The sequence below is a fragment of the Mesoplodon mirus genome (genome assembly GCF_964341445.2).
Source record: "Mesoplodon mirus genome assembly, chromosome: 7".
NCBI lineage: Eukaryota > Metazoa > Chordata > Mammalia > Artiodactyla > Ziphiidae > Mesoplodon > Mesoplodon mirus.
This window is the reverse complement of record NC_138983.1, coordinates 131,257,060-131,319,564: the sequence shown is the minus strand read 5'-3', so window position 1 is coordinate 131,319,564 and position 62,505 is coordinate 131,257,060. Positions and strand designations below refer to the sequence as shown.

General features: G+C 44.5%; 1 pseudogene across 1 annotated transcript; it reads right to left on the bottom strand.

Moving 5' to 3' along the window:
- Positions 1 to 7,813: 7,813 nt before the first annotated feature.
- LOC309808341 (cdc42 effector protein 3-like) lies at positions 7,814 to 9,343 on the bottom strand (annotated as a pseudogene). The gene has a single exon. The product of its transcript is annotated as a cdc42 effector protein 3-like (transcript).
- Positions 9,344 to 62,505: the final 53,162 nt, after the last annotated feature.

Below are 62,505 nucleotides of genomic sequence, written 5' to 3'. Positions count from 1 at the left end.
TTGCTGCATTTCTCAAAGGTATAAGGGGTGATACCAAATAAAGAAGGAAGTGGAACTTTTCTCCATTGCTGGTTTGGAGGGCAGGAAACCACGTGTGTCCCACCTTCCAGTAAGGGTGAGAGTCCTTACCCTTAGGTGAACTCAGGGCAGACTGTGATATAATTGATGTTCTTTTGCAGGCAGGTAATACTCAAAATCAAGATGGATTCTGTCTACAAATAATACTTATAAGGTAAGGAAGAGAATGGATACAGGTCTTTGAGTTTCTTAGCTTAAAAAATTAAGTCAGACAAAGTTATGGGGAAAATAGTATACTTAGGGAGTGAGGCTTTATATAATAGCACCAAGCTTTTGGAAAGCAACGTGGAAAAATTTAGTTAGAGCCTAACACCTTTTGCCCTTACATTCCTGCACCTATGAGCTTTGTTATTTGGAGGAATAGGGTTTGGGAGTTAGGGAGACCTGAATATAAATCCTAGCTCTATATTCACTGCCTACGTGACTTAGCCAAGCTACTTACTTTTCTAGGTTTCACTTTCTTTTCTGTGCAAAAGGAGAAAAATAATACACACTTCCTGGGTTGTGAAATTAAGTGATACACTACAAGTAAAGTGCCTGGCACGTAATAGGCACTCAACAAATTGATTTAGGTTTTGTTTCTCTTTTTTCAACAGTAATAATAATTATTCCTTATGTAAGAGAGAATGTTTATTTAACATTGAAAAGTTGCCAGTAACCAAAATATTAAAAACAGAATGACTAAGGAAATCATGGTATTTTCACTCAAAGGAGAAATGCAACTATTTAAAAATATAAACATACATCTACTATATATTTAATCACTATGGTTATTTGTATAGATGTGTATAGATTTGCTGGAAGTGGAAATATATTGCACATACACTAAAATCACAACATCGTGTTTGTGTGTGTGATTTTCTATATTGTACTAAGTGGTGTCATTATAGATTTCACTTGCTCATAATAATTGATCATTTTTAAGGTAATAAAATATTTTTAATCTAAAAAATGTCAAAATTAAATTCATTCCTTAATTTAAAAAGAAGAAAATTAGGGATGTGCAGATGGTCCCTAGGTAGTTCTCAATCTCTGGCGAAATATAACGTAAGCCAGTAACACCAAGCCCACACCTGCCACATCAAGACTAAATAACAGCAGATCAGTTCCAGAGCTGACATGATTTCTAGAGATCTACCTGCTGGATTCCTAAAAGGAAACCATCAACTGCCTTGTTTATTTGATTATTAGATGCCTGTTGCAGATATTTGTTATGCCTGCTGTACTCTAGGTACCATGCTAGGCGATAAATCTGTAAGTATCCTGCCCTTGAGGAGCATATAACCTACTAAAGAAGGTAAACTATCCAAATATTTAAACAGAAGGCCCTGGGAAAGTGCCCTAAGAGGTAGGCAAGGCACTTTAGGGATAGCATCCATTGTCTTAATAAACCACAGGTAGGCATGAAGGTGGAGATGTGTTTCACAGGTTAAAAAAAAATAAAATAAACCTTGCCTGGAAGCCATTTAGCAACTAAGGGGCAGAGCAGGGGAACTTGAACTCTTGTCTTCCAGCGACACACTGTCTGCTCTCCTCACTTCTCACAGCCTCTCCCTACAGACAGTGATCTGGGAGTTCTCTTTGCCAGCATCTTCTCTCTAGGTCTTCCCTGTCCTCCTCAGACCCTGAGAAAGCATGTGATGTTCCAGCTCTCAAGAAGAGGCGATGGCTCTGCTGCCTTTTAGGGATGTGGGATGCAGCTGCCACTGCCTGTTAGATCAAGGACGAGCAGCAGGGTGTTCCTGGGTCGGTGGAGACCTGGGCACTCAAGAGGCTTGAATCCCTGACGGTCTTAGAAGCGCAGATGGGGCATCTCAGCAGGGGCATCTGGGCACAGCTGATTTAGCTCTAAAGTATTTGTTTCTGCTGTGTCTCAGTAGGAGGTTGGAGCAAAGAAGTCTCCTAGACCCTCATCTTCCTCCTTTTACTCCATCCTGATTCCCTCACTCCCCTTTTCCTCCATCATTCTTTCGTTTCTCCCTTTCTCAGGAAGATTTCTTCCCCTCTCTTTTTGCCCATTTCTTCTTCTGCTTCTATAAACTCCTTTTTTCCTTGTCCTCGAAGCTTCCGAAGGGTCTGGGAAATAAGGCCCATTTCTCACAAGTAGATGTTAACAGGAAGCCATGCTAGCTGCAGGCAAAGGTCCTTGAGTTTGGAGCCAGCAGGTAATTAGGCTGTGTTATGGTAACTCAGCACTGACAGCCTGGACAAAGGGCATATTCTAAAAACCAAAGACAAATAAACAATTGACGATCAAGTCTCCTTCTCAGAAACTCCAGTCTGGGTGTCAGGGCAAGAAAGGGCAGGCAAAACAGATACGACCAGACGAGACCCTGAGGGCCAGGTAACAAAATAAAAACCCACATCTGTATAGCCCTTTGTAATTGAAACACGTCCACACAAATGAGCAGTATGATTTTTACAACACCCCAAGAAAGGAAATAGAATAGGTATAATGTTACTTTATAGATGAGAGGGCAGGATCAGAGAAATTATAGGACTTGCATGAGTCCCACAGTAAGAGGCAAAGGCGGGATTTCCAGCCAGGTGCGCCCTTTCCAAATAACCGTAATTATGGAAAGTGCTTACCTGGTACTTAGGTGGTAAGACAATGACAGGTTGGGGCTTCTTAATTCCCCTTCAAAGGTCTTTTCACTACCTAAAAGTGCCTACGTCATCAAATTATGTAATCAAATTTCTTTTTCTCTGGCTTTTGGTAAAAATTATTCTAATCAGTGCTGCCTCCAGGCAAATAACAGATAAAATTAAAAAGAGGACAGGGCTTCCCTGGTGGCGCAGTGGTTGAGAGTCCGCCTGCCAATACAGGGGACACAGGTTCGTGCCCCGGTCCGGGAAGATCCCACATGCCACGGAGCGGCTGGGCCCGTGAGCCATGGCTGCTGCGCCTGCGCGTCCGGAGCCTCTGCTCTGCAACGGGAGAGGCCACAACAGTGAGAGGCCCGCGTACCGCAAAAAAAACCCGAAAAACAAAAACAATAAAAGAGGACAAAGACTATAGACCAGTTCAATCGTCTATTACTTCTAGTCTTCTGAAACAGTAACTACCACTTTAAGTGGAGGTTATAGAAGCAGCGTTCCACTTTCGCCTGCAGTGGGCTTTCAACTAAAGAGGACCTCTAGTCTTCAGAGGTCTGGCCTAGAAGAAGCCCAAGAATCTAAACTTGATCCGCTGGATCAGTGTTAGTATTAGGAGCCAGGGTTATCCCTGCATGAATTCATGCTCAGCCATTTAGAGACAGTCTAAATCAACCTAGGAGATTCCCTGTACATCCCAGTTATTGCACTTAATTATAAATGCTCATTACCCATCAGTGCCTTCATGCATTGGTAATCCTGCCAAACTTTTTCAACGTGACCTATGGGCAATACCCACCCAAAAAAGAGTCTGGGACAAGTGCGTCCCAGAATTCTTCCCTTGTTCCATTCTATTTTTAAGAAAGTAGTGAGCTATAACATGTCATCCATTTACACACTCAACTCATCCAAGTTATTGTGAAAAATAAAATAAAATCTGATCCCTTGGTCGGATAATTATTGACTTCTGGGTTCCAATACTATAGTTTTAACATAACCTAGACCCTGTGTCTACACCAAATAAGAGAGGTGGCAGGGAAGCAACTAACCACGCAAACCAACAACCAGCTGTAAACACAGAGCAAAGGGGCTAGCAAAATCCCCGTGGGGAGTCTAGACCGGTGTAATGCCTCACAATATCATTCTCTTCCATCTCACTTAGTTTTCTATTAGTGTCCTGGCCTTTTCTGAGAGCAGCTGGGAAAACTTGGGTCCAGAAAGATTGATCAGTCCTGCAAGTTTACAACAGCAAAACAGTGATTCCTGACTTAGGATTCACGATGAGCCTATACGGTCTGCTCCAACTGGTGTTTGAAAATTTAGCTATAATACCAAAGGCATTTCCTAAATCTCATTGACAGAGATCTATATTCTCTCATTTGAAAATGTCAAGATTATGATCTGCACGCCAAGAAACTTCACCTCACTATAAGAAAACAGCCTTATAACCTTGGATTCAGGACCATGTGAAACCACCTTGGGGCCAACAAGCTCTTTGTCTGTCATTTATGGAAAAACCTAGCCTGTGAGGTCCTGGAGAGCAGAGGCTTTGCCTTGATGAAGGTTGGATTCGCACAGTCTAGCTCAGTACTTGATACATAAAAGGATTCAATAGATACCTTTTGAATCAGTGAATGGACCTGCACGTTTAATTTTGGGAGATGAGAGAGAGGAGAATCAGCCAACTGACTGCTTATAGCCCTGGCGTTCAGGGGCTCTGAGGTGGCCGGGCATATTTTGAAAAGGTCATTTTACCAGCCTATAACTGCAGGCTAAAGTAGGCGGGAATGGCGATCATTGGTGGTGTGGAAAAACAAGTGCTTACTGCCCCCTGGTGGTCAGGATGATTTCAGATTCCGAAGTCCTCTAGCACTCCTCTAACACTGAATTTAAGCATCCTGGTAGCCAGGAGTCTGCAGGTTTCATTTACCCAACCCCTTCTGCAAACAGTAGAGTACTTGGCTTAAAGGCCAGAAAGATGCCACCCCAATCCCAAAGTCCTCGAAGGAGGCTTTTCGTCTCTATACTGAGAGAAGATGAATATGTCAAGGAGCTGAAATTGAACATTTTAAAGTGAATTGCCTTTCAGTGAATGGTCTGTGGTTTCAAGAGCTCCTAGAAAAAAAGGAAAATATTCAAGGAAAATAATAATTTCCTGTCTGGAACATTCCGATGTCTATCTATTTAAGATTATCAGGTCAGGTCACCCTTCTGAGCAAAAAAGACATTCTGGAACCCTTTCAGACTTCGAATTGTTAGCATTCCATGATTGCATTCCCACCTCATCGAAGGAGAAACTGAGGGTCCAAACCAATTTTTGGAAAAACGATAACTATCCTCTCAAACCTACAGAAGGTTTTCAGTTTTATTTTGTTTTATTTTAAATGTATGGTAAGTGAAAAAAACAAAAACAAAAAAACAAAAAAAACAAACTGCTACAGAGGTTTCTAAGGCAGCATCACATGTGCAGGGATTTCTGTGTTTTATCCCACTTGTTGCCTCTCCAGGACCTAGAGCAGTGTCTGACTCATCAATACATATTTGGTGAATGAATGAATGAATGAGGCCTAAAGAGAAAGAGCTGTTTTTTAATGGAAATTATTGCTTATTGGAGAGGATGTCATCTCCTTCCTTGAGAATCTTTAAAAATAGGTTGAATTCTCATTTACCTTAAAAAGGATAGAATCTGACGCTGGAAGGAACCTTAGAAATCATCAGTTTAATTTCCTCATTTGGTTTCATTCATTCACTTCACAGATGAGGAAAATGAAGGTCAGAGAGGTTAAACAACTCACCATAGGTCACACAGCAATTTCATGGCAGACCCTACAGTGACTCCAAGTCTTCATTCCTGACACTTTCTAAAAGAGCAATGATGTTCAAAGTTTTTGGCTGTGACTTACAGTAAGAAATACATTGTGACCCAGTACACACCCACACAATTACAGACACACAACACTAAAAAGAGTTTCCTGAAACAAGACTCACCTTCTCCATGTAATAACGTACCCTGGTCTACTGTCTACTCTATTTCATTTTTTAAATAATATTCTGATCACAACTCACTAAATTAATTTCACAACTTAAAATTTTAAAACATTATAACCTCTCAGGCTGAAGTCCTCCAGAATCTTCTTCCAAGGAGAAAAGAACTAGAGTGAGCAGCTTCTTGGGACTCCTTGGCCCAAAGATCCCCGTTTTATGACTCAGTAGAGTCAGCAGTATCTCCCACCGTCAAGTTTCATTTCACTTCCAAGAACGCAGTCCCAGCAACCCTGCTCTCCAGCCAGGGTGAGTAACCACACTACATGTTTCAGGACACAGACCAGGGCCATTGGTAGCAGCCTTGTCCTTGTCCTTGACGGGCCCTCTAACCCACACGTTAGCAGGGATTTGCGTCCTTACATAAAAGAGCACGTCCTCATCTCTGCTGCCGTCACTCTCCCCTAGCCTAGGAGGCTGGGGGGAGAGGCGGAGTGGGGAGCGGGAATAAGAGGAGCCCAGAAGGGGAAGCACAGGACAAGTAGGTGGGTCTGAGGTCATCAGCTACATAAGTAGGTGTGAACAGACGGAGTGCTGAAAGGTTGCCAGGAGCCAGGGAGCCTCCCTCCACCCCCGCACAGGGTTACACAGAGCCTCCTTCTCCTAAGTCCATTTGACCATTTCCCCCCATCTCTTCCCCTGGCGTCCTCTACCAAATATTCTCCCTCTCTCTCTCTCACACACACACTAAGATGCTAAGATCGTTCACATGGAGGGAGATGGCTTCTCAGCTATTTCCCTTCTAACTGACAGGTTGGAACTTTCTCCTCTGACTTCCCACTTTCCCGCTGAGAGTCAGCAAGACGGGATTTGGCAGGGGGCTGCTTTGCGGCAGCCAGGGCAGAAAGCCTCCCCATAGCAACCTGGGCACATTCCCATGACTCCCTGACACAGGTGGAATTTCCAGGGCTGGCAACTCACCCCCTCTCAGAAGCAGCGCACAAGCTGCAGGCTACCCCCCTCCCTTCCCAGTGAGTCTCAACCTGGCTGCGGGGCCTGCCCAGTAGTGAAGGCAATGAGCCAGGAAGGGAGCTGGACGATGCTTCAAATATTTATTGGCCCTTTCAGATATCCTCAGACAGCTTTGGAGTCTAGGGCTCCAGATCTTGGGTTCTGCTCGTGAAAGGGGAAGATTAGAATGAACTGGGAGGCAGGAGAGCACTACCCAGCTCTGCCATCAATGTGTTGTGTGATGTTAAGTCAGTTACTTAACCTCTCTGGCTCTCAGTTACCTCATTTTTAACATGAGAGAGTCAGTTTTTTAAAAAACGACTTCTCAACATTTCTTTATTATATTGCTATGCTTAAATAAAATTATATCATCACTCTCATAGTATACAAATCCCAGATTCACAATGAAGACATGCATCTTGACCAAAATAAGTACAACATAATTAAAAGTCTGTTTCTGGAATTGGGCATTTTCCCCCATAATGAGATTTTTTTAAATTTAACCATTTTTTAAAAAATTGAAGTCTAGTTAATTTACAATGTTGTTTAGTTTCAGGTTACAGAAAAGTGATTCAATTATATATATTTATATATACACACACACACATACACACACATATATATACGTATATTCTTTTTTTGTTGTTTTAACATTTACTCTTTATTGTGTTGTATGAAGTACCACGTAACGCAAGTATGTACTGTACTAAAATAGCCTTATTTCCAAATAACATTATGTGGTGTAGACCACAGTCTCTACAGAAGCATTGTGAGTAACCTGTGCCTTTATACTTTACAATCAATCCATTGTTGGCTGCTGTGAAAAGTATGACAATAGATGAGGAAAAAAAAATAAAGCTAAGTATGAATACATTTTTCCAAACATACACATACACAGCTTACAATGGAACCCCAATGGAAAGTCAAATGACCATATTTGATGTAGTACCTATAAAATGTAGACTGCAATAAAAAGCCAAAGGCACATAAAAATATATTTTAACTTTAAAAATAACTTAGTTACAGTAATACTTTGCTTGTGTCTTACCAACATGTAGCTGACAGTCAAAATTTTGCAATATAAAAAAAAGTTTTTTGCAATATAGGGATATCTAAGAGCTACAAGCAAATCCCCGAAACCCATAAAGTTGTTCAAATGTGAAAACAGAGAAAAGTTTTAACGCGGAAGAATTTGCTACGGTGAGCCCAAACAATATAATACAGAAAACAGTCTAGAAAAAAGGCGTGGGTGTTAAATAAATGTTGACTTCCTCGTGCTCAGAAACTGCCAGAGTACTGTAAAGGTCCTTAATGTGACTGGCACAGCCCTGCATAAGTAGTACCAGTCCTGGCCAAGCCAGATTTCTTACATGTCTGAAGGTCTGAAAACAAAAATGTGAGCTGTACATCAGCAATGCTCGCTGAAAATGGGTTCTGACTCACTCCCTCTCTTTGCCAGGATAGGTTTTTTGGTTTCTTTCACTGTTTTTGCAAACAGGGCATACCAGGTAAAAAAATATTCTGTAGGAACGTCATTTTAGAAAACCCATCACATGACAGCAAGTATAGCCAGCGAAGCTCTTCTCTTTGACTGTGGTTAGTTTTGTTTTGTTCTGTTTTTTGATACCTTTTATCCCAAAGGAAAAGAGCCGGCGGTGTCCTGTTACTTACTTTTATCCATGACATTCAGCACCTCATCCAGAAAAGAGGGCCCAAGATCAAGCTGCAGGAAGAGGAGGGAACCCGTGAGATCAGAGAGGGACTCCTCTGATTTAGTCTTTTCCTTGACGAGCTCGCACGGGGCGGAATGGTCAAACACGTCCTCCGCCACCCAGTCGGGTAGTGTTCGGAGAGGCTGCCCCTGCCCTGGCTGGACTGCGATGAGGACCCGCTGGACCCCCACGAGACGTCCCCCTGGTGGACCGTCCTGTTCTCCAACAGACTGCTTTTCTCCGGAGCCTTCTCCTCCATGACCGGCTCACAGCTAAGCCGGGGCAGCCTTCCCGGCCCTAAGGACTCCTGTTTGGAACTAAATGTCACCAGTGACAACAAGGGCAACATGAATGCTTGGGGCCCTCCGATGGTTGGGAGGGAGATGGCGTTTTTGAGCACCGGGGAGGGCATTTCTGTGAACATGGAGTCAGAGGTACTGTTGGCCCGGAAGAACACGTTATGCCCAGGAAACTGGCCCGTGCGTGCTTTCTCCTGGTTTCCAGGTAGAAGCTCATTTCCTTGAAGAAAGGAAATGTCTCCAGAGATGTCATGCTGGCCCTCTTTGCCGATGTGAATGGTGTGGCAGAGGTCTCCAAGGGGAGGGAGGGCTGATCATATCCGGAGACAAGATGTCCCTCAGTTTAAATTTCTTTCCTTTCTTGTTATTGGCAGCTTTCAGGTAAATTGGGGTCTTGGTTGGCATTTTGGAGTTTGAGGATGTCGATTTTGCAAAAGGGAAAAAGGGCCACTTTCTTCACAGATGTTATAGGTTTCCCAATATCCTTTTTGATAGGAGCGGTCACATCATTTTTCTCAAGTAGCTTCAGAAGTGGCTCTGAAACGAGATGGAGGTCTAAGAGGCTTTCCTGGACTTACAGCCAAGCAGGGGTTTCTGGAGAGCCGGTTACATCCGCCAGTCCCTTCCACAGCACGGAGAAACCAGCGGCGCCAAGGATCCGAGCCGCTGACCCCCGGTCCGGGCGCCCGGCACCGACAGTCCCCGAAGGCGCACGCAGTCCCTGCCCGCCACTCGCAGATCCAGCCAGGTCAGCCGGCGCGGCACCTACTCACAGCATTATGCGCTCCTTGACGGCGTGAAGGCGCCCAAGGCCGGGGTCTCCAGACTCCTATACGTATATTCTTTTTCAGATTTTTTTTCCATTATAGGTTGTTACAAGATATTGAGTATAGTTCCCTGTGCTATAGAGTAGGTCCTTGCTGTTTATCTATTTTATATATAATAGTGTGTATATATTAATCCCAAACTCCTAATTTGGAGAGATTCAATTTTTTTTTTTTTTTTTTTTTTTTTTTTTGCGGTATGCGGGCCTCTCACTGTCGTGGCCTCCCCCGTTGCAGAGCACAGGCTCCGGATGCGCAGGTCCAGCGGCCATGGCTCACGGGCCCAGCCGCTCCGCGGCATATGGGATCCTCCCAGACCGGGGCACGAACCCGTATCCCCTGCATCGGCAGGCGGACTCTCAACCACTGCGCCACCAGGGAGGCCCAAGACTTTTTTTTTTTTTTTTTTTTTTTTGCGGTATGCGGGCCTCTCACTGCCGTGGCCTCTCCCATTGCGGAGCACAGGCTCCGGACGCGCAGGCTCAGTGGCCATGGCTCACAGGCCCAGTCGCTCCACAGCACGTGGGATCTTCCCAGACCGGGACACGAACCCGCGTCCCCTGCATCGGCAGGCGGACTCCCAACCACTGCTCCCGCGTCCCCTGCATCGGCAGGCGGACTCCCAACCACTGCGCCACCAGGGAAGCCCTTCAATTTTTTTTTTGAATTTTATTTTATATATATTTTTATACAGCAGGTTCTTATTAGTTATCTATTTTATACATATTAGTGTATATATGTCAATCCCAATCTCCCAGTTCATCCCACCACCACCACCCCCCGCCGCTTTCCCCCCTTGGTGCCCATACATTTGTTCTCCACGTCTGTGTCTCTATTTCTGCCCTGCAAACCGGTTCATCTGTACCATTTTTCTAGATTCCACATATATGCGTTAATATACAGTATTTGTTTTTAGAGAGATTCAATTTTTAAAACCACAAAAATTAATTGGTCACCTTCAATGGTCCCTTCAGTAGTTCAGGGAATTAATTCATTATCTTGAAAACTAGCAAATAAATGAAACAGTCAACATTTGTTGGGGTTTTTTCCCCCTATATCAACTACAACACTAGATAATCAAATCGTTGCCAAGGGGAAGCACCTCCTTTTTAAAGTATTCCAACAAATACATAAAAAATAAATGATGGGACATTACCATTTTGCAACATCTGATGAACTGATGGATCTAGACAACAAGCATCAGTGATTACTAAGGTCAACAAAAGAGAGACAGATGTTATGTGCTTCCCACTCATGAACTTGCCGAAAAGATCTACTCAGATCAAACCTCATCAGGTCAAACTTCTGGGTCCAGCAAGAAATTTGTAGGCAAAAAAGTGGACAGAGAACTGTTGAATTGCATTGTGAGTGTTCAGGCAGCACAATCCAGACTGCGAGAAACTCCACAGGCCACGTGCCCCGAGTTCCTCTCAAAATAAAGTGTAAGGAAAAGAAACTGATGAAAAGTGAACCTGGCAAGGAACAGGGACTCAGAAGACATGTTGACTTTTTTAAATGGAAAAGACCACACTAGCATGTTGAGAGAGTTGTGGTCAAACGATAAAACTAAAAGGAAACACCAGAAAATTATGACAACAGGAGTCAGCAGGGCGATTACTTTCAGGGTGGGGAGAGTCTACGGTTGGATCAGGAGACAGAACTGAGGTGGCTGATGGAGTCCTATTGCTTGGCTGTCCTCCCCTGCATTTGTATTTTAATTCATAATAAGGCGATTTTTAAAAATGAGCGAGTAGAAAAATCACCTTTACTTCCTGCCAGAGCTAGAAGGCTGGGTTCTGGAATTCTAAATCTGGAAAGTGACAGGTGTCGCGATGACGAGGTTGGTTGTGGGACCGCTAAGCGGCAGGAGGTGGGGGGAAGGCCAAGGATGTTCTGGCTGCAGAGCTGCGGAGACTTGGCCTTGACTCCTGACTGCCACTTTCTGGCTGGGACACCAGAAAACTCAGCTAACCTCTCTCATCTCATTTTCCTCATCTACGAAGTAGAGATAATAGTTCTTGCCTTGTCATTGTGACCATCAAATGAGAGAACCCATCAGAGTTCATAGCGCAGAACCTGGCACACAGTGAGTACTCAGCACAACCACCCTATGATTATTATTATTACTAGGACGACTACTACTATCGTTATTATCTATCTGACGACTAGGATGCCCCTAATGTGGACAGAAGGAAACCAGAAGGTGGATTTCTCCTTCAAAAAGGGTATACGAGGACATGGCCCCTTTGGGACACTAGTGACCGGGGCGGTTGTAGAAGGTGCAGCTTCGCAAGCCTTCCGCTGGCTCTCCCGTGTGACGTGTCCCCAGTGGACACGCTCCCTACTTGATCCACTCATCCTCCTCCCCATTAAGCACTCAACCAGGCTTCCACTCGAAGCCACTCTCCTCAGAAGCCACTCCCATCAGAAGCCACGCTCATCAGTCTGATGGCTTCCTGTTCTTGGTTCTTCTGCTCTCCAGGGGATGCGGAAACCTCAGGGGACCACTCACCGCATCCATGAGTCACTGGAGCCACTTTGTGTGAGGAAGCCTCCGGGACAAGCAAACCCCGTGAGAGGCAGGAGAGCCTGGCAGCTAAGGGCATGAGCTCTGCACAGGGCTGATGACCCACACCCGCCCCCGGGTTACCTTAAGGATGAAGTTCTGAGTGGACACACACAGCCTTTGGAATCTGGGGAGCACCAGACCCTTGTCAGGAATTGCTGTGATGCCTCTGGCATCAGAACGGCCAGATGTCTTCTGCTCCCCTTACATTAACTTCTTGGGCAGGGAAAGTAATAGACTCCTGTGCCATTTGGGGCTAAGCTTAGTCAGTCTTCCTTCAAGTTATTAGTCAGACAATTTCCTCTTACCTGTGAGACCATGGGCAAGTTATTTAACCTCACTGTGCCCTCATTTCTTCAACTATAAAATCTACATAAGAGAATCTGCTTCATACGGTTGTCATGGAGATTAACTGAATTAAAAAAGACAAATTGCTTTAAACAATGCCTGGCACGTTGTCTTTTAAAAAAGGCTCCGTTTCAGTTTTCTGGATTCAAGTACTAGCTCTTTCCCTTATTCGTTCAATGACACTGGAGAGGTTGCCTCGCTTCTCTACACCTCTGCTTGTTCATCTATCAGATGGGGATACTAACAGTGCCATGCTTACTGGATCGGCGTGAATATGAAATAGATAATGCAAAAAAGATCCTGGCTTACACACAAAATATTTAATAAACATTAGATATTATTATCCCTATAATACCAGATAATAAGCAAAGTTTTGTTTTTTCCTCGCTATCCAAAGAGAGCAAAATGCGCAAAATACTCCAACAAGATACTGGGTAGAGATCCTCCAAAGCAAAGTCCTCATCTCCAGGCACCGAGATATTCTCGCAGACCACGAAGTGGTACCACTGGGACCAAGGATAGGCAGGTCTCTCAGGATCCATCCCATCTCGGGGGACAGCAGAGCAGTGAGACACATGGTGTGGCACCTCTAAGCCACAGGAAAAGGGGATGGATAAAGGGGAACCAGCAAGCAGATTTTTCCATGGAAGGATGGTGAGTAAAGGGAGGAGGAAGGCATGGCAAAGAGGAGAGAGGCTTCCTTTCCACCATATGAGGTGCATTCATCAACCCAGCCTCATTTTTCCAAAGAACGACTGAACCATTATTACTGAGAAACAGCAGCTAGAGCCTACTGGGGTAACAGGATTCTCAGAATCTTAATCTCTAGTTGCCTTTTCGTTCTGATACTTCATTTGATTCTCTCAACAGTTCAGCAGGACAGAAAAAAATGTGAACGGAAAACCCTATTTCACAGATGGACTGCAGACAGAAGAGAGAGAGAAACTTATCCAAGGTCATGAACAACTTGGGTCTCTTCACCCGTTACCCAGCGCTCTCTGGCTGAGCACAGGTGTTCTCATCCTGGGCTACTCGTTGGAACCACCTGAGAAGCTCTGAAAAGTACCGGTGCCTGGGTCTCCCTGACGGAGATTCTGATGAATTTGGTTTGATGTATTTGGTCTGGACACTGGGATGTCTAGACACTCCTCATTCAGTTCTAATGCACAGCCAAGGCTGAAAATTACTACTTGAACATATCTGATTTCGTGGATAATAAGTTAAATCCACACTTCACCCAGGGCAGCTCTGATATCTCCTTTGTCCTTTTGGGTAAGGCAGGCAGATAGGGAAAAGAAACAATGTAAAAATTAATTCCTTCCTTGAAAAATGAATCCAGGCATCTTTTGGTTATCTATCAAGAGGGGTGGTGTATCTGAAAACGTCAAAGGAGGGAAGGGTCCACTGTTTCCCTCTATACATTTCCAAAATTTTACTACTTCATTTCATTTGTGTTTCAGCTGAAAAAGAAAAACACTTTTAATAGAATAGCCCTTCCTTAGTATGAAAATCAAGATTATCTTTCCACAAACTTTCTTTTCCAGAACCTGTTTGATTTCAATAAACTAAAATTTATTAAGGATCTACAATGTTCAATGGCTCATGCAACATTTATTGAGATTTTGCTAAATGAGTGTGACATAGTTCTACACTCAAGGGATTATAAACTTGTAGGGAGGACAGGAAAGGTGCACAGATAACTACCAGCAGAAAGTTATGCCAAGTGCATGGAGGTAATTAGGACAGTGCTTATCACACATAAGGTGCTCAGTCTTCATATGGGAAAAGAAGAACAGGAGGGGTGGTGGGAGGAATTGGGAGATTGGGATTCAAATATATACAGAGATTGGGATTCACATATATACACTATTGATACTATGTATAAAATAGATAACTAATGAGAACCTACTGTACAGCACAGGGAACTCTACTCAATGCTCCGTGGTGACCTAAACGGGAAGGAAATCCAAAAGAGGGGATATTTGTATACGTATAGCTGATTCACTTTGCAGTACAGTAGAAACTAACATAATATTGTAAAGCAACTATACTCCAATAAAAATTAATTTAAAGAAAAGAAGACAAGGGGAAAAGAAGAGAGGTGGGAAGAAGGACTGGAAGGATGGGAGAAGTAAAAATTTACTACAGAGTTTTTGAGATGAAAGCCCATAATGTGTTGGGAGGGGGTTGCAATGGCAGCTTTGAGAAGAGGTTGGAGTCACAAGGTTTGGAAGTGGAGAGGCAATTCCGTTTGGAGCGAACAGTACACACAAAAGCAGGAATGTGCAAAGGCACGACTATGGTTTTGTTTTTGTTTTTGTTTTAATATTTATTTATTTATTTATTTGGCTGTGCTGGGTCTTAGTTGCAGCACACGGGATCCAGTTCCCTGACCAGTGATCGAACCCAGGCCCCCTGCACTGGGAGCGCAGAATCTTTAACCACTGGCCCACCAGGGCAGGAAGGCATGACTATGTTTGGGGAACACAAAATGGTATGACTGGAGAGAGCAGAGGGAATATCAACACTGAGAGTAAGAGAGAAAGTGATGAAAGAGAAAGCTGTTGCCAGTATGAAAGCAATGGACAGAATAAGGTTCTTATTCCTAACTGGGAGGCAACAGGATGACAGCAAGTCCTGGTTTTCTCAAGACAGTATTCATTTACATCTCTGGTTCATGCATAATTACTAAGAACACCTTGCTTCACTCTCAAAAGTGCTATGGTTTGGATAATAAATTATATGATCAGCTTAGCAACAAGAAACCTTTAAGCTCCTTTAAAAAACAGAGGGCAGAGAGATTGGTTCAAGATGGCAGAGTGGAGGGGCGTGTACTTGCTCCCTCTTGCGAGAGCACCGGAATCGCAACTGACTGCTGGACAGTCATGGATGGGAAGACACTGGAACTCACCAGAGAGGATACCTCGTGTCCAGGGACAAAGGAGAGGCCACGGTGGGATGGTAGGAGGGGCACAATCACAATAAAATCGAGTCCCACGACTGCTGGGTGGGTGGCTCACAAACTGGAGAACACTTATACCACAGAAGTCCACCCATTGGAGTGAAGATTCTGAGCCCCACGTCGGGCTGCCCAACCTGGGGGTCTGGCGACAGGAGGAGTTCCTAGAGAGCCAGACTTGGGGGCTGGTGGGATATGATTGCAGGACTTCGACAGGACTGCGGGAGGCAGAGACTCCACTCTTGGAGGGCACACACAGGGTAGTGTGAGCATCAGGACCCAAGGGAAGGAGCAGTGACCCCAGGGAAGACTGAGCCAGACCTGCCTGCTGGTGTTGGAGGGTCTCCTGCAGAGGCAGGGGTGGCTGTGGCTCACCGTGGGGACAGGGGCACTGGCAGCAGAGGTTCTGGGAGGTACTCCTAGGCGGGAGCCCTCCCAGAGTCCACTATTAGTCCCACCAAAGAGCTGGGTAGGTTCCAGTGCTGGATCGCCTCAGGCCAAGCAACCAATGGAGAGGGAGCCCAGCCCCACCTATCAGCACACATGCAGATTAAAGTTTTACTGAGCTCTGCCCACCAGAGCAAATCCCAGCTCTTCTTTCTCTAGAAGAAAAAGTGGGCATAGAGGGAACCTAACTCAACATAATTAAGACCATATACAACAAACCCACAGCATATATCATTCTCAATGGTGAAAAATTGAAAGCATTTCCTCTAAGATCAGGAACAAGACAAGGATGTCCACTCTCGCCACTATTATTCAACACAGTTTTGGAAGTCCTGGCCACAGCAATCAGAGAAGAAAAAGAAATAAAAGGAATACAAATTGGAAAAGAAGAAGTAAAATAGTCACTGTTTGCAGATGACATGATACTATACATAGAGAATCCTAAAGATGCCACCAGAAAACTACTTGAGCTAATTAATGAATTTGGTAAAGTTGCAGGATACAAAATTAATGCGCAGAAATCTCCTGCATTCCTATACACTAACAATGAAAGATCAGAAAGAGAAATTAAGGAAACAATCCCATTCACCAATGCAAGAAAAAGAATAAAATACCTAGGAATAAACCTACCTAAGGAGGTAAAAGACCTGTATTCAGAAAACTATAAGACACTGATGAAAGAAATAAAAGATGACACAAACAGATGGAGAGATATACCATGTTCTTGGATTGGAAGAATCAATATTGTGAAGATGACTATACTACCCAAAGCAATCTACAGATTCAGTGCAATCCCTATCAAATTACCTGTGGCAATTTTTACAGAACTAGAACAAAAAAAATCTTAAAATTTGTATGGAGACACAAAAGACCCTGAATAGCCAAAGCAGTCTTGAGGGAAAAAAACAGAGCTGGAGGAATGACTCCCTGACTTCAGACTATACTACAAAGCTACAGTAATCAAGACAGTATGGTACTGGCATAAAAACAGAAATATAGATCAATGGAAGAGGGTAGAAAGCCAGAGATAAACCCACGCACCTATGGTCAACTAATCTATGACAAAGGAGGCAAGGATATACAATGGAGAAAAGACAGTGTCTTCAATAGGTGGTGCTGGAAAAACTGGACAGCTACATGTAAAAGAATGAAATTAGAACCCTCCCTAACACCATACACAAAAATAAACTCAAAATGGATTAGAGACCTAAATATAAGACCGGACACTATAAAACTCAGAGGAAAACATAGGAAGAACACTCTATGACATAAATCACAGCAAGATCTTTTTTGATCCACCTCCTACAGTAATGGAAATAAAAACAAAAATAAACAAATGGGACCTAATGAAACTTAAAAGCTTTTGCAAAGCAAAGGAAACTACAAACAAGACGAAAAGACAGCCCTCAGAATGGGAGAAAATATTTGCAAATGAATCAACAGGCAAAGGATTAATCTCCAGAATATATAAACAGCTCATGCAGCTCAATATTAAAAAAACAAACAACCCAATCAAAAAATGAGCAGAAGACCTAAACAGACATTTCTCCAAAGAAGACATACAGATGGTCAAGAAGCACATGAAAAGCTGCTCAACATCATTAATTATTAGAGAAATGCAAATCCAAAATACAATGAGGTAACATCTCACACTAGTTAGAATGGGCATCATCAGAAAATCTACAAACAACAAATGCTGGAGAGGGTGTGGAGAAAAGGGAACCCCCTTGTACTGTTGGTGGGAATGTAAATTGATACAGCCACTATGGAGAAGAGTATGGAGGGTCCTTAAAAAACTAAAAATAGCATTACCATATGACCCAGCAATCCCACTCACTACTGGGCATATACCCAGAGAAAACCATAATTCAAAAAGACACATGCATCCCAATGTTCATTGCAGCACTATTTACAATAGCCAGGTCATGGAAGCAACCTAAATGCCCATCAACAGACAAGTGGATAAAGAAGATGTGGTACATATATACAATGGAATATTACTCAGCCATAAAAAGGAACGAAATTGGGTCATCTGTAGAAATGTGGATGGATCTAGAGACTGTCATACAGAGTGAAGTAAGTCAGAAAGAGAAAAACAAATATCGTATATTAACGCATATATGTGGAACCTGGAAAAATGGTACAGATGAACCAGTTTGCAGGGCAGAAATAGAGACACAGATGTAGGAAACAAACGTATGGACACCAAGGGGGGAAATGGTGGGGGGGGGGCGTGGTGGTGGGGGGATGAATTGGGAGATTGGGATTGACATATATACACTAATATGTATAAAATAGATAACTAATAAGAACCTGCTGTATAAAAAAATACAATAAAATAAAATTTAAAAAACCCACAAACAACAACAACAAAAAACAGAGGGCAAAGGAGTTGAATAGGGATGATATTATCAGAGTTGTATTTTACCAAGACTCATCAGGCACTTCTATGGGATTTATGCTCAGTAGGGAAAGAAATAAGATAGGGATGGGATGATCATTCAGAGGCAATAGCTTTATTCTACGCAAAAGTTAAAAGAGCCTCAACTGAGGTGGTAGCCAAATGTGGAAGGCAGCCTCTGAGCTAGCCCCAGTGAGCCCCATCCTTCTGCCTGAATAGGGCTGACCTGTGTAACTAACAGGGTATCACAGAAATGACGGAGTATGACTTCGGAGGCCAGCTCATAAAAGACACTATGGCTTCCTTCTTGTTCTCTCCTTCTTGGATCACTTGGTCTGGGAGAAGCCAGCTGCCATGTTGTAAAGACCCTCCAACAGCCCCATGAAAGGTTCATGTGATAAGGAACTGAGATCTGTCAACTCCAGCACAAATTCACAAATGTGACAGCCCTCTGTGTGAGCCAGCTTGGAACTGAACCCTCCAGCCCCAGCCAACACTTCAGATGACTACGGCCCCAGGTGCCATCTAAGTACAAACTCACGAGAACTCCTCAGCCAAACCACCCTGCCAAGCTTCTCCTGATTTCCCGACCCACAGAAACTGTGAGATAAAAAATGTTTATTACCATTCTAACCTGCTAGGTTTTGGGTAATTTGTTATGCAGCAACAAACACTAGATCGTAAAAATAAAAAGGAAAGGGTAAACTTGAATTGCATATGGAAACCTAGAGTAACTGGCATGTGAGTCCTCCTCCCGGTTCCTCCTTCAATTAACTGCGTGATGTTGGTGAAATTACTTAACATAGAAGAGTCTTGGTTTCCTCATCTGCAAAATAAGCAGGCCTGACTAATTACCTTCAGTGTCCCTTCCAGCATCCAAATTAAATGACCCCATTATTCTAAAAGCACACTTATTAGTCGTTGAGCAGGGATTAGAAATTATCCCATTATCTGGAGGGCTCTCCACGTCTCTGACTTCATCCTGTTCAACCATCTTATCAACGACTGAACTGAAAATACAAAAGGCATTCTTGTCAAAATCAAAGATGATGGGAAACTCCGAGGGAAAGCGATCACTCTGCTGAAGCAACATGCTTAAAAATCTTGAAATTCAGGAACAATGAACCAAGCATAACAAGATGAAAAAAATGTAACAGACTCACAGACAGCCTGTGAAGGTCTGAAAATTCATCCCTAGGAGCATAAGAGTGTGGTAAGAGTGACATTCACTCTCAGTCAATCATGTGAACTGGTTGTCAAGGAATGAATATGCCTTTCTTTTGCTGAATTTATTCAATAATCATCCAGGCACAGTACTAGGCATTAGGGCTACAGCAATGACGAAGACACAAATTTAGACTACATTTATAGAATTACAGAACCTAAAAATAAGGGAGAAGAGAACCCTATGCTCCTCCTTGCTTGGTCAGATCATATTTGATCTATAGAAAAATTAGAGTTTGGTCTGAGGAGAGTTCACCAGAATGGATATGGAACTCAAAGTAATCAGAATCAAACAACCTTTATTCAGTGGCTGCTCTGTGTGTCCTGTCCAGGGACAGTCTGTCCAGAGAGAAGAAAGGGTGGCTTAGGATAGAATCTTGCCGAACGCCAATATATAAAGGACACACAGAAGAGGAGGATCTGCAAGGGGCTGAGTAGGAGCAGCAAGAGAAGTAGGAGAAAAATCTGGAAGCTAAAACAAAAATGTGTTTCCAAGGTCAGAGGCATGTGATCTGGTGCTTGCCTCTTCATCCAGTCTCCTCTTCTACCTTTGTAACTCATTCATTCTAGCCCAACCACATGGGTCTCCCACGTGGTTCTCAAATACCTCACACTCTTTCCTAACTCTGGGTCACTCGCTGTCTTCGCCATTCCCACTGTTTGGCATGTTCTTCCCCCAGATCCAAGAATGGTCCAGTCTCTCACTTCATTCAGATCTCAGCTCAGATGCCACCTCCTCAGAGGGCTGACCCTGATTCTATCTTACCGTCTCACCCTGATTCATTTCTCTTCTCAGCATTTATCACTCACCTCCTAACATTTTATAAATTTGTTTGCTCCTTTATTTATTATCTCCTCATCTCCCCATCCCCATATATACACGTTGATTCCACCTGCCTCTTTCCCTGGTGGATCCACACTGCACAGTACATACAGTGTCTGGTACGCTGTAGGTGTTTCGTGAATATTTGATAAGAGAATTAAGTAAAATCAAGATGCCAAGGAGGACTCTGGTAATCTTGACAAGAACAATTTCAGTGCAGGAACAAAAGGGCAGATATATAAGGGACAATAGATTAAACAAGGCCTGAGAAAGCAGGAGGAGATGAGATATGAAATACCAATGGTGGAATTATCCTGAGATGGGAGATGGGAACCTTAAGAGGGAAGGAAAAAAAGGATGAGTACAGTTCCTTGGTATGGGGTTAAGAAGGTGAAGGATTCCTCATTTCGTGACTATTGTTTTGTTTTTAAAGTAGTATTAAGGATTCATCCACTGAGATAAAGTGGGGCAAGTGGTGGGACCATGGGTTTGAGGAAAGTGGAGTAAAGGAAATTTGAAATGTTCACTGTGAGAGAAGCCAGGTGGCAAGGTGGGTTCAATGAAAGGGCAATGAGCATGAGAAAACAGTGGCCGAGTAAAGGCTCATAGAATTAAGTGGGGAAGGAGGTGAAGCCAGGAGGGAGCTTATAGATGGGGGCATACAAAGTGGTCAAGAGACTGGCCTCTGTGGGGTCGAAGAACAATGGCCACCCTGTCACTAACAACCAGTTGAAGGGACAAGGAGTATCTATCCTGTCAAGAAATGAGTCATGGGGTGGGGGAGAGGAGAAAGCACTTGTCTTGAAAAAAGTGGAAAAATCACCATGGAAAAACTGTATTTGACATGAATTCTGCATGGGACTAAAGCCGACAGATAGAAATGATAAATAGATTTGACCCAATGTGAAAAAAAAAAATGCTGAGAATCAGAGCAGTCAGTAAAAAGTCATAAAAAGATAAAAGCTGTCTTTCGGGTGGGGGGATACTCATTTCTAGAGGTGTTCAAGGACAGATTAGGATGGTATGGGGAGGGAGGACCCAAGGAGAGCAGAAGATGCCATGGAGAGGCTGGCGATCCTCGGGGCTGCCTCAGAGGCAGGCAGGCAGGGAGGAAGCGGGCCCAGCAGGTACAAGCAGGTGCTCACCACTTCAGCCAGAGCAAATCAACTGTGCTCCACTTCAGCCAGAGCAAATCAACATTGACTTGTATATAATTGGACATCACCTAATATTTTGTTTAAATAAACTGTTTTGTGTAAATAAGTATTAAAAAGCATTGGACTAGAGGCCTCACTTAGTTTAATGAATTGATTTGAGCATAGCTATTATTTAAATAAACCTCTAAATTTTAGAATAGTTTTACATTTACAGAAAAATTGTGAAGATAATACAGAGAGTTCTTATAAACTCCATACCCACTTCCTCCCATTTTTTTTTTCTGGCCTCGCCACAAGGCTTGTGGGATCTTAGTTCCCCAACCAGGGATGGAACCCAGGCCCTCAGCAGTGAAAGTATCAAGTCCCAACCACTGGACCACCAGGGAATTCCCCCACTCCCCCCCCGCCCCCCCGTTATTAACCGCTTACATCCAGAGGGTATACTTGTCACAATTACCAATATCGATACATTATTATTAACTAAAACCCATATTTCATTCAGGTTTCCTTAGTTTTTATCTCATGTCCTTTTTCCATTCCAGGATTCCATCTAGGACACCACATTACATTTATTCATCATGTTTCCTTAGGATCCTCTTGACTGAGAGTTTCTCAGATGTTCCTTATTTTTGATGACCTTGACAGTTTTGAGGAGTTCTGGTCAGGTGCCTTGTAGCACGTCTCTCAATTGGGATCTTTCACTGATATTCTTCTCATGATTAGACTGGTGTTATGGGTTTCGGGGAGGAAGACCACAGAGGTAAAGCACCATTCTCCACACATCATATCAAGAAGACACACTATCAATGTGACTTTTTACTGTTGATATTGCCCTTGATCATCTGATTGAGGTACTGTTTGTCAGCGTTCTCCACTGTAAAGTTACTGCTTTTCCCCCTTTCCACGCAAACCATCGTTTTTTGTTGTTGTTGTTTTGTTTTGTTTTTATCATGTATAATCTGCATTTGTGAGTCTGGATATTTCAAAGAAAAAACGTTGTAGATTGTGATGGTTAATTTTTTTTTTTTTTTTTTTTTTTTGGCCATACCTCACAGCATGCAGGATCTTAGTTCCCTGACCAGGGATCGAAATCGTGCCCCCTGCAGTGGAAGCGTGGAGTCAACCACTGGACCGCCAGGGAAGTCCTGTGATAGTTAATTTTTATGTGTCAACTTGACTGGACTAACAGATGCCCAAATAGCTGGTTAAAACATTATTTCTGGGTGTGTCTGGGAGGGTGCTTCTGAAGGAGATCAGCATTTGAATGAGTACACTGATTAAATAAAGATCACCTTCTCCCATGCAAGTGTTCATCACCCAGTCAGTTGACTGGCTGAATAGAACAAAAAGCAGAAGAAGGGTGAATTTGCTCTCTCCCTGAGCTGGGACACCCACCTTTCACTGCCCTTGGACATTGGCGCTCCTGATTCTTAGGCCTGTTGACTTCAACCAGGAGTTACAGCATCGGCTCCCCTGGTTCTCATGCCTTCAGATGAGGACTGAATTACACGACCAGCTTTCCTGGTTCTCCAGCTTGTAGACGGAAGAACACCTGTAAACCAGGCCTGAGTCTTTTCTTCCTCTGTCAACTGATCATAGGTAACTCCTCACGAGGCCACAGGTGAAGGGTGGGGGAGAGAAGGCAGTCTAGCAGGAGTGGGGACCATGGCCCTTTGGGCCACTTCTTTGTGTAACTTACTTGCGCCTTAGGGCCCTGCTCTGGCCCAATCACTTCCACTTCCATTTGATGATGGAGAATGGCCACGCGTGCCCACCTTTACGGCTTGATGCGTCAGATAGTACGTGTTTTGTGAAGACCCGCCCGGGTCTCATGATAAGTTGGTGGCCCATGGTCAAGTATTCAGCCGCTGCTAAGGACCAGTAGAAAGTGAAGAACTGTTTCTTAAGAGGAGAGCGGTTATCGGTAGAGGATGGCAGGGTCTTGCTACAAAATCTCAAGGACGTGTTGCAATTCACCTATAGAAACCTGCCAAAGGCTCCCAACAGCACCCTTATCTGCCTCTGACACTTCAGGCACCACTGGATCTGCTGGATCATAAGGCCCAAGCGGCAGAGCAGCCTGCACAGCAGCCTGGACCTGTTGTAGAACCTTCTCTTGTTCTGGGCCCCACTCAAAACTAGCAGCTTTTCAGGTCACTCAGTCAATGGGCCAGAGCAATACACCCAGCTGAGGAATATGTTGCCTCTAAAATCCAAAGAGGCCACTAGGCCTTGTGCCTCTTTCTCGTTGGAGGAGGAACCTGATGCAGCAACTCATCCTTCATCTTAGAAGGGACAACTCAACATGCCCCATTCCTGCTGCCAATTCGTCTTAATCCATTCAGGCTGCTAAAACAAAAATACCATAGATGGGGTGGCTTATGAACAACAGAAATTTATTTCTCATGGTTCTGGGGGCTGGGAAGTCCAAGGTCAAGGTGCCTAAAGGTTCACTGTCTAGTGAGAGCGTCCTTCCTAGGTCATAGATGGCTGCCTTCTCCCAGTGTCCTCACAAGGTAGAAGGGACATGGGAGCTCTCTGGGGTCTTTTTTATAAGGACACTAATCCCATTCATGAGGGCTTTGCCTTCATGACCTAATCTCCTCCCAAAGGTCCCACCTCCAAACACCTTACACTGGGGATTAGGTTTCAGCATATGAATGGGGGTGAGGGGGAAATGCATGTATTCCATCTACAGCACGAGGCCACATAGGGTACTTTGGGGGTCTGAGCAGACTGATGCTTGTTTGTATGCATACTGAGAGCCAGAAAAAACTCTGAGACCTCTGGGGATTCTAAAGCCTGAATCTAAGAAGTCAAGGACTGTCATCCTGTGCTTTGTGGAACCCTAAGTGGAGAGCGGAAGCTGGCGTGGGCGCTCTGTCCTTCGAAGCCTTCAAAACCCACTCACCTTGGTACAAGACCTCACACCCCCCGAAATGACCATCTTTAATTTGCAAAGAACGCTAATTCAGTGTCTTCGGGGACTTTTTGGTTCCTCCTTTCCTTCCAAATCGTCTGTCTGTGATGATAAACAGTGGGTCTCATGTGCGTGTGCGTAGGCCTGTGTGTCAGCAAACATGCTGCCTTTCTGAAGGGCGGGGCAGGCCGCTGTGAGCCGTGACTCCACCCACCAGGGGACTGTGACAAATTAGTCCTTTTCTGAAAAATCTTCGCATCTAGCCATTACTCATGAAACCAGACGATGCCTCCTAAAATGCCAGCATCTTGGTACTCAGCAGATTCGCACACCCCAACTGGGGTGACCTGTAATTCTTCTGAGAGGCATAGAGACTGCCACTGGCAGCCTGGGACTCTCCCATCCCACCTGCCTCCTAAAAGGAACACAAACACAAACCACTGCCAAAAGGCCCTCTGAGCAAACAAATGCCTACAACCTTGGTCAGCAGGCACTCAGCAAATGCATGGTGCACTCATTCAATGCACGTAAAATGGACTAGGCATCCCTTTCTGCTCCCTTCCCACACATCTAAGACGGAGGCTGATGTTACCACCTCCACTTACAGATGAGCCAGAGGGCTTAAAAGATCTGCTAAACATCTTGCACCTGATGCAAGGGGTTCGTCTGGTGAACATTTTCTGGCTAGCTGCTGCTACTTCCCATCCATCCAGGCCAGGAGACACTGGGCAGTTTTCTGTGTTTTAAGACAGAAGTACATTGTGAGTCACATTCAAAGTGAAATTCTAAGAATCTGGGGTTGGAGGAAGTTGAGTGCCTTGAAAGCACAAAGAAAGGGATTCCCTTTGGGATAGAAGGCCCCTGGATTCCACTCAGGAGTCTCCTGTATAGAATGCTAGAAGTGACCCCTACAAACAAGTCTAAAACTCTTTAGAAATAAGAGAAAAAAATATGACAGAGGGAAGGCAGATAGGGATGGGGAAAATATGTATATAAAACCTAATTTCATCCTCATAGCAAGCCTATAAAGTTGGTATTAGGATCTCACTTAACAGATGGGAACACTTAGAAGCAGAGAGGTTTAATAACCTGTCCAAGGTGAACAGCTAGGTCAGAAACTAGAACTACAAAACTAGGTCAAAAACTAGAATTCCAACTCAGGTCTGTCAAACTTCAAAGCCTATATAATTTTCTGATATTTCAGGATGTTTTCCTGACAGAGGTGGACCAAGAAACCGAGACAGTATTTTCCCAGACCTATTTTGGCCCTGTTACAAAGCATAATGGTGAATCCCAGGAAGGAACAAAAAGAGGCAGATTCAGGAAGAAATGTAATTGCACAAGGACACAGACATACAGTGTGATACAGTGAAGGACCAAGGATCTCCAGCAACCAATGGGACTCATCCCACAACCCCAGTAAAGGGTCTTTTGGTTAAAGATGTATTCAATTCAACAAACAATACCTCCAGGTGCAAGGCCTAAAATTAAATGTGAATATATAAGGATGAATAGCCCTGCCCTCGAGAAGCTTGCCACACTAGGGAATATTGCCCAAAAAACTCCTGGGCAGGAATACTGAGATAGGCCACTAGAAAAGCAAGAAAGTACACTAGCCCAGAAACCAAAACTAAGGAGGGGAAGAGAGGTGTAAACAACCAACCAACCACACCACAAGGCAGAATGGGAGCAGCAAAACATGTGTTTCACTCAGGCTTGGGAGGCTGGGGAGGGCCTTCCAAGTAAGTAGGATTTGATCTGGGTCCTAAAGCACAAAGCTTTTCGTGGGCAGTGGAGACAGGAAGGGTATTCCAGAATGAAAGGAGAGAAAGAACAAAGGCATGAAGAAATAAATGGAAGCCAAGGAGAGGGTGAAGAGGTTGGAAACTCTGTTAAAGGATTTAAGCTGGGGACTTCCCTGGTGGCACAGTGGTTAAGACTCGGTGCTCCCAATGCAGGGGTCCTGGGTTTGATCACTGGTCAGGGAACTAGATCCCACATGCATGCCACAACTAAGAGTTTGCATGCCACAACTAGGGAGCCCACGAGCCACAACTAAGGAACCCACGTGTTGCATCTAAGGAGCCAGCAAGCTGCAACTAAGGAGCCTGCCTGCTGCAACTAAGACCTGGTGCAACCAAATCAAATCAATCAATCAATCAATATTTTTAAAAATTTATTTATTTTATTTTATTTTCAGCTGCATTGGGTCTTTGTTACTGTGCACGGGCTTTCTCTAGTTGTGGTGAGTGGGGGCTACTCTTTGTTGCAGTGTGCAGGCTTCTCATTGCAGTGGCTTTTCTTGTTGCAGAGCTTGGGCTCTAGGCATGCAGGCTTCAGTAGTTGTGGCACGTGGGCTCAGTAGTTGTGGCTCGCGGGTTCTAGAGCACAGGCTCAGTAGTTGTGGCGCGTGGGCTTAGTTGCTCCGTGGCATGTGGGATCTTCTAGGACCAGGGATCGAACCACTGTCTCCTGCATTGGTAGGCGGATTCTTAACCACTGCGCCACCAGGGAAGCCCAATAATTTTTTTTTTTTTTTTTGCGGTACGCGGGCCTCTCACTGTTGCGGCCCCTCCCGTTGCGGAGCACAGGCTCCGGACGCGCAGGCCTAGCGGCCATGGCTCATGGGTCTAGCCGCTCCACGGCATGTGGGATCTTCCCGGACTGGGGCACGAACCCGTGGTCCCCTGCATCGGCAGGCGAACTCTCAACCACTGCGCCACCAGGGAAGCCCCCAATAAATATTTTTAAAAATTAAAACTGACAAAAGCACAAGCAAACCTGATAAATTATTTTTTTTGAAAAGGAATTTAAATTGCAGTTGGCAGGTAACAGCAAACTGGGAAAGGTGTGAGAGGAGTGAGTCAAATGGCTCAGTCAGACCTGTTCAAGAACAATAGAGATCAGTGATTAGGAGGCAATCCAGTCATCAAGGCAGATGGCCTTGAGCAACAGCGGTGACTGAGTGAGAAACACTACAGAAATAAAAGGGTCAGAATTTAGTTGTTGATTGGCTTGGGGGAAAGAAAGGGTAAAGATGAAGCTAACTCGGGTTTCCATCCTGGACGACCAGAAAAGTAGAGATGATAGAAACTGAGAGGAAGTATCACAGCAAGTGGAGGGGCTTTTGGAGAATGAAGAAAGAGAGGGTAGTAATTTCAGGTCAGACAAATTGAATTTGAGGTGCCATTAAGTCAATCATGTGACAATACCCACTGACTGGAAACACAAGCTAGTGAAAGGGTCTGCCAGTTCTGGCCCGGGAGCAACCCGTAAGTTTATTGCCTGTGGCCACTTTCGCTCTACAACAGCAGAGCTGAGTAGTCATGACAGAGACTGGGTGGCCTGAAAGCCTGAAATGTTTACTATCAAGCCCTTTAAGAAAAAGTTTGCTGACCTCTGATCTAGAGTTCAAAAAAAAGAGGTCAGAAATGTTTATTTGGGGAGCATGTAGTTGAGAAGAAGGCTAAGAAAGAAACACTGGAGGAATATTATAATCCATTCTCCATTCAAACAGTATTTTTGAAAAACTTTTTATTGGAGTATAGTTGATTTACAATATTATGTTAGTTTCTCTGTACAGCAAAGTGAATCAGTGATACACATATCCACTCTTTTTTAGATTCTTTTCCCATATAGGTCATTACAGAGTATTGAGTAGAGTTCCCTGTGCTCTACAGCAGGTCCTTAACAAACAGTGTTTGTTGATCATTTACTTACTCTAGATCCAGCACTGGGACACTGGGCTAAGGTGATGGGACTAACACAACAAGCAAGACACACAAGGCCCCCACCCCCCTGAACTTTACAAGAGAAGCAACAGGAGGAAACAATCAGATAGCAACCAGTTATTAGTTATTTTAATACCTATATTTTTAATAACCGACATCTATATTTTGCGGGTGGGAAAGAAAAAGAGAAGTGAATGGGAGGGAACACATCTGGGCAGGACTACCGAGATAGGCCAGCAGGAAACCAAGAACATACACCAATCAGCACAGAAACCAAAGACGAAGCATCTTTCAAGAGGAAAAATGGGACTGGGCATGTCAGATGCTGTAGACCGAGGTCAAGAAAGAGGCCATTGGATTGGGCATTTGGGAGTTAATTAGAGAGTTCTGAGACGATTTTTGGCACAATGGTGGAAAACAAACAAGTCTGCAAGGAGTTAAGTCAAGAGGGCAGTGAGGGACTTGGGGAAATGAGTGTGTGATGATTTTTAAAGAAAATGAGAATAGAAGGAGAGAACAGTAGCCAAGCTATGGCAGCTTAGAGAGGCATTAAATGTGAGAGAAACGTTTCTCTGTGAGTATATTTATAAAGAGGAAAGAAGCACTAAAGAGCAAGAGATGGAAGATTTAGGAAATAATTCACTACCCAGAGCACAGGCAGAGGATTTATGAGAAAAACAGCCAGCATTTATTGGACACTTAGCATGAGCCAACCACCACACTGGGAGATCTAGATATTGATACAGATAGTTAAGAGATAAGTAGTCTTTAGATCTCAGATCAACCATGAAAGTTTAGTATTACCCACCTTGCAGAGATGAGGAAACTAGAAGTTTAGAAACTCTCTCAAAGCCCACATTTAGTAAGGAGCAGAACTGGGATTTCAAGCTACTATTATCTAGCTCTTGAGCCCATGTACTTTCCACTTAATTGAGATGCCACATTTTGGAAACAAGGTTCCTCCCTGCTATGGGAGGAAAGAAACAGAACGGGTGAAAAGAGAGATTCTGAAATAGAAACACTTTTTTAAAAAAATTTTTCTTTTATATTGGACTATAGTTGAGTAACAATGATGTGTTAGTTACAGGTGTACAGCAAAGTGATTCAGTTACACTCATACAAGTATCCATTCTTTTTCAAATTCTTTTCCCACTTAGGTTATTACAGATAATGGAGCCGAGTTCCCTGTGCTCTACAGTAGGTCCTTGTTGGTTATCTATTTTACATACAGTAGTGTGTAGATGTCAATCCCAAACTCCCAATCTATCCCTGCCCCCCCCTTCCCCCTAGTAACCATAAGTTCATTCTCTAAGTCTATGAGTGTAGAAACACTCCTAAGTGCAAATCCAGGTGAGCCTCGGTGGACACCTCAGTGTTCTCAGAAAACAATCTCACCTTACCTGCAATTACACATTTGACTCTGGCCAAGAGCTGGAAATTTTCCATGTGCGCCCCAGATCTACTGTCTCTGCCTCACCATCTTTCTCTGTGACCCTGAAGGCTGACTTTTAGGAACAATATAACTGGCTCCCTTGTCTTCTGGCTTCTGATTGGGTCCTGCCAAGGGAGGGCAATGGCTGGAGACAGGAGAACAGGGGATGGGGACATGGATTGGACCCCAGCTTCCTCCTTGCCATGTCACCAGGGATTGATCACATCCTTGTACTAAAGGCCACAGCTCTGGTCAGGCAGCCCTCTCCTACAGCGGTTGCCACCCTTCAGGATGCTTTATTATCCTTTGCCAATTTCCCTTAACTCCCCCTACAAATCTAAAAGAATCTCTTTATTAAACTCTCCGCCATTACCCTGTCCCGGATGCTCCCTCACAGTGGATAATGTAGTCACCCTGACATGCATCCATTTCCCACACACTTAAACATCACGTTCATATGTGTACATCAACCAACTGCAAGGTCTTCAGAATGGAAAATTTGAGACATTTTTCACAATATAAGCTGAACCTTGGAGTTCAATATCAGTTTAAAACTCACACCCCAAATAATTTAAGAACCAATGATGTTTAATCATGGATCTTAGTATTCTCAACACCTCTAAAAATCCCCTAAAGAAATGAATCCTGGATTTGACTGACTCAGGTTCTGAAGCGGAGAGAAATGCACCAGATCTGAAGCTACAATTAGATTCAAGTTCAAAGCTCTTCCCAGTTCTGGCCTTGAAAGGGAGGCCAGCCAGTCTTTCTCTATGATTCACACTTTGTGATAGAAATGTAATTTAAAATATTAATTTGCATCATGCTGAGTGAAGTAAGTCAAAGAGAAATATTGTATGATAACACTTACATGCGGAATCTAAAAAGAAATGATACAAATGAACTTATTTACAAAACAGAAACAGACTCACAGACTTAGCAAATTTATGGTTAGCAGGGGCGAAGGCAGGGGGGAAGGGATAGTTAGGGAGTTTGGGATTGACATGTACACACTGTTGTATTTAAAATGGAGAACCTGGGACTTCCCTGGTGGTCCAGTGGTTAAGATTCCATCCTCCCAATGCAGGGGACCCAGGTTCCACCCCTGGCTGGGGAACTAGATCCCACATGCCGCAACTAAGATCCTGCACATGGCAACGAACAACAGCGTGCCACAACTAAGACCTGGCGCAGCCAAAATAAATAAATATTTTAAAATATAATTAAAAAAATAAAATGGATAACCAACAAGGACCTACTGTATAGCACAGAGAACTCTGCTCAATGTTATGTAACAACCTAAATGGGAAAAGAATTTGAAAAAGAATAGATACATGTGTATATGTATAACTGAATCAATTTGCTGTACACCTGAAACTATCACAACATTGTTAATCAACTATACTCCAATATAAAATAAAAAGTTTAAAAAGAAAATATTAATTTGCTTTTCAAAAGGGTAACGAAAAACTGGATGCCCTCAGAATTGCTGCTTCTTTGTCCACCCCTCTCTTCCCCCACCACCACCAGCAAAAAAAAAATACCCTTAGTTTTTTTATTGATGTCATTCACTTATTCTGGGAAGGTGAAACCACCCAAGCTTTACTTTTTTATTTTTTTAATAAATTTATTTATTTATTTACTTTTGACTGCCTTGGGTCTTCGTTGCTGCACGCGGGCTTTCTCTAGTTGTGGCAAGCGGGGGCTACTCTTCGTTGTGGTGCACAGGCTTCTCACTGCAGTGGCTTCTCTTGTTGTGGAGCACGGGCTCTAGGCATGCGGGCTTCAGTAGTTGTGGCACGCGGGCTCAGCAGTTGTGGCTCGTGGGCTCTAGAGCACAAGCTCAGTAGTTGCGGCACACGGGCTTAGTTGCCCCGCAGCATGCAGGATCTTCCCGGCCCAGGGCTTGAACCCGTGTCCCCTGCATTGGCAGGCAGATTCTTAACCACTGCACCACGAGGGAAGTCCCCAAGCTTTACTTTCAATGTGTCATTTCCTTCTTGGGCTCTGAGCGAGCACTGCCAGGCTGGTCAGAGGAGCCCCCTTTGCACCAGGGACTGCACCTCCCACAGTGTGGGCGTGCAGAGCAGTGGCTCCTGACACCAGCACTGACCCTGCCCCAAGCCTCCAGGTCTAGCTTATGACTTCAGTCCAGCCACCATTTCACTCTTTCTTTCTCTCTGAGCCCCCGGTACTTCATTTGTAAACTAAGAGATTTACATTAAATCAGTAGTTCACAAATTTTTTCAAGTATGGAGGGTTGCTTTTTGTCATTAAAGAAAGAGGGAGATAGATGGTGGCTGCGTTTATGGGCCTGGTCTGCAGGTCCAATGCGGGCATGGCTTTGTAGTAATTCCACAGCCCTCTGGGAACACTTAATACATGTTTAACACATCTTAGCCACATGTTAGAACCTCTGGACTCCAAAATCTCCTCCAGTTCCAGCACACTGGGCTTTTTGTGAACGCCTGAGACCCGGCATTCATATAAAGAGCTGGCACTCGAGAATCTCAACATCTTCCCACGCCAGGCTTGGCCCAGGACACTAAAAGGAATGGCCCTAAATCTCAGGGGTGCAAGTCTCTGGTTAGAGGCAGACCTAATCTACTCAAGTTGCCCCACGGCATGTGGGATCCTCCCGGCCCAGGGCTCGAACCCGTGTCCCCTGCATTGGCAGGTGGATTCTAAACCACTGCGACACCAGGGAAGCCCAGATTCAAGTTTTTCTGAAGCTGCCAGACAACCACCAGCAGCAGCCTCCTCCTAGAGCCGCAAGTTTCAGGGCCATTGTCACCACCATCTGTTCAGTCCTAAGACATAAGTCTCCGGGCTCCTAGAGCATCATACAAAAACAGATCCAAGAGCTGCCCAGGGAAGAGTTGGGGAGGGAGAGGAGAGAGGAGTGAGGGAGACATTCTCAGAGCCCCACAGAAAGGAGTAAAGCTCTATCATCCCACCCCTGTTCAAAAGTCCCCTACCTCTGGCCAGGAGTTTCCATGGAAACCTCGTAAGTCCTATCTACAGGAAAAGAAAAAAATTAAAAAGAAGAAGCATCCTGAGGTATGTATGAATTAGCTCCAAGGAAGGCAGGCAGAGGAGGAGGGAGTTGCGGGTTCACGTGGGAAGAAGCAGAGCTGATCATTATCCTGATACATAAAAAAGGCTCTGTGAAAACCAGGCTGCCTTCAGTCACAGAATCAGGAGGGAGGTGGGGTAGACAAGTAGGGATGAGGCACTCGGAGGGTGAGGTGGGGAGCACTAGCTTGTGGAAGTAACTACAAGGAAAGGAGGGGACTGAGAGTCAACTCATGAAGGATCTCAGGCCAAAGGTTCTTTCCAGACGAGGAAGGACAGGACCGCAGGCGGAGAGCAGAGCCGGTGGTACGTTTAGATGGCGACAGACAGCAGCCTCCTATACTCTTCATCACCTCAGGCCACCTGCAGAGCCAACCAGTCTAGCACCCTAATTTCCATGTTTGAACACCTTAAAATAATAATAAAGTGTCTGGAGGTGTCCTGTACATCTTTGTCTTATAAAATTGCAATGCTTTGGGTCACTTGTAAAGACGAGCTCTGTTAAACTCTTTTTCTCCTAATCTTGATTTTAAGATGAAATTTGAGTGAGGAGGGAGTCTCTGAGTCTTAAATGTCATGCAATTTGTTTTTTAAAAATAGACCATGGGCTTCCCTGGTGGCACAGTGGTTGAGAGTCCACCTGCCGATGCAGGGGACACGGGTTCGTGCCCCGGTCTGGGAAGATCCCACATGCCGTGGAGTGGCTGGGCCCGTGAGCCATGGCCGCTGAGCCTGCGTGTCCGGAGCCTGTGCTCCGCAATGGGAGAGGCCACAACAGTGAGAGGCCCGCGTACCGCAAAAAAAAAAAAAAAAGACATCAATGTAATAGCTAAAACTTTTAAACTCTCAGAAGAAAACATAAATAGGCATAAATCTTTGTGACATTGAACTAGGCAATCGTATCTTAGACATGACACCAAAAGCATGAGCAATAAAAGACAAATAAATTGGACACCACAAAAATTTAAAACTTTTGTACTTTAAAGGGCACTCTCAAGAAAGTAAAAAGACAACTCAAAGAATTTGAGAAAATTTTTATAAATCATATGTCTGATAAGGGACTTGTATCTAGAATATGTATATAAAGAGTTCCTACAACTCAATAATTTTAAAATAAGCAAAGGATCTGAATAGACATATCTCCAAAGAAGATATACAAAAGGCCAATAATTACTTTAAAAAGTACTCAACATCATAAGCCATCAGGGAAATACAAATCAAAAACACAATGAGCAGGACTTCCCTGGTGGCACAGTGGTTAAGAACCCGCATGCCAATGCAGGGGACATGGGTTTGAGCCCTGGTCCGGGAAGATCCCACATGCTGCGGAGCAACTGAGCACGTGCGCCACAACTACTGAGCCTGCGCTCTAGAGTCTGCAAGCCACAACTACTGAGCCCAAGTGCCACAACTACTGAAGCCCGTGTGCCTAGAGCTCGTGATCTGCAACAAAGAGAAGCCACTGCAATGAGAAGCCCACGCACCACAATGAAGAGTAGCCCGTGCTCACTGCAACTAGAGAGAGCCCACGCGCAGCAACGAAGACCCAACACAGCCATAAATAAGTAAATAAATAAGTGAATTTATTAAAAAAACAACAACACAATGAGGTATCACTTCATACCCACTAGGATGATAGTTATAATAAAAATGATGATAGCAAGTATTGGTAAGAATGTGGAGAAATTGGAACCCTCATACATTCCTGGTGGGAACATAAAATGATGCAGCCACTTTAGAAAACAGTCTAGCAGTTCCTAAAGAGGTTTTACATAGTTTCCATATGATCCACCAATTACCCAAGTATATACCCAAGAGAAATGAAAACATATCCGCACAAAAACTTCATAACAGCCAAAAAGCAGAAACAACCCAAATGTTTACCAACTGAGGATTAGATAAGGAAAATGTGGCATAACCATACAATAGAACATTATCCAGCCATAAAAAGAATGAAGTACCAATACACATGCCACAACACGGATGAACCTTGAACACATTATGCCAAGTGAAAGAAGCCAACACAAATGACCACATATTGTATGATTCCGTTTATAAGAAATGCCCAGAATAAGCAAATTCAGTCCATAGAGACAGAAGGTAAAGTAGTGGCTGTCTAGGACTGGGGAGACTGGGGGGAAATAGGGAGTGACAGTTAATGGGTACAGGGCTTCTTTTAGGGGTGATGAAACGTTCTAATATTGATTGTGGTGATGGTTGCACAACTCAGTGAAGATACTAAAAACCACTGGAGTCTACACTTTAAATGGGTTAATTGTACGGTCTGTGAATTAGAGTTCAATAAAGCTGTTATTAAGAAAAATAGACCAGGAGAAACTGTAATACACTGATCTTGTCATTTAGAGTTTTGATATTCAGGATTTTTTTGCATCATTATTATTTCAAAAAATATATTGCACTAATATTTTATCTTGAAAACTGAGTTTTTTTGTTACCTTCTTAGATTTTGTGCTCGAGGCCAGTGCTTCACTTGCATCACCCTAGCGCAGCCCTGAACTGGGTGTGGTAGCAATGACATCATCCTTTAAAGAGCCTTTTCTGATCCCCGAAGGGGTCTGTTGGAGGCTTCCTTCCACATTCCTCAGTTTTCTCCCTCTGCCTCCCAACCTGAGTTGTCAGATGCATGCTTCACCATGAACCCTCCTGATGCCCTTTTGCTGCTCCTTCATGTACACTTTCTCCCACTGGCTTTATGTGTGCATATGTGTGTGTGTGTCTGTGTGTGTGTAATTATGAAGAATAAAAACGATTATGTAAAACTGAAAGTGGGCAACTACCCCAATTTTTAAAAAATGAGAAGAAAAGAAAGCACATTCTTCAAGTATAGACCAGTGAGCATGAACTGGATCTCTAGCAGAATTCCAAAACTAGATTATTTCACAAGACGAGTTTATAAACATTCAGAAAGCGTAGCTGTTTCCAATAGCAGCCAGGAAAGTTTCGCTAAAACCGAGGAATGTCAAATGAACCTCACTGCCTTTTTTGACACAGTTATTAGACTACAATAATAGATTAGGGAATTGCAAAACAGTGAATATTTAGACTTTAATAATGCATGCAGCAGTATCTTTACATCATTGCTAACAAGATAAAGAAATGTAGGTAAGATGACTGCATATTCAGAAGAGTTGTAGCCATTTGACTGATGGTATGCAAATTTAGTTCACTCTAAGCTCACTGTATGTCAAAAGCATAAAGCAGCTGCAAAAAAAATTTAAGTTGACCTTGGGCTACACCCAGGTCCAAATGTCTGGACGCCTGCTCTACTCTCCAACTGACTTCCCAGGAACACTGTGCTCATTTCTGGGGGTTCTACTTTTTAAGGGGACACCAACCAAGTGAAGTGCTTCCAGAGGACAATGAGGCTGGAGTAGAGAATCAAAAGATTACAAAACATGTTTAATAAAAAACATCAAGAGCTTCCCTGGTGGCGCAGTGGTTGGGAGTCCGCCTGCCGGTGCAGGGGACACGGGTTCGTGCCCCGGTCCGGGAAGATCCCACATGCCGCGGAGCGGCTGGGCCCGTGAGCCATGGCCACTGAGCCTGCACATCCGGAGCCTGTGCTCCGCAGCGGGAGAGGCCACAACAGTGAGAGGCCCGCGTACCGCAAAAAAAATAAATAAATAAAAAATCAAGGTCAGGTCTTTCCTGTGCAGTAGTGAAGCCATAAGTGGAACATGATGGCTACTTTGAAATATGTGAAGGACTCAAATAAAGGAAAACAAAAACAAAAACAGAATCAAGTTAATGTAACCCAGAAGGTCCAAATTAAAGCCAGACAACAGAAGTTTAAAAAAAAAAATCAGCTCAACTGAAAGAAGGGTCCCTCCCCCCAGCCTGAGCTGTCCTACAGTCAGATGGCCTGCCTTGGGAGGGAGGCAGTTACCTGCAAAGAAAGCTTTCAAGTTAGAAAGCCTTACTGGGATGTTGTAAGGCTTGGGATTTAAATAATTAGATGAGGTCGGAGCTCACGCCTTACTGGGTCCCTTCAAATCAGAGACACTATGAATCTGTGTTTCTTTTCTTCTCTCCTTTCTAGCCTTTCATATGCTTTCTACTGCACTGAACATTTGAAAGATGTTCTTAAGCCATAACCCATGGTTTTGACCTAATTCCATCCCTCTAACTCGGTTCTCCAGCCCTCCTTCCTCGCTCCCTTCCTCCTTGTCACCACCTTCCCTCATCCCTCTTGAGGCTGACACAGTACAATGCTTCAAGCTCCTCCGACACCCCCCACTGAAACTGGCTGATGTGAGGAAAAAAAAGAATAGGAAAAAAGAAAAGAATAATAGGGACCAAAGACTGAACTCAGGTGGCATACTGTGCCTGTTGTTATCTGCCGTGAAATCTCTAGTGCTTACTGGCTCTGAGACACATGCAGACATTCATGGAACTGACTGGACTGAGTTCACATGAATTAGCCTCAGGAGTGTCTACATATGCTGTTATCTTTCTGCATAACATTCAGTGCTTGTAACATATTCCATGTCTGTTTTCCCTGCTCTACTGCTAAGTTCCAAAGGCCAGACCATGCAGCTCGGCCTCTATACCCAGGGAGGCACTCAATCACTAGCAATTAAATGAATGAAGAATTTCTCTTATCCTTCCCCCTACATCTAGACTGATCAAGATTATGATGATGCTGATGAAAGTCTTGCTTAAGACTAAACATTAGACAGTGCATAGAACTTGAGAGTTAATAGAGATGTCAGAAAACACCTAGCATACCCCCTCCATTTGACAGATGAATAAACTGAGGGCCAGAGTGAGGAAATACTCAGCTAGGAAGTAGCAGAGCTGGGAATCAAGACTAGCTCTTCTGGTTTCTGAGAGACAGAATGTCACAGGAATAGAAAACACAGCTTTTGGAATCACATGAAACTGGGTTCCAATGCCAAGTCTTCCTCTGACTAATGCCATGATCTTGGGCGAGTTAATCAGGGTCTCCAAGCCTCAGTGTCTTCAGAAGTGAATGGGAAAGAGAATACCTTCCACCAGGTCACCAGCACACAGGATACACTCAGTAAGAGGTAGCTTTGATAACCATTACCAAGTCCAGTGCTCCGCCCACTACAACACACAGGCCCTTTGGCTTTGTGCCTGTAGGAAAAGCCATATGTCTATGCTAAGTGGAAAAAAAAGATGGGGACACACCAACCCCGAGTGCCTCCTATATGCTAAGCACTTTTCCATTCTCAATCTAAAACACAGAGGAGCCACATACAAAGCAGCAGAACAACTGCCATCCACACGGATGCCCTCTTTCAGCTGGGAGCACATGGCCATGAAGGGAAATCCACTTCATTCAAGTTCAATATCTTTTGTGAGTCTTTTCTTTGGGTATCTGACCTTTCTCTTCAAGTCCCTACGTTAGGACCTCCCATATAGAGAATAACAGAGAGCCACTGAAACTTCTAAGTATATATGATCTTCCAGGTATTCTGGGTGGTACTTGTGGGCACAGGGCAGGGCGCACGTCCAGTTCAGAGATCTGTCACTGTGGGAGCTTAATAAAAGCCAGGAACAGCTAAACAGGGCATGTGGACAACTCACACCTTCCCTTACAGCTTGCTTCCTGCCTCCTCATCTGCTGCTTCTGATGTTCTCCAGATCTGGTTCCAGCTTCCTTGGTGACAGAGTCTCCTTCTCCTCTTTTTTGATGGCATTACTGCCGAGATGTCACACTCCAGACACTCTGTGACTCAGTTCTTCCAAGGGAACTTCCCTTTTTCCTGCACCGGGCCCACACTCTTCCCTCTTAGCATTAATGCCTAGTCCACCCAGAACTTCTCATTCAGTTTGCCTGAGTGAGATAAATTCTGGAATTTGGCTGCCAACATTTTGTGGCATTTATCTTTAGATTTTCATAACAGCTATCATCCTGGTGCGACATGTACAGACAAGACAGAGGAGGTGCTTCCCAAGATAAATCAGCCTAAAGGAAATGAATGCAATAATCTTGTCTTATTGGATCTATTTATTCTACTGTCAGAGGAATTCAGGAGCTGAGAAGAGGAATGGTCAAAGGGAGGTGAGGTTTGTTTGTCAAAGTAGACACTGGTGTTCTTTTAGAGCAGCTCTTGGGAATGATTCAAGAGGTAGGAATGGATGGGAGGGAAAAGGATGATGCTGATTAATATGGTAGGTGGAACCCCATGTAAATTTTGTGGGTGTAAGACTTGCAGAACTGAACTACAAGAATTGTGGACTACAGTAATTCCACATGTGTTACTTTAGTTAACCAGCAGTTACTGAGTTTCCAAAATCCCATGATAATTCTAAAACAGAGCAACTACTTGGATCACAGAGTGAGCAGGGATAGCAACCCAGACACAATCCCTGTGGGAGGAGAGAATTCCGATTCCAAGAACTTGGTCCAAGTCCCTCACTTTCCATAACCCAGAAAGTTCCTGTTCCTTGAATAGCCACCAGACCAAAGGGCAAGACTTGGGCAACTAGAAATGAAAAAGAGAATCATGCCCATGGTCACGAATGAGAGAGACTGTCTTTGCACTTAAAATGGTTCATCTTAGGGTTGGAGAGGACCACAGTGACCCTTATCTCACTCCCAACCATCAGGGTTCCAATTCTTGTCAAGTCTCCTGATTCCATGCTAAGATATTTCCTATTGTCTGTATCAAAGCTCAAAAGCCACACCTTAGAAGTAGTGTGCCCCCAAATCTGCATAGCCCCCATTGCTAATTAAATAGAGAAAATGGAAGACAATTTATAGTAACAACAACAGGAGTGAAGTAGTACACCTTGTTCTTGTGAAGACTATGCATCAACATTCAGCTACTCAACATATTTTTACAAGCTCTAACTGTAAATAAGCAGGATGCAAAACTGTGCCCACTTGCTGATTACAAGCATGCAAAAAAGCATTACTTCCATGATAAAAACTACATGAGATTACACCTCAGTTATATTAGGGACATAGGATTATGGGTGATTGTTCATTTCTTCCAAACATTTCTGTAATGCTGTCATATTGCTTTGATGGTTTTTCAAGTTGAGAAAGAAATCAACTGAATGGATATGCTGGAGCTATTCCCTTTCTTTCTGACATGTTGGCCAGGGAAGAGGGATTGGAGACAGGGTATACTCCAGCAAGTGTGTATGTACCTGTGAATGTAAGGTGAGGGGATGGGGAGCTGCTGACCAAACACTGATTCCTGACATGTTTGCACGAGGCAGACCAGCCAGACAGCTCTGCAAAGTAGTGCTGAGAGAGGTACAGTGGTGACATCCAACCTTGAATCACTAAAACCCAATCTGTGAGAGACCTGTGGGCCCAGGCTTGGTTGCTGACACTATACTGAGCATTTGCTCCCATCTTCTCTTATACAATTTTTAAATTGTTCCATATAGAGATCATGAGCAACCTGAGGAAGGACATGGTCCTTATTCTTCAGCTGTTATATCCTTAACTCCATCCTGCATATCCTTCAACAGTATCTAGCATCATTCCAGCACTGGAATAAATAATTATTGAAGCCTAGTGAGGCATGCAAAGAGGTAAGAGAAGTCAGTTCTATGGCAGAAAGCTGGATTTTGTCCATTTTCAACAACCAATCTGGGCATGAACCAGCTGTGTACTGGTTCAGCAGGGAGAAGGTCGTTACCCAGGCCACAACCTATGCTGACGGCACCCAAGCCCCACTGCCCTTCCTTCCTGGCTAAAATAACTGAATGCTTCCTATAAAAACCACACTTTCTTTGGCCCCCATGACTCTGCTTATGTTTTCTCTGCCTAGATGGTTCTCCCCACTTTTCCTTGCCTACTCTGTCTTATCCTTCAAAATATAAATGCTTAAGCATCACCTCCTCCAGGAAATTTTTCTCCATACTCCAGGAGGGGTTGAGTGTCTTCTCTATTACTAGAGCACCTGGACATACTTCTATCTTTGCCCTACTCATGTTAGAGATAAAGTGTCTGTTTACAAATCTTAACTTCTTCCCTAAAAAGTGAATTTCTCTAACAACAGGGCCTATAATTTTACTCTTCTTTGCAACCCTAATACATAACACAGATTCTGGGACGCAGGAGCTGCTACTGTGTTTCAGGTGTGTGTATATACACACATACATACACACATGTTGCTGGGTGGACGAATTTTTGTGCCAAATAGTCATTCATTCATTCACTTCTACGAAAGAGAAGAGCTTCAGTAACCCAACAGTCCTGTCATGAAGATAGAAGTCTGAAGCAAACAGCCAAATAGACAGAAATTTCTTTAGAGTGCTGTAAACACAGTCAACAAGAAGTTCACTTGCTTGAGAAAAAAGACGGTTCCAAAGGTAAATGAACAATCATTGCCATATGGTCCCCATCCAGTAGCAGGCAAGTTTAAGGATAATATGCACTTATGGTTTAAGGGCAGAGAACTGAGTGGGGATGTGGGAAGGAGGTAACAGCTGGTACCAATGAAACCAGCCAGTTTTTAAAAGTTCTACTCATCCAGGTATCATTAGAATATAATGCTATACAATCCCAGCGCACAGACAGGAAGCAAGTGCTCCCTTCCATCTTTGTAACAAAAAGTTGTTACATCTTTTGTTTTCAATTTCTTCAGTTTCTTCTTCTGTCTATATCCTACATCTTCAAATATGTACTGGTTTAGTCCATCTTGAGAAAAAAAAATCTTTGATTAATTCTGTGACCCTGTTATTAGTATCTTCACGCTCTCCTGCTTTGGCCGTTGACCTTGTAAAACGGGCAGGCTGTACTACCGTGACCGTGTTCTCTCCTTTTGTTCATTATTCCTCTGCAACAGGGCTACCGTCCCCACTGCATTATTGAAACGTGTTCTCTGAGATCACTGATGGACCAATCATCAAAGTCAGTCATCAAACTTCTCTTGGTCTGCAATCTCCTTTTCTTCTCCTGGTTGCATCTTAACACCCATGACCCGCTTCCCTCCACACTTTCTTCAAACTCTCTCCTTCTGAGCTTTGGTGACTTGACAGTAGCCTAATTCCCCAACCAGTCCTTCTTTGACTTTTTAATAGGCTTTCCTTCTTCCCCCACACCTTAAACATGGGCATTCTCCACATAGATACATGGATGTCTTTGTCAGAGGGACGCCCACCCCTCAATGTGAAGTCCAGAAAAACCTAAGGAAGGGGGACATGACAGAGGCAACCGGTTTGAAAATTTGTCAGAGGAGGTTTTAAAATCCATCTATAACTCCTAGACTACAGACTGAAAACCTTGAGTCTACAAGAGAAAGTCCCAGCTCCTGAGCTTTATATCAGTGAGGCTCTAATCTACATTTTCAACCTTATCTCTCACCCTTCCCCTCCAGAACACCTCCACAGAGTAGACATTTGTTAAATATCTTTGACCAAACAGATTAGTACACAAATATTTCATTCATGGATAACATCATCTACCCCAGCCCCATCATTCTCCACCCTTCAACAATATAGCGTGCCTTGTACTTGCTCATCCTTAAGATCTGTTCACATCACCTCCCTTGTATGAAATGCTTTTCCTATTTATTTCTCATCTATGTAAATCTTGCCCACTGTTCAAGGCCCAGTGTGAATCTCACTTTCTCTAAGACCTCCCCTCCTTATTCATACAATATTTATTATGTTTCACCTTTTGGGCATTTAGTGTATTGTTAATTATTTTTAAATGACTTCTTGCCCAACAACTTTTGGAGCCACGTGGGGATGGGGGGTATCTTATGCTTCTTTGTGCCCTCCATAAGCATAACTTCATACTTTTGATGGAGGCAATGCCCAGTAAGTAGTTTCCTAGAGCTTTGTTTCATGTAACACAGCTGTGTCAGAAGCTCAGGCTTGAAATCAGACCTAGATTAGCATCTCAGCTCTGAATGCTAGGCAAATAACCTTGAGGAAGTCACCAAATCTTGGTTTTTCTTATCTGTGAAACTGGGAAATTAATAGTAGTGACTCATGGTGGAGCTGTGAGCTAAGTGAGACCAGGAATGCACTGTGCTTAGCGAAGGGTTTGGCCCATGATAAAAGTTTCAATAAAAATCGTTGACAATGACGAAAAGGATGATAATTCTTCAGATATAGATTAGACCTAGATCAATGCCAAGGCCAAATGGATACCTTTTATCAAAACTCTGTGACTACGTTGAGGGAAGCTCACTCACAGAAGAGGACTACTTTCTTGCTCTATCTGACACTGAAGAAGACAGATGCCATCATGCCCCACCTAAGTTGTGGCAACTAAGCAACAGAGCTTTAAATGATGTTTTATACAGCTCATTCCTAGGGTTGCTTCTCCCACATCTGTTGTTAAGCACTCAGCACAGAGTGACAGCCCATCAGCTCTACACTGGGTGATCCGGAAACAAAAGCAGAGGATCACCATCAGTTGCTTTGTGACAATTTAACCAAATGGCAGGCAAGTGCACCAGGAGGCTGTTACCAAAGTAAGACATGAAGGCTGTCAACCTGTAGGGTCAGTGATCTGAAGGATGCCAAGGCCATCTTTAACTTGCCCTTCCTGCATTAGACGTGAGCTAGGCTGCTCTCTGGCTTTTATTCCAAAGATAGTAAATCTGTGGTTGGAAGTCTCTAGACCTTAATGATACCCACGTTTGAGAGACGGCTCCTTGAAACTCTGAACTGTGGTTTCAGTTAAGAGTTCAACAGAGATAGTGGTTTATCATAAGAAAGGGGCCTCTAAGTAGTAGAGTAATGTCTACTTTGTGTTCACATTTTCCATCTCTGAGACTCAAGAGCAAAATGGTCTACCTTGGAAAACTAGATTCAGTTTGACTGGGGCAGGGGGTAATCGGGCAGACAAAACACAAAATTACTGAATGAGTAATTTAAGAACAGATGGAAACAATAACACGGATAACATAGGGACAATCCAGATAACAAACACATACTTCATAACATTTTGGAAGCAGTTAATAGCATTTGAACAAGACCAGGAAAACTGTCAAAGCATAGAAATCAACAATATATTGAAACACCTACCACATCTCACATTTCTCTTCACAGCTAGCATGTCTAAATACACACTCAGTAAAGCTATTAACATGGATGGCTACATGGCTGTTAACTGATATTTTGTCCAGATGGGATTCTCCCTGGGGAAACCAAATCAGAGAACAAAACAATCAGCAAATAGGAAACAATTCTCCAAATGACCATGAGTTCTGTACAGCTAAACTCTTAGGGACCTCAAGCTCTGGCAAAAAGAGCCTGGATGATTTCTTTGAGGGTTCCACAATATAGGTTATTAACTCATGTTCCAAGGAGACAAGGATGGGAGACCAGAAAACTTTCTCAGCAGACTTCCATAATTTTCTTATGAGCAGTTTAATGGGTTTCCATATCTATGGTCAAATGATCTTCTCCAACCTATATATGTAAGAGGTATACCTTGGAGAGTTCCTTCTTTCTAAGCATGTTTTACCCTTTTCCAGCATGCCTTTCCTGGGGAATGACACAAGTCATTTGCTTAGTACCAGCTTCTGCAGCCCTAAGTACGTAATCCATCAAACTGACTGACAAGGCAGTGATCTGGGAGAATTTCCACTTTTTCTGAAAGGGAAAGCACTGACTCAGATTCCCCTGCAAGGGCAGGTCATACAGGGAGACCGTGCTATACTTTAGCAGGCCAGGAGCTGGGTGATTGATGACTAGCCATCTGGGAAATCTGTGCCCACGCTATCGAAAATTCATCCACACCCCCAAACCCTTCCAGCTATAAGACCAGGCAAACCTTACACGGCTGCTCTGCCTGGTTCTAGTCTCTCTGCTGTGTAAGAAACTAACAATGTTGTAGAAAGGGTCAGCTCGCAATTATCAACACAAAGTATCAACATGAATCTCTGCCTGTTAACAGAGGGTGACATTAAAAATAATCAGGTGATTAATTTTTATTTGCTGCTGGTGCGCATATGATTTTTAAATGAGTGGTGGTAAAACAAAATTTACCTGTTCAAATTGCTCTGCCTTAAACATACACCCACAGACAACGAGGGGAAGAGGAGACAGATTCAGGGAGCGCAGGATGAAAACTTTACAAGATAATCTACATAGAGGGCAAACTGAGGACCAGAATACTGGACAGGTTGCCCCACAGGCTGTCACCTTAAATGGGAACACCATTCTACCCTTCCTCAAAATACCCTTCTTCAGCCACGGGAGATGCTATTCATGACTCTAAACTCTGTGTCTGGAGATGGGGGCGCTGGTCCAGGGTCTGCCACCAACCAGCTTTATGGACTTGGATGACTGACTTTTCTCTGAGCCTCATTTTCCTCATCTGTAAAAGGTTAAATGAAATGATTCTAGGCTCCTAAATTGCCAGGAATACATGAAAGTGAAGCCACAGAAGACAACTGAGATCTTAATTTTTAATATTTCTTATCCAGAATTCATCATAAAACTAAGTAATGACCAAGTCATTAGAAGGACACTCTTACAGACTGTTTCCTGGGTAATGTGTCTGCATCTACATTGAAGCCCTACATTTAGTCTCCTACTGGAACAGCAGTGGAAGAGATGAGAAATACCTGGAAGAAAAGATAAGACTGACAAAGGATGTTTTAGAACCTTGCTTCAGCGCTCTGTAATTGAAGTAAACAAATAAACAGGCAGATGAAACAGAGCTGAGACTTTTTTTCCCCTTAAAGCTCTTTTTGGATGACATCAGCTGTTTACAGATACCTAGAGACTTGTGTTCTTTTGATTTGCATGTAGAACAAAGACACACAGTCGCACCAAACTACAGATGTTGTGATGATGCAGCAAAAGACACCTAGAAGTGGGGAGGGGGAGGGGACGGGGACAGAGAGTTAGGATGGATAAGCCACAGAGAACTCTAACAGAACAAGTCAGCGGGGGCCAGAGAGCCTTGCTGGTGCTGTTCCCTGAATGACAGAAAGATCCTTTGTCTGCCTCAGCAGGCCCATCATTTGCTTGGCTTCTGGTGACAACACCTGTAGGAAGCATGTGGCTCAGCGGTGAACCAACCCTACAGAATAGGCAAGCTTGGATGAAAATGGAAACCATTATGTTACCTGGCTGGAATGGAGGTATAGGGAATGGTCTAAAAAATTCACTTCATGAACTTAAAATTTCATGAAGTGAGAGCTAAGAACTGTTCTCTGGAAGGGACAAATTTATTTTAAGGCATTGATGATGTAAAATTTAATTTAATTTAATTTAAAAGCCCATTAAAAAAAAAATGATTCTGTGGCTTGGACTTTCAAAAGTCCAGGTGGAGGGCTTCCCTGGTGGCACAGTGGTTGAGAGTCCACCTGCTGATGTAAGGGACGCGGGTTCGTGCGCCGGTCTGGGAAGATCCCACATGCCGCGAAGCGGCTGGGCCCCGTGAGCCATGGCCGCTGAGTCTGTGCGTCCAGAGCCTGTGCTCCGCAACGGGAGAGGCCACAACAGTGAGAGGCCTGCGTACCACAAAAAAAAAAAAAAAAAAAAAAGGCCAGCTGGAAAAAAGCTTGCAGTCACAAGTTTTTGAAATTTTTCAAAATACTTTAATTGGGCTCTGCAACTGTACATCATCATAAGACTTAGTGGCAGATAGATCATGAGATGCCATCCAGCACAGCATTGTGTTTCCAGTGAGGCCCACACCTAACTAATCCCAGATGGATGGGGACTACCCAACATTGAATTCACAGCCTTTCTTGGTCGCCCACCCAACAGTAAGGAGCTCCATCTCTTGGTAATACAATTAAGGCGACGCTAATTTAAGGATGATGGTCACTGGCATGCAGCTTGCTGAAACAACCTTTTATCCAGATATCAACCCTAGAATCTCAAACGACCTCTGAGATGTGTCACCAGGATCTCAAACTCAAACCCTTTGAAATTTCTCATTCTACTCCTCCCTTAAGTCTCTTCTTCTGGCTCATCATTCTCCCAGTTTATCAGTCATCTTCTGGCTTCACTTTCCTCTAGGTCACTTTCCTCAAGAATAGTCTCACCAGCACCCTTGATGCCTTGTGGTCTTGCCAAACCTTCCCAGTACATCTCCTACCCAAGAGAAATCCAGCCAACTGCTCTCTCTGCCCAGGTATCAGCTCTGTACGGAAATTTTTTGCTTGCCCACAGTCAATAATCTTGAACTAAAACTGTTCCATTCTTCTTGAACTCACTACCCCACTTCCTACTTTATTCTCAGAAGATGGTTTCACCTCTTCTTCACAAAGGACACAGAAGTTACCTCTTAAAGTTACCCCTGAACTTATCTCTTGAAGTGACATCCAGTGGTCCTTCACATCTGCACTTCTGAAAGTAGCACTCATCTTTTGCTACTTTCCTATTTTTTTCCAAGAAAGGGGCATTCCTTCTCTACCCTTACAGGGTTTTAATGAGAATTCAATCAATCAATCAATAAATGCAAGATACCTAGCACAATGCTTAGCAGGCTGTAAATAATACTGGTTCTTTTTAAAAAATATTTTATTGAAGTACAGCTGATTTCCAATGTTGTGTTTAATTTCTGTTATACAGCAAAGTGATTCAGATATATATATATATATATATTCTTTTTCATATTCTTTTCGATTACGGTTTATCACAGGATATTGAATATAGTTCCCTGTGCTATACAGTAGGACTCTGTTGTTTATAATATTGGGTCTTAGCCATTCTTCCCTCTACAAATTTAATCTCTCCTACCTATCTACCTTTTTTTTTTTTTTACTAGATTCTGATACCTCTTGAGTTCTTAGAGACCCTACTCTCTTAGCTGTCTCTTCTCTTTCCTGTATCTTTAATCTCTCCCTTTCTGTCTAGCTTCCCCCCTTTCACGGACAGACATATTCAAGTGCTTCCCCTCTTTTTAAGAATCTTGTTTTTATTCTTACTTCTCTTCTAAAGACGCTCCTTTCTTTCAAACACTGAGAGCAGTATTCCTAAACTCTCTGCTGCCTTCAGCTCTGGGCAATGGTTCTCTCTTGTTCTTGCTCCCTCTTCCTTTACAACGTCAATAAAACTGTTTTAGCTGAGTTTACGAACGACGCCCTGCATCTCTACTCCAGTGGCCTGTTTTCAGGACTCATCCTGTTCAGATTTTGATCTCATGACCCTCCCTTTCAACTCTGCTTCTTTTCTGATACTTTGTATCTCGATTTATGGCTACTGACCTAGTTAGGATAACATCAAGCCAGAACATTAAGGCAAGCCGTGGCTCCTCCTCTCCCCTCCCTCAGCCTCTACCGTACCTCTGCTACCGAATTTTAATGACTACTTTTTTAAACTACTTCTCAAATCTGGATAGTCTATTCCAACCTTTCTTGCCAGAGCTTAGACGCCATGTGAGTTTCCCAAACCTCACCTGCACTACTCAGCGGCCCCTTTATGGCAACTGGTCTTGAGACTCTCCCTGTTTCGGTTATCCTCCACATCGCTGCCAGAGTTAGTTTCCTAAACACGTTCATCTGTTCTTCTCACTCTCCTGCTGGAGAATGTCTGGGGCTCCCACGTGCCTCTCTGAAGTACAGCTATGTAACTGCACCTTCCGAATCCAACTCCAGTTCACTGCTCCAGGCTCATCACCTCTCCCACAGCACACCTGACGGTCTGAACACGTCAAACACCTCACAACTCCTGCTCTCTGCACAGGCTATCTGACTGAAATATGATTTCACCCTTTCCCATCTGGAGCCTGCCTACTCGCCGTTAAAGCCCCCGCTCAGATGTAAGCTCTTCTGAAAAAGCCTTGTCAGACTCGCCTGGGCAGCTCTGCTCGCTGCTCCAGTTCCAGTGCCACCTTATCCTTTACCACTTTGTAGCCATTAACACGTTGTCCCTGACTCCTTCACGCTGCTTACCTTCCTCACTAGACCGTGAGCTCTTTGAAGAAAGAATTATCATATGCAACTCGGCATCCCCAATACCCACTTTGTTTCTTGCTTAACAAATGTGTGCTGCAAGAATATAAAGAGAGGATGTGGTTTAAAAAATATGACAGAAATATAAGCCTGCGCGTCCGGAGCCTGTGCTCCGCAACGGCAGAGGCCACAACAGTGAGAGGCCCGCGTATCACAAAAAAAAAAAAAAAAAATGACAGAAATAAACAAGAAGAGAATAAAATTGTGAATTGTGGTGAGAACACGTTACATCCTGTCCACAACTAGTAAAGATAATATACCCTAGGAGAAGGACGAGAGAGAAGGATACTTCATCAGTGCTCGGAAAAACCTACATTCCCGTCCATCAACTCATGTCTTTCCACCGTCGACACAGGAATCAAATCCATAAAAAGTGTTAATGCCTGTATTCTTCTCTCTCCGATTTCAGGCTTGTGGGTACCACTTTTTATCCTCTCCCAAGATCAGTTGTCCAAACTTGATCATGGTAACGTCATCAGTGCAGGTATACAAGATGCCCAAAGGCTGGGGACTTCCCTGGCGGTCCAGGGGTTAAGACTCCGTGCTTCCAATGCAGGGGACCCAGGTTCGATCCCTGGTTGGGGAACTAGTATCCCACATGCCCTGCAGCGCGGCCGAAAAAAAAAAAAGATGCCCAAAGGCTCAATGCCTAAATTAAATTTGGCTGTTGCTAAGAGATATCAGGCTTCAGACAGAAGAGTCAAAAGCTGGCACTAGAGCTGAACTCAGGTGCAGGAGGCATCCAGATGTGTTAAGAGTGATCATACTTGGGGAGAAAATAAATAGGTAAGATTATTTTAAACCAATTTTATAAATCCTCTCATCTCATCCTCCATTGGGCAAACACTCTAAGAAAACAGACCTGTTGTCCCTGCTTACCTGTTCTTGATTCCTGACAAGGCAATATATATCATTCAGATTGGGGTAGGCTAACTGCTAAATAAAGCAGAGCCTTATTTACCTGGGTTTGTACTTTCTCAGACAAAGAGCAGGGAGCTCATGCATGAAAAAGAGCAGCCAGGACCAGAAATTAACATTCTCTATTGATTGTTGCCAACTGAATGCAAATGGAAGGAATGGCCTCGGCAAAGATGAAGAAAGACCTCAAAAGGCCAAGTAATAGAAACTGGAATCCTAAGGGCTCTCTTTTGGAAGTGGTAGTTTCCCTCAAGTTCTATCACTTTTTTGCCTTACAGAAATTTATTTAGCCACTGGTTTAGCTGGAGCAGCCCATGGGGTAGAGCTCTTCCCTCAGGATAATCTAGGAGGAAAGGAGGGATAACACAGTTATGAGAAGTAGGTATAATGCCAACTTCCATTCAGTATTTTCTTTGACTTAAATGTCAAGAAAACTTGGCAGTGGGTTAACATACCAAAACCTAAAAGAAAGGCAGTAGGTGTCAAGGAAAGTAATACAGTCTGCCTCTCTGTTCTAAATTCATTTAATTAGTTTTGCACAGGTGTCCATATTTTAAGGAATCCCTTGTATACCCCTACCTGCTGAGATATAGAGAACTAATGAAGGCTGATCAGAAAGGCTATGAGAAAAACAATGGCATTGAAAATTTAGGGTAGGATCCACAAGTGAAAGAATGATATCATGGTATTTCAGAATGGATTATAGTGTTTAAAAATAGAACATTGGTTTAAGTCCTGGCTCTACACTTCCTGTCTATGTGATCTCTGGCATCATGTCTGTATGTCCCAGTTTCTGCAACTATAAAATGTGGATAATAATAATTTATTCTACATAAGGTTCTCATGATGATTAAAGAAAATAATTTAAAAAGCTCTATATGATACAAATGATATTTTAGTTGTAATAAAATAATAAGAATGAGGAGTTCAAGGTACTTTGTTTACTTCCAGACTCATGAGATGGCTATGTCAACCTCACCAGGAAAGGGGAAATTTTTGGATAAAGACTTTGTGTCATTTCTCTACTTCCAAACAACTTGAGGAACTTGTTCTGAGGATTCAATTGGATAAAGACTTGAGCATGAAAAGCTCAGGGTCCCAGGAGAGAAGTCTGGGGAAAACATAAGACAAGGCAATGATGGAGGCCGTCATGTTCGGCTTCAATGGCTATGGGGCTGACACTGTGGAATTGTGTTCAATTGTGAGCACAACGCAGCTGACAGGCCTGACTGAGAGACAGGGGCTTTATATCTGGGAGGCCGTACTTTAAATCTGATGGTAATAAAAGAAGTCCTGACTTGAGTTCATCTTTTTTCCCTTTTCCCCAAGATGCATAAAAGTATCCTTGGCTTCAAAACCAGGCCAAGTAAACTGCCCGAACCAGACAGACAAGAAAAAAGAATACAGAGAGAAAACACACACTGGACGCCCCATTAGAGAGAAAGGAAGGAAACTGGCTTCTGCTTTTCTCTTAATGGGCTGTCAATCCTTCGTTTCCCCAGGTCTTTGAACATACATCCATATGGCGCATGTCAATGCTCTCAACTGCTCTCTGCTTCAGAGATGAAGATACCTTTCTACAGTCACTGCAGGGAGTATTCTCTGACTAGTAAGCCTGTTTAGTTCTGGAGGAAAAGATCAGTCTCTACAAGGCTAGCCGGCAGGAAGAAGAGTTCCTTTCTGAGCCCCACTGTCCCATCCATCCCTCCTTCTGAAGTCAGAACTGGCTCAGTCGCAGTCTTTACTGTTACCCGCTCTTGACTGCTTGACTTGTCAAAACAGCATTTTAGAGGTTAATAGATGGTGAATCACATGAACATTCAATGCATATGGCAACAGAGCTCATAAATACCCTATTAGATACAAACATGTGCATGGGAAGGGACAAGTCTCTTGAATAGCCTGTCATTTTCACATCTGCCCAACCAACCTTGTCTTATTAACTAGTCCCCTTAACACGCACTGCTGTTGTTTTTCCTCCAAAAGAATGGTTACGTGCAAAGGGACGTGCATTTAATTGCTACTCAACCTCCCGGGACTTAAGGAAGTAAGTCTAAACCAACCACGTCTAAGCCAACAAAGCATTATCTGCTTTGTGTTCTCACCAGGAACAAGATGTACGACATCGTTATTCTTGCCACCTAAGCACTGTCACACCAGCGAAGTACACACGAGCTTCCCTGACCTGACCAACAAACAGGGCAAGCACCCAAATTCTAAGCAAGGCTTCCACTCAGGGCAAGTCCAGCCAAAGTGAACCCTTTTCTGCCATCAGTGAGATCTCCAAGGAGAACTGGACCAAGTCTCACAAAGGCTGGACTCAAAGCCAGTGCAAAAAAAAAAAAAAAAAGGTATGGGAGGGGAAACACTGGGCTCCTCCAGAATTCAGTTAACTGGAATTTCTCCTGCTAACAAGCCCAAGTGAGCCAGTGGACAAGGTTCCTTTCTGGCTTCTGTCCACCCTCCTCAAAGCAGCTCTTCTGAAAGCCCAGGCTTCTCCTGAAGATGCCTTCTTATCTGATTAGAGGGAATATTATGCGAAATATTCAGCCACCCCGGCACTGGCTGTGTGGGTGTGCTGGATAAAATCTTCATGAAAATGCCATCGCAGGTCATTTGTTTAATTTCAATTCTGCACAATGTAAAAATAGAACGAGCTGCCATGAAGGGTTGAGGCTTGACAGCTTCAATGAGAAGGTTCCAACAGCACAAAAACCACGCTGTTCTGCCGGATCGCCTGCTTCCTCCCCCTGACAGAGGAAAAAGGGGAAGAGAAAAAACCTGAAAGCGAGGTACAGCTTTCACAATATTGTGCTCTTTTCCCCCTTTCCCTCTTTCTTGCACTTCTCCACATTCTCCTCTTTACTCCATCTGTTCCCTCTCTCTCCTCGCACTTGGCTTGCTTCCTCTCTCTGTCGCCCCACTCGCCGGCCCCTCCTTCATCATTTCTATGTGTCATTTCTTTTTCTCCTTCCCGGGGACTGGTTCTCCTCCCATGCTCCACACCTTCACCTGGGCTGCCCTTGCCTCCCCGGGCTGCCAGGTTCCCAGGGTCTCATAAACTTTTCTAGGAATTGCTCTCCTAACCTGTTCCCCTCTTATCCCCTAGCCCTTCCACCAAGTCCCAGACACTGAAAATGTTTAGAGAGATGGGATTTCAGAGGTCAGTTAGATCAGATGGCAGATGAGCTTCAGGGGCTGCCTTTTTTCATACTCCCTCATCTAGCCAAATATGTTTATTATTCGTTGAGCTCAGCAGCTCCTGGCAGGTGGGCAGGCAGGAGGTACCTCACTGGTCTTGCGTTCTGGACAAATTAGTTTTTAATTTTATTAAGTTTTTAAAAATAAATGCCCAAGTTGCCCTCTCCAATTCTGACCCCTGAAGCCCGTAGCCACCTCCACATCAACCTTAGCACAATCCCGGCTCAGAAAGGGAAACTTCTCTTTAACCAGGGGCTCCAGAGCTGCGCCAGAAGTCCACATGGGTGCTGAGAGGGGAGACATGCTTCCTGCTTCATTCACCCCCACTGGGGTCTCAGAATGGTCACACGATTTGACCTAGTTTCAAACCAAAGGATTAGGCTGTTTCAAGTCTGTTAATACGGCTAATGGAACCAACGCAGTTGAGCTCCTTCTCTGTGCCCAGAACGGGCCCCTCGCCTGTGGAGCCATCTTTCTCTGCTACGGTGGATTGCCAGGAACTTCCTCTCTGAAGACAGAACTTCACAGTTGCTTTGAGGAAAGCCTATCAGAAAAGGTGGTTAGCGGATCACTAACTCACAGATTCATCAACATCAACCCAGTCTGAAAAAGCACTCCTATTTTTATTGCTATCTTCCAGATCTGTAGTCAAGTCCAATGCCAAGTGTTCCCCTATCTAAAGAACTTTATTTTCACACACACCAAATGAGGCTTCAGTAAATCAGGGGGACCCTCATAACAGCATATCCCATTTCCTAAAACATCCCGCTCTGCTGTAACACTGTTTCCATCCTCCTGCCTTTTACTGGCCATGTTCATTCGATAGGCAGATGTGCAATGTGTACCCACAAAGCAGAGTGGGTACAAGGGCATCCCTTAGAAGCCAGAGTCTTGTATACACCAAAATAAAGGGTATATGGAACCCTGACAACTCAAAGATACATGTGGTGTTTCTGCTTTGTGCCTGTTAGGGTTCTGGATCAAGTCAAGGACATGATGATTTTAGTACAATTTGAAGAATATTCATGCCTAGGCAGAAAATGAAATGTGGTTCCCGATGTACCAATCCACAGGTGCAAAAGGGGGAAAGGAGAGGAAGAAAGAAAGGATCCTCCTGATCAGGGTTAAAGGACCATGAAAGTTAAAACAGAGTATAAACCTCAGCAGGCACCCCAAGAGAAAGAAAGCACCCTCTTGGCCGGGCAATCAGAATGGGTGATAATTCCTAGCAAAATTGTAAATAGCAGCCCCAAACCACAAACAGCTGAAAACGACGTGCCGCCTGTGTGAAAGCAGCAGACAGTGGAAGCAGGGCAGTGGAAACGCCTCTGGAAGGCAGCTGCAGCCCTGGGCTGGTGGTTTCAGTTATAGATGTACACACTACAGATGTGTCTGACCGCAGAGCCCTGATGGGGGAGTCAACAGTGAGCTGAACTGCAAAGACATCATGTGACTGTGACGGTCCAAAAGCAAAGACAGGAAGGTGGTGGCAGGGGCCCCCTTTACTATGTGGTCTCCTTACACAGACGAGATTTCATTCAAGGCCTATCATCCTTGAAAACAACCGAGCAAGAAACCAAATAAGACATTTGGTGACGATGGCACATCGGGGTATTATAGTAGTGCCCCAGTTTGGCTAAGCGTTGATCAGTTGCTCATATGGTTTCTTTCCACCACTAACACCAAAGCCTGGCTCCAAATCTCCAAAACCTAGCAGCCTTTGAGTGTGGACAGGGGAAACCAGAACTTCCCCATGTCCACTGGAGATCCTGGATCTCCTGAACACCAACGATGCCCCGCAGAGCTCTTGGCCCAAGTTGCAAGTTGAGGACAAGGTCTTCTGAGCAAGTTACAAAGTACATGAATCTAGGGCAGGGGCCTCAGGCAAACACTGGTGACCTCACTATACACCATCAACGGCAGCCAGTTCAAGTTGCAAGAAGCCGTGAAGGTGGCATGGACAGGGACATCTGGTATGGGCAAGAGACCCGATCTTCAAGTAAAAAACAAAGGCAGAGGCACTGCTGAATAGGCAGAATAAACATTATCCTCAGCCAGAGCAGAAGACTGAATTCCTCACACAAGAGATACATGTCTATACGTTGCCCTCTAACCTTGTAAATGCTGTTTAATGAAAAAAAAGAGAGAGAGGAACGGGTCACATCAGAACAGTGTGGACACCCTTCTTTGAGTGCACCTGTTCCACAGTGAGCCTCGAGATCAGATTAGGGGCAAAGTGGGACAGAAATGCAGCATTTCCAACTTGTTTCCAACATTAGTTTCCTGAGCTCAAAGAGACAGCCCCAGCTGAGATACTTCCCTCCTGAAAAGCCCCCAGGCAGAGGGCTCCTCATCCATAAGACATCCTTCTGTAGCTCCAAAAGGTGATGTGCCCACGTGGGCACTGGCAGGGGAGACAGCTCAGCCCCCTGCACTTGTGTCTTCATTCTCACCCAGAGTGGTGGGAGTTTTACATCTGTTGCTGTCATGAAAACATTTTATTATTTTTTTACAAGTTTTTTTTTTTTTTCCTCCTTGGATAAAGCTAGGGATCTTCCAAGTATATGTGATGTGCGCAGTCCTCCCAACCTATCCTTCTCCAATTCTGGGTGTGTGATGGGGCTGCCTCGCTCAGCTGCTCGGTCCACCAGCACGCAGAGCCTGGGAGTATGCTCTCAGCTGCTGGTTCACACAAGGCCTTGGAGCCTAGGCACCTGCTAAGGAACTTTTGGGGTAATGAAGTTTCTCCATGCATAAGGTTGGCTGATGGTTGCAAACAAGTTGTTTGGGCTTTATCACCTTCATTCCAATGGCCACACCTTCTCATCCCTTCATCTACTGCATAAGAGTAACTCCGTTTCTTCTAGAACGGTACTCCATGCATCCCTCGGTCCAAACCAGGAATTCCTCCAATTACTAGACCTCCACCTCCACCCTACGAGGAAATTAGGAAAAGCAGAACCTCTCCCTAGTCTTATTAGGTACCAGCAGATAAACCTCATGATGTGTATTTTCTCTTTCTTCCAAACCTCGGACTTTCACCATGCGAGGGGAACAGGCACAGACTGATGGGGGTGGCCAGGTGGGGTCAGGGAGGAACTGCCCAGAACAAGGAACGCCAGTGTCCCCAGTTCAAACTTTTGCCAGAAATCTGGAGAAAAGCAGACACAATCCTGTGCCCACAGCCCTGCCCTCACCACCTGCCTGAGCACGTCTCCAGAACTGAATGGACAATGAAGCCAGCTTAGCTATCTCTGGAAATTGATGAAGAAGCAGTCGCTCCCAGGGGTTTCCTGGGGACGCCAAGTCTCAGGCATGGACACCACAGCCGGGCCACAATCCATGTTAATAGCTTTACTGTGCCCTCCGGTAACTTTGAGGTCGCTCTAAGAAAATTCAGACGAGAACGGCACCCCCGCCCCACCCTATGTTCCCACAGCCTCCAGGTTCCCGGGGATCCCTCAGCCTCTCCCCCAGCATCCAGGTGTGCCCCTCGTGCGGCTCAGGAAGGTCAGGAAGTTCTTACCTGGCTCTGCTGGGAGAGGCGCTCATGTGGCCTGGCAGGCCGGGCGCGCCGGTCGGCGGCGTCCAGGGCACTCGGGCTGCCGGCGACCGCTCAGCACGTCTCCCCGGGAGCCCGGCTCTGCGGACAGGAGAGCCAGTGCCACCTGAGGGAGGAGGGGGAGGAGCGCGGAGCCCGAGGACGCGGAGCCCGGCTGGGCTGGGGCCGCGGGGCACGCGGGCGGGCGGCCGTCTGCGCGGGGGGCGGGGTCGCCGGGGGAGGAAGAGGAACCCCTCCCCCTCCGCGGGCCGCGAGGCTCCCGCTGGCTCGGCGTCTACGTGTCGCTGCGTTGCCCTCCCGCTTTCTATAAATATATATTTGCCCGCTCCCGGCGCTTCTGCGCTGCTCTCCGAGTCGTCCCGGACTCTACCTCCGTGGTTTCCGCTCCCCTCATTCTCTCCCTCCTCCCCTCCCCCTCCCTCCGCGGGTGAAGCCGGCCGCCTGCCTGGATTTTCCCGGTGTTACCTCGCTCCAACATTTAGCACTGCAGTGTAACTCGGGGACACGCGACCAGACAGTTCCTTTAAAACCAGACCATCAAATTTAGTGCGGAAACCAAGCCCAGAAGTGCAGCTCCCCGTGGCTGGGAGGAGACGTTAGCCCATCTGAAAGCCAGATCGCCGCGTTCCAACAAAGCTATGAGCAGGCATGTGAGGAAGGCGAATGGCAGAGATTTGCACGAGTCCACAGGTGACCTGCAGGGTCTCCAGAATGGGGCGGAATCTGGATGGATGGTGTGGAAATCTGGGTACTGCAAAGCAGGACAGGACCTGACGAGTCATTGGGTTCAAAGCCCTCATTTTGCAGCTGAGAAAACTGAAGCTCAGAGAGGTGCATTGACTGGCTCAGGGTCACACAGCTGGCGAGGGAAGTGGAGACCTTTAGTTAATGCGATTGTCAGGGCATTCACGTTTCCATACCTAAAAAAGAACTGTCTGGGTGTGGAGGGGCCCCAGAGGGACAGTGTCAATCTCTTTCATTCACTCTTGCCCAGGGCACCCGTGTCTCAGGGGGGTCACCTGAGCCCAGGAAGAAAACATAATTAGCCAATTTACAGGTTAACACTCCATTCTCACCAGAACCACTTCTAAAGCCATCCCTTCTTCCAGGAAGGCTGTGAAGAAGGAAAAGCACCAAAGGAGCAGCAATGCTTAACCTGCAAAAAAGTGAAATGGCAAATCCTTCTTCATTGCCGTCTTCCAGAGACCCAGCTAACAAGATCTGCTTTTAAACCCCCACTTTCCACTTATATTTTCCACTTTCCTCTCCATCCTGCACGTCATTCTGATCACTCTCTGACACAGATATTTACACATTACGCACAAAAGAGCACACATTTTCCCCCATCTACTTCTTACGCCTACTTTAATACTACCTGGCAGTATCAGCCTATAAATCAAAGGGGCTTTCTCAGTGGAAGACTGGTGAGGGAGTCATAGCATTAATTCCCTTCCCAGAAGATGTTATTATGCCTGGCAGAGTCTTCTCACAAATGTCCTTCCCTCGGGCGTTTCACGACCTCAATGACAGAGCTCCTCTGGAAGGGCTTCTCAGGGCAATGGTATGTGGTGCCATTCACACCTCCTCCTGGCCAGGTGGGGTCCAATATTTTGGATGCACTCATATACTCTCTTTGGGGAGGTTATGACAGCTATTTCACAAGTATGTGCACTGAGGTGACTCAGAGAAAAATGAAACCTCCCCAGGAGTTATACTGTAAATCAAGAAGGGGTCCTTTTGTCAAATGCCATTAAGAAGGAGGTAGCAGAATGAGGAAGAGTGAACTCTGAGTAGGTGACCCAGCACCACCCTTGACCAGATTTGTCAACTCGGACAATTTACTTAACCTCTCTAAACCTTAGTTTCCCTAAATGAAAACTGGAGAAAGTAACCAACCTTGCCTCAGGAGTAAATGAGATTCTGAATGCAGACTGCCTGGGATGTGATACAGTCTTAGCTGTTCTTCATCTTGTTCATATTGCTTTTCAGGGCCAGACAGTCCTCTTAGAGACCTCATACTTACACTTACTAGCTAGGTAACTCTGACCAAGTTGCTTAATCCCTCCCTGATTCTGTCTTAATCCAAGCTATCTTAATCTCCAAAATGGGGATAATTACATGTCCTTTGTAGGACTGTTAGAGGATTAAATTAAATAATGCACGTCAAACACCTAGCATGGTACCTGATACATAATGAACATCCAAGATAATATATTCATTCCAACCTCTTCATCTCCAATTACCAAATGTGTAATCCTGCACAAGTTAACTTTTCTAAGCCTCATAGGATAGCAAAGATTAATATAACACGTGCATATTATCTGGCACATAGTAAGTGCTGAATATATATTAATTACCTCCCTTCCTTTTGAAACTGCTCAAAATTTATTTTTACCTGGAAGCATTCCCACCACATCTCAGTCACTCATGATCTCATGCATTCTTTAGTTATACCAATTTTGTTTCATTAAAATGTGTTTACATTTTTCTCACATCCCCTCATTTATTTAGCAAAACTTTCTTGAGCACTTATGTGCTGCCAGGCACTGTGCTCTGCTCTGACATGCATGTATTTCTTTTGAATGATTTTAAATTCCCAGGAGCTGGGAATGTGTTTTAATCTTTCACCACCTCCTACAGATGTAGCCATAGTCACAGAGTCATTGAGCTAGAAGGAGACCTAGAGATTATATTGGTCGACATTCTCATTTTACAGCCCAGAGTGGATAATTGATCTATACACATGTTAATGCTAAAGATGGTGGTTTCTTACCTCCTTAGCCAGTGCTCTTTGAACTATGCAAACTGTTCCATGAACACCAGTTCTTGCCAGCTGTTGCCTGAACACTAATTCCTCGGAATGTTAATAGGTGGCATTACAAATATGAATTCTATGGCCAAGTGTGTTTGAGAAATAATGGGTTAAAGAAAGTAAACCAAGTTTTATTTTGTTTTTTTTTCCTGCCAGACTTTTCAGAACCTTTATTATGTTTATGAGCATTGTGAATTTCCAGGGGATATAGTGCACCTCACTTGTTCAATGCAGTCAATCAGGAAACCCTTTCTCATAAAGCATTTGGGGAACTAGGGATCGAACACACAGATTTAGGGAACACGATGATGAACACTGAAAATGCGATCAACCAATGTGACTGCTCTGTTTGTGTGACCTCCAGAGAAGAGTCTAGTTTTAACACATCCTGGGCGTTCGTCAGTCCCCTTTCGAGGTCTAGGAACTTGTCTTCTAGACGCGATCCTCAGATGAAGGGGGCATGAGTCACCATGGGTCCCCTCTTCCCTGAGCAACTTGCTTGGCGTGGGGAACAGGACAGACTCATCACAGCTATCAGGACACAGCTCTTCCTTCCCTGCTTTGATTCAGAGCAAGTTTCCAGGCTGCTTGGGCTATACAGCACAGTGGTTTGAATGTGGGCTTTTGAGCTAGACAGTCCTTAGGTATCAATCCCATCTCTGCTTCTCACTAGCTGTTGGATATTTATTAGGCAAGTTGCTGAGCCTCTTAAGCCTTAGTTCTTTCATTTATGAAATTAGCATAATGATGCTGGATGGAAATATTGCACTCAAAGCCCTGGCACAGTGCCTGGCACAGAGGAAGCACCCCAAAACTCTGGCGGTATTACTAAGCATGACAATGCTGTATAGTAGAGTACTTGTGGCACTTAGTTGTCAACAGATAGCGCACAGTGATACAGCTGAGTTTTGCTGAACCCCAAAGTTCAGTCCTCCTCTTCCTTCTCCCCCCTCACAGGGTTATGCCAACTACCGTCACCGCATCAACTACTCTGCTCCCTCAGATCTGGGAGGAAACGAGCGGTAGACACTCTTTGAGCAAACTCAGAAATGAGCTAAAAAGGATATTAATCACTGACATAATAAAAAGCCTCCTTTAATTGAGCAGCTGCTAAACACCAGACACTGAGCTAAGTGATTTCTATTTCTACTTCTGTTCATTATCTATTTATGTCTCTATCTGTCTGTACTCCTAAACAACCACTCGAAGAGGGAAGCGTCCATCTCCCCATCGTGAAAATAAAAAAACTGAGGTTCAGAAAGTTTATGGGGCAAGAGGCCAAATTCACCCAAAGGGCAAATTGAGTAATTACCAGTTCCCTGTTGCCATTCCAGTCCTCGGGGAGCATAAGTACATCGTGTGTTGATGTGCTGTGGATAGAACACACGTTGTGGGACGTGGCTGAGCTGGGATGATCTCTCTCTCTTATGGATGGGGCTGCTGTGGAACAGATGTTAATTAATGCCCAGTTAAGTAAGAAATGGAGCCAAGAAAATTCCTTTCTCAGTTGCTTCCTCCAGGGGCTCATTGACTGGCCTCTCTGCCTGTCAGCCTATTGTATGTGAAGGATACAGGACTCCCATTCACCTACTGGGAGGATCTCTGCTTATTGTGCTAATCTTCTCACAATGTATGGAAGTTGAGTCATTATGCTGTACACCTCAAGCTTACACAGCGCTGGGTGTCAATCATATCTCAGTAAAACTAGAAAAATAAATAAAAGGAACTATGGTGTCAGCGGATCAGAGAGGACATTTTATATAAACAGAGAAATGAAGACATAATTTCTTCCCACCAGTAGCAGGAACCCAGGCATGTGGAACCAGGAGAGTGACTTAATGCTTCCTCTTTCCCTTTCACTCTCACCCACAGTATCCTTTCAGACTCCTCCACCCCCACCTCATCCTTCATCCCTGGCAAGAAAGCCACGCCCAGGGTGAACATGTGACTCCTTCCAGACTAAATCTTCCTAATAACCCGTAGTTCACTCTTCCCAGTCTGTTCCTGATGGAGTCCAGTCAAAGCACCAGACACCCTTTGGCTGCATCCTCAACTGAAAAAGGACTGATTCTGCCTCTTCCAGAAGGTCAGAACCCTAAAGGCAGCCATGGCTGGCTCCAACTCCTGGAAGAAAACATAACCAGGCTATTTTTTTTTTCAAGGGGATTTGGAAAGAAACCAAGCTAATAAGAGAGAAAAGGCACGAGAAGAGAGAACAACTTTGCTATTTCCTCAGGCAAAATATAACGAGAAGCTTCTGTGATAAAAATTGCACCTGCGTGGCTGAGATTGGAGGGTACAGAACCTCTCAAAGTCCACGTTCTCTCACCAGAGAATTCTACTGTGTCTGTGGTTCTCAGAAACACCTGCTGTGTGGCTGTGTGGGCTGCATGTATTAAGGGGCTGGGGCGCAGGATGGGCATAACCCTAACATCTTATAATAACTACTACAGCGCATCAGATCTTGTGCTGAGTGCTCTCAGTATAAGATTTGCTGGGCTTCCCTGGTGGCGCAGTGGTTAAGAATCCGCCTGCCAATGCAGGGGACACGGGTTCGAGCCCTGGTCTGGGAAGATCCCACATGCCGCGGAGCAACTAAGCCCGTGCACCACAACTACTGAGCCTGAGCTCTAGAGCCCACGAGCCACAACTACTGAGCCGGCGTGCCTACAGTCCATGCTCCACAACAAGAGAAGCCACCACAATGAGAAGCCCGCACACAGCAATGAAGAGTAGCCCCTGCTCACCGCAAGTAGAGAAAACCCGCGCACAGCAATGAAGACCCAACGGCAGCCATAAATAAATAAATAAATAAATAAATTTATATATTAAAAAAAAAGATTTGCTGCCATCCTTATTGTAGTTCTATGAAGTTACTTTCATTATCCCTACTTTATAGAAGAGAACGCTGAGTTTATCAAAGGTTAAGGGAAAATAAGGCACAGAGAGGTGAGGGAACTTGCCCAATTGCAAACACTGCTAGGAAGGATAGAGATGGGATTTAAACCCAGGGAGTCTGGTGCCAGGTTCCAAGTGCAAAAGAGCTAGTGGCTATCCAGGATATCAGCTGCTCTGATGAGGTCCTCTGGGCACCAGTTTACCAGAATAGATAAGGGAGACCCTGGGGGTAAATGCCTGCATCTGAGGGAGGAATGCTCTGGGACCATCTTTCCCCCTCCTGCAGGCTGGTCTTTGCCCACAGACAGTTGGCTAATTCCTCTGCCCATCTCCCTGCCAGAGTCACCAGCTGACCCTTGTCAGCCCAGCACAAAGGGAAGCTAGATTGGCTGGGGGCGGGGTAGTGGTGCCTCTCCCTCCTCTTGCCAAGCAGGGGACTTCTCTTCCCCTCCCCCTTCTCCTGGGAGCGCCCATCTGGCCTATATCACCAGCTGATGTGTGCTTGGTAAAGCCTGCTTTCAAGTGAGGGCAATGGGATTCAGTTCCCAGAACCATGTCTGTTAATCCAATCAGGGGCATTCTCCCTGATTGTGAACACCCCGCAATCCTGCAAGATCTATTGCTTTGAAACACAGCACCGCCGGGAGTC